We start from the raw sequence: 72,089 nt of genomic DNA, 5'->3' as shown, positions 1-72,089 counted from the left end.
TAATTCCATTGTCCTAAATTCCTTTATTATCCATTTTAAAACTGGTTTAAAGGCAATAAAAACGATTGAAATCATCTCTTACATACTTAAAAAATTATTGCAAATTGATAATAGAATAATGCAACCACAGATGTACAGCCCTTCCCTTTATTAGTGCAACCAAGTAACAATGATGGGCAACATCTCAGCTTTCTCTTTTCTCAAAAAATATAAAATGAGCAAAGAAAAAAACAAAAGAGCCTGCAAAGGAATCAATAATGATCAGAAGATCAGTGCATTAATGACCTAAACAGAACTGAATGACAAAAATGGCCGATGCTTTATAGTGAATCAGAAGAGCCAGCTCGCATCGAGAGAGAGACGGCTCTCAGTTTTTTCCCTTCGCTGCTTAGCTCTCACAGTGCTCAGCCCCAGCTCTGCTCACAGCAGAACTGTGTTTTGATTGGTCAGCATGGCGGCCATGCAGCCAATCACATGTGAGGATATAGGATACATGTGATGGAGGGGAGGCTGTGTATTGTGGCTACATCTGTTCCTTCAGAGAGAGTCTTCTTGAAGACCGAGCAAATACTCACTGAGAGGAGAAATCGGATCAGCCCATCCAAGCTGAGGACATTAATAATGTTTGCTTGAGTTTGGTTCTGGTTCTGTTTGCTTGAGTTTGGTTCTGGTTCTGTTTGCTTGAGTTTGGTTCTGGTTCTGTTTCTGTTTACTTGAGTTGGTCCAGCTTCTGTTTGCTTGAGTTCGGTTCTGGTTCTGTTTGCTTGAGTTCGGTTCTGGTTCGGTTCTGGTATGGTTCTGGTTCGGTTCTGGTACAGTTCAGGTATGATTCTGGTTCGGTTCCGGTTCGGTTCTGGTACGGTTCTGGTTCTATTCTGGTTTGGTTCTGGTTCAGGTCTGGTTCGGGTCTGGTACGGGTCTGGTACGGTTCTAGTACGGTTCTGTTCTAGTACGGTTCTGGTTCGGTTCGGTTCTGGTTCGGTTCTGGTTCAGTTCTGGTACAGTTCTGGTTCGGTTCTGGTTCGGTTCTGGTACAGTTCTGGTTCGGTTCTGGTTCGGTTCTGGTTTCGGTTTGCTTGGGTTTGGTTCTGGTTCTGTTTGCTTGAGTTTGGTTCTGGTTCTGTTTGCATGAGTTTGGGATCTGGTTCTGTTTACTTGAGTTGTTCCTGGTTCTGTTTGCTTGAGCTTGGTTCTGGTTCTGTTTGCTTGAGTTTTGGTTCTAACCCTAACCCTAAACCTAATCAAAACCCTAACCCTAATCCTAACCCTAACCCTAATCACAACCCTAACCCTAATCACAACCCTAACCCTAATCACAACCCTAACCCTAATAACAACCCTAACCCTAACCCTAATCACAACCCTAACCCTAATCACAACCCTAACCCTAACCCTAATCACAACACTAACCTTAATCACAACCCTAACCCTAATCACAACCCTAACCCTAATCATTTCCCTAACCCTAATCATATCCCTAACCCTAATCACAACCCTAACCCTGACCCTAATCACAACCCTAACCATAATCACAACCCTAACCCTAATCACAACCCTTACCCGAACCCTAATCCCAACCCTAATCCTAACCCTAACCTTAACCCCAATCACAACCCTTCTGTAACCCTAATCCTAATCACAACCCTAATCATAACCCTAGGGTTAGAATGGTTTTGTAAAAGAATAAATGCACAAAATTGGTAAATTATAAGGCTTCTCATAAAAACACTGTACGTAAAAGGGGTTTTCAACACAAACCATTATTTTTTGCAAAGTTAAGGTAAAATAAACGGATCAAGATCCTAAATCCTAAATACAAAAGATCCTAAATTAAGAGCCGTTTGGGAGTCGAAAGAGCCGGCTCTTCTTTGAGAGCCAAGTTAAAAGAGCCGGCTCTCTGAAAAGAGCCGGACTTCCCATCACTAAAGCACATGCTTACTACCATTTGCACTCTTAGTTGCCCTTGGAACTATTTGTATTGTAAAACGTATCAATGTAAATACTTCAGACCTGTACCATAGTGATAAACAGATAACACTTCAATTTGAATGAAGTAAATCCCACTTGTATACTTTAAAACAGAGGGTCATTTCATTCCTTGTGGACTCAACATGACAGCATTTAGACTTTTTAAGGAATTGATCTTAAACGCTTTCAGAAAATTAACAGCAGAAAGACTTACATATCCCTTCAAGCCACCAAATGGTATCATAACAATGGTGTATATGCTGTTTTGTAATGACAGCACAATTTTATAATTTATTAGAAATTTATTCAAGTTATTTCACGGACCCCCATGCTATGGTTCGCAGACCCCAGGGGTCCCAGGACCCCACTGTGAGAACAACTGAGCTAGAGAATGGTAATTGAGCTCTCAGTCTGCAGAGAAAGTTGTGAGGCACAGACCCCCAAGCTCTCTGCCCGACTCCACTGGTCACTCTATAACTTAAATATAAGACTCTTTGAATCAAAAGAGCACTCTACGAGGTTAATGTACCATAAAACTAGACAATATACCCCCGTTTTCTGTGAATGCATGATTATGAAGTGAAGGAGAAAAGATGTGAAAAAAGTTGTGCAGTGTCGCTGTCTTTTCCAGCACAGAGTGCACTCAACTTTCAATGAATGGGGACATGTTTTGTTAATCGGGTCAGGTCGCACGCAGCCATGTTGGAATAATTTTCCAGGACTATATGTGATTTTCCAGGACATTTTACTTTTTTTCCCATTTTCCAGGTGTTTTCCAGTACTGGAAAACTGGTCAACTGTTTTCCAGGTTTTCCAGGATGCGTGGGAACCCTGTAGAAGCACTTTGTCCGGGTTCTGGTTAACTGGACTGCAACACCAATGGACTGTTAATGGGACAGGTGCATCGTGAGTCATAGGAGTGTTTACTTTTATCCTCTACAACTGCAGCACAACAAATGTTGTGTTAGTCCCTGTTATCTCAACTTGACGTTTCAAACCTGCTATCAGAGCTCGATTGTGAATAAATGCCAGTGATAATCAAATAGTATTTTGGCTTGAAATGCCCATCCCTACCGGCTAGTTTGCAACAGAGACGCCTGGACAACTTTGGTGACGGGGAGAAGTGCTCTCTGCATCAGCTGTTAGCTCAGCTAGTGGGTGGTATTTGCAACGCACTCTGATGTAGAATCAGCTACTTAAGATGGGATAAAAATATGATGCCTAACACGTTCTGGCAGTGCGTTAGGATATGATTGGGGGAGAAACTTATTTGGGGATTAATGACATTTTAAGGTAAATTTGAAGATTTTCAGGGATCTTGGGGGATACTTAAAATGAAAACTGTGTACTTGCGAACATTTATTTACCGTCTTTCAAACATGAGTTTGCGTGGGACTGTCCTAGACTGTTGAGTGTGTTTTTGTTCCCCTCTCTGCCTCCCTCTGAGGATGCATCCATCTCTTATCTCACAGCCATAACCGATGATGGAGTGGCATGCAGCAGTGTGTAGCTTTGTATTGGTGTTCCAGCAGAGCTTATGTTATGGAATAGGTGCAGGTCAGGGTGAGGCGTCTGTCACCCACAGCAATTTAACTCATCTTTCTCCACTTGTTTATCTGGAATGCTGCTGTTTTCTCTCGTTCAGCACAGACATCGTAACTTACTCTCGATGTCATTGATAATGAATAGTGTCAAGGCATGATTTACTCTGGGATGGCGGTGTTAAGGTGACACAAGGAGGAAGTCTTTGATCCAGAAAACTTGAACAAATAGCAGAACAGTAGTCTTCGTTGTTGTTGTGGGAAGACGAGGTGTTACAGGAGAGTCTTGGGGGAGCAGAGGGGGTGAGGGGGTGGTGCAGGGACAGTACACACTTGAAAGAGTACCATTTTTTCCCCCTGGGGAACATTGTTATCAGAGAGGATCCGGAAACCTTCAAGGGACCATCCTTTATGCGCCATGATGGCAATCACTGATGGCAGCTTCTTAGCATCAGGCCGTGGGTTTTTGAAGCACTCCATGCTGCATTTGTTTGATCATCTGCCGATTTTGATTTTCTGATCACCATGTTGAAAGATAATGATGTGTGTGTAGGTGTCCGTGTGTGTGCCACACAATGCGTCTTAAAGGGATAATCAGGGTACTGCTACCCACCAGAGTGCCTGGGAGCTTTACTTAGTTGCATGGTAACTGCTAATTAAAAGAAAATGTCAAACATCATGCACTTGTTTTTTTGTGTGTGTGAATATGTGTGTGTTTTATCCACTGCCTTTGACCTACACTGACTATGTCCTCTCCTCATCTGGATGGAAGATCCTCCAAAAAACACCAACAGGCTTGACACAGGGCTTAAAGGAAATATACACAAAGGAGTTTAAAGAAGAAAAAGCTGTATTAGAGCAACAATACTTATTTGCAAAAGTCTGACCTCTCACAGAGTAAAGTTAGTCAAGTTCTTTCACATCACTTGCTTCAGTGTAGTGTGAGAATACAAGATAGGAGCTTTTTCCTCAACAAACAGCCATATTAGAATGAACCTGAATGGGAAGTATTGCACAAAGAGAGCGATTTAATTAATTTTATAGCCCAGCTTTCTTACTGATCTTCTGGATCAGATTGACAATGGTTATTAACTCTGACTAACATGAGTAACACCAGAGACAACCAGATCACACAGGCCAATCAAATCAATCCACAAGGGAGTTCCAGCACAGGTTGCTTCTGCTTGTTGATACCATAGATTATAAAGTGAGGTAAAAACCGATAGCATAAACAATGTGGCTTAAACTTTAGTTTCAGTTAGCATGCTAAATCGGCAGGCTAGATAATATGGATACTTTCATATTGGATCCTGTCCAGCAATATTAGAGACAGCAGCAGATCTGACCACATGATATTCTCCCAATCCTCTTCTGGATCATCCATATGCTCTCTGGCAAACTTCAGACGGGTCTGGACATGTACTGGCTTAAGCAGGGGGACACGCCTGGCGCTGCAGGACTTGAGTCCCTCTCGGCGTAGTGTGTTACTGATGGTAGCCTTTGTTACTTTGGTCCCAGCTCCCTGCAGGTCTATTTCCCATAGCTACAGTGGGGCAAAAAAGTATTTAGTCAGCCACTGATTTTGCAAGTTCTCCTACTTAGAAAGATGAGAGAGGTCTGTAATTGTCATCAGAGGTACACTTCAACTATGAGAGAAAAAATACAGGAAATCACATTGTAGGATTTTAAAGAATTTATTTGTAAATTATGGTGGAAAATAAGTATTTGGTCACCCACAAACAAGCAAGATTTCTGGCTCTCACAGACCTGTAACTTCTTCTTTAAGAAGCTCTTCTGTCCTCCACTCGTTACCTGTATTAATGGCACCTTTCTGAACTCGTTATCTGTATAAAAGACACCTGTCCACAGCCTCAGTCAGACTCCAAACTCAACCATGGCCAAGACCAAAGAGCTGTCGAAGGACACCAGGAAGAAAATTGTGGACCTGTACCAGGTTGGGAAGAATGAATCTACAATAGGCAAGCAGGTTGGTTTGAATAAATCAACTGTTGGAGCAATTGTAAGAAAATGGAAGACGTACAAGACCATTGATAATCTCCCTCGATGTGGGGCCCCACGCAAGATCTCATCCCGTGGGGTCAAAATGATCATGAGAACGGTGAGCAAAAATCCCAGAACTACACAGAGGGACCTGATTAATGACCTGCAGGGAGCTGGGACCAAAGTAACAAAGGCTACCATCAGTAACACACTACGCCGAGAGGGACTCAAGTCCTGCAGCGCCAGGCGTGTCCCCCTGCTTAAGCCAGTACATGTCCAGACCCGTCTGAAGTTTGCCAGAGAGCATATGGATGATCCAGAAGAGGATTGGGAGAATATCATGTGGTCAGATGAAACCAAAATAGAACTTTTTGGTAAAAACTCAACTCGTCGTGTTTGGAGGAAGAAGAATGCTGAGTTGCATCCCAAGAACACCATACCTACTGTGAAGCATGGGGGTGGAAACCTCATGCTTTGGGGCTGTTTTTCTGCAAAGGGGACAGGACGACTGATCTGTGTTAAGGGAAGAATGAACGGGGCCATGTATCGTGAGATTTTAAGCCAAAACCTCCTTCCATCAGTGACAGCATTGAAGATGGAACGTGGCTGGGTCTTCCAGCATGACAATGATCCCAAACACACCACTCGGGCAACGAAGGAGTGGCTCCGTAAAAAGCATTTCAAGGTCCTGGAGTGGCCTAGCCAGTTTCCAGACCTCAACCCCATAGAAAACTTGTTGAGGGAGTTGAAAGTCTGTGTTGCCCAGCGACAGCCCCAAAACATCACTGCTCTAGAGGAGATCTGCATGGAGGAATGGGCCAAAATACCAGCTACAGTGTGTGCAAACCTGGTGAAGACTTACAGGAAACCTCTGTCATTGCCAACAAAGGTTATATTACAAAGTATTGAGTTGAACTTTTGTTATTGACCAAATACTTATTTTCCACCATAATTTACAAATAAATTCTTTAAAAATCCTACAATGTGATTTCCTGGATTTTTTTTCTCATTTTGTCTCTCATAGTTGAAGTGTACCTCTGATGAAAATTACAGACTTCTCTCATCTTTCTAAGTGGGAGAACTTGCAAAATCAGTGGCTGACTAAATACTTTTTTGCCCCACTGTACCTGTTAACCATACATTATCCCTCACGTCTTTGAGTCTAAAGATTATTTTATTGCTTGAAAAGAAAAAAAGTTGCTAGCTTAACACTCGTTCAGCATGTGAACAATACCCATTTAAAAAGTACAAAGACTTTGAAACATCAAGTTAGTATAAAATGTAGTTTTAGGTTTGATTGGTGTTGCAGTCAATATTAGCAAAACTATTGCATTCACATTTCCCATTGCATCCGTATCCCTTCCTTTCTAGGATATGAATAGAGTAGAGGTGTGAAAAAAGATTGATAGAGCAATACATCGCGATACTTTGACCTCCAATATCATATCGCTATTTCAACTCTTAATGTCCATATTTTTGTAATAATAAAAATTCACATTTTAGCCGACTTCGAACTAAAATACAACTTCAGTATTTCGAAAACAATAAAGTGGAAAAGTTGTTTTTTGGACACCGTGTAAGATCCACTCTCCCTGTGCCCCGTGGCCAGGTTTTGATTTGAGATTTAAGTTTTGTATGTTGACCAAGTCAAACAGCCACTTCAATTACTAAGGGTAACGGGTGGAGTGATATTGTTTCCAGCAGTGCAGGGAAAGCATCATGGTCAACGTATTTAACGTCATTAAATACAGTTGGTTCGCAAAGTCACATTGTTTGTATGTGTGTTCTATTTTTATTACTCGTGAATCACACGACAGTCACAGCATGATATTGCAAATACTAAGTAAAAATTTGATCTTAGATATTCCTTAATGTGGCTTTGGGTCATATCCTTAACCTTTACCACATAGGTATTTGAGAGCATGCAAGGATGGTTCTCTACTCCCAAATCTGGGCCCCAAATACTTGGCCTGTTAACTGTTAAATTTGAAATTGGGCGTATCTTAGTCCGAGATGATGAAGAAAGGCCTTGATAAATGGAAGGAAGGACAAAAAGACACATTTAATTGAAATAGGGAAAGGGGAATAAATGAAGCAAACATATAATTAATTGAAGTTTAAAAATAAAGAAGGAAAAGAAGTGAAGTGTGGACAGAAAATAGAGTGAGAGAAAAAGCAGAGAAAGAGAAAAAAAATGAAAGATCAGAGGAACACGAGTCATTTCATTACTTCCACAAAGGATAAAAAGGCACAATTACCAAAAGGCCTTGTAGTCCCGCCCTTTTTCACACTCCATCAGTACATCTGCCCACCCCCTATCCTCCTGTTCTTATTATCCAGCTCTATCAAGGTGGCGCCGCTTTCTTCTGTCCAGCCTGAATGTGAAAGGTCAGGCCGGTGATCAAGCCAGTAATTAGACAGACCTGGGAAGAGGAACTAGATCACTGCGTGTCACCCTCTTCAAATGAACAGCCAGGGAGCTGATGTCGCCTTCCTACCCAGCCACAGATGAAGCCTGTGCCTCTTTTCATTTTAGAGGAAAACGAGAAGAGAGCACAGCAAGGTGGCTTGCCTTTCTTTCTGCCCTTAATCCACTGCTAGTGGCTTCTAAGCCTATTAGTGTCTGAAAACTTTAAGACAGAGGCTAAAAGAAGTGGGACCTCTGAGCGAGTGGAGATGAGGATAGGCTTTTAATGTGTTGTGTGTGGGGGGGAGTGTTTGCACTTTCATCTTTTTCTTCATCGCAACAGCATGATAACACCTGGGCAATGTAATGTAGTCCCTTTGAAAGGGTCCAAGTATGTTGAGTTCAGTTTGTGTTAGAGGTGCTTTTTCAGCTCGACTGCAAAATTGACTTGTATGCAGACCACAACCTAATAACTAGCCTCTATTTAATGCAATAAAATAGGCTCCTCAAAGGAAGTCATCATTGCAGGGTAATGTGATTCATCCAAATCATTTCATAACTTCATTAATAGGATTAGATCACGAGGCTCATATACTACAGGAGGAGCTAGTTTGGGCCCAAACTGTGCTGATTAAAAGTTAACCTTTCAGACAATGAACCCCAAGTTTCCCCTGGTTGGTGGGCCAGTTGCTCGCAAGGCAGCACAGCATGTGTTGAGTTAATGTGTTAATGGATGAAGGAGAAGTTTACAGCAATTCAATTAAAGTGAAGCCCTAACAATGCAAGAGATCCACCATTTTCACTGAGAAGAATATAATCACGCATATAGTTTATGACTTATCCACTTTTCATGGATCTACATAGCCTACCTAACCAGAAAGCTAAATTCAGTGAAAACATTAAAGTTACTCAAAACCACAAAATAGAATATAAAGGAAGATTGTTTAAACAATACTAAATATTCGGTCCATTCCTCCAAGACAACAGAAAAAAAAGTTCTCAGGCCTCACAACTCAATTCGTTCATTCAGTTTGGTTCATTCTTCATTTCAGAAGTAAGGGATATATATTTATCTGTAAATATATATTTATATGTAAATAAATGTACATATCATATATATTTTCATCTGTAAATTTAATAACAAATACATGTGTATGTTTAACCATTCAGAAAATAAATATTGATTGGATGGAAGTCTGAATATGTGGAATGAAGTCTGAATATATGGAATTAAGTCCGAATATATGGAATGAAGTCTGAATATATGGAATGAAGTCTGAATATTTTGATTGAAATTCTGAATATATTGAATGGAAGTCTGAATGTATTGAATGAAAGTCTGAATTGAATGAAAGTCTGAATATATTGAATGAAAGTCTATATATATATTGAATGAAAGTCTGAATATATTGAATGGACGTCTGAATATATTGAATGAAAGTCTGAATATATTGAATGAAAGTCTGAATATATTGAATGAAAGTCTATATATATATTGAATGAAAGTCTGAATATATTGAATGGAAGTCTGAATATATTGAATGAAAGTCTGAATATATTGAATGGAAGTCTGATATTGAATGAAAGTATGAATATATTGAATGAAAGTCTGAATTGAAGGAAAGTCTGAATATATTGAATGAAAGTCTGAATTGAAAGAAAGTCTGAATTGAAGGAAAGTCTGAATATATTGAATGAAAGTCTGAATATATTGAATGGAAGTCTGAATATATTGAATGAAAGTCTGAATTGAAAGAAAGTCTGAATATATTGAATGAAAGTCTGAATTGAAAGAAAGTCTGAATATATTGAATGAAAGTCTGAATTGAAGGAAAGTCTGAATATATTGAATGAAAGTCTGAATATATTTTCTCCACTTGATGATGACTGTCTTCACTGTGGTCCATGGTATATCTAATGCCTTGGAACATTTTTGTACCCTTCTCCTGACTGATACCTTTCAACAATAAGGTCCCTCTGATGCTTTGGAAGCTCTCTGTGGATCATGGCTTTTGCTGTAAAATGCAACTGAGGAAATGTTAGGACAATCCTCCTAGAACAGCTGATCTTTATTGGGATTAATCAAAGTCACTTTGAATTATGACAGGTATAAACTATGAGTTTGAATGTGATTGGTTAATTCTGAACACAGCCACATCCCAAGTTATAAGAGGGTGTGTACACTTAAGCAACCACATTATTTTATTTTTTTATTTTTTTATTCTTCCCCCTAATATATTTTAATGTTTTTTCAACTGAATATTTCATGTTATAGATCACATTAAAGGTAGAAAAAGTTCTGACATGATTTATCTTGGTCTCATTTTTTTGCATCACAAAACCTGGCATTTTACCTGGGTGCGTAGACTTTTTCTAATCACTGTTTAAAAAAAATAAACATTATACTTGTATCGTGCAGTGGTATGAAAAACACTACATCAAAAAAATATATACTCACAGAGGTGAAGTGAACCCTCCTGTCAGTCACGAGGAGCAGAGCAGCAGACAGCAGTCCATGAACAGCAGCTGTGAGCTTCTGACCGGCCAAACTGAGGTTAGAGATCAGGTGTGGCACGTCGCACAAGAGAGGAGCTCGAGCTCACAGAACAAGAGACTAAATACCCCGACTCTCGCGACTATCCGCAGTTTGGCGGAGCGCTCTTTTCGTCCGTTACTTCCGTGTCCGACATTCAAATTTGGCGCGCCCTCTTGACGTCATGCAGAATGTGCCGCGTAGCTCCAGGTATGAGATCTATGGTCCAATCAACGACAAGGGGGGCGGAGCTGAGTGAGTCAACTCCTTCCATTGTGAAAGCACACACAGTAACTACCTATAAGATGATTTATCATCTTTTGTCAGGGTTAATGGAGCCTGATAAACAAAAAATACCTGGTGTAAGTTGGACTCACTGATAAATAGAGCTCTCTGATTCTGATAACTGTCATGCACCCTGTTATACTGCAACCTTTCACCCTGTCATACTTCTACAAATGCAGATAATAATAATAATAAAAATAATAATAATAATAATAATAATAATAATAATAATAATAATAATAATAATAATAATAATGATGATAATTATACTAATTATAATCATAATTATAATAATACTTTATTTATATAGCACTTTTCAATACAAGTAACAAAGTGCTTTACAGGGGGCAATAAAAACAAGAAGAACTGCAAAGCCAAATGAAGCGATTAAAAAATAAAATGAAATAAAAGCTTAAAAACCCTACAAACTTATAAAACAGACCCTTAAAAATCAGAGCTCAAATTAAATAAAATCAAACAATAAAACCTTTCCTGTAAAAATGTGTTTTGAGTAATGACGAAACACGGGACTGACTCTGCAAGTCTGATCTCCTCTGGCAGGCTGTTCCAGAGTGTAGGAGCCCTCAAGTATGTGCAACTATTCTAAACTTAGCAATTCAGAATGCATTCTTTGAAACAGTTGAGGAGACAATTAAGGTGAACTTTGTGTACACACAATTACGTGACAGAAACTGAAAGCAGATTGGAAATGACATGCTACTGCACATGTTTTAACTTCATAAGTGAGAGTATTTGTGTTCATATTGCAACCTTGATGGAAAAAAAGTAGCTGCAAATGGAAAATTGAATGGGAAGTTTTATTGGTGAAATCAAAATCTTCATTGGAACAGCTGTTCAGTTACAACATGATCGCACAGGGCAATGATGATGGACAGTAGCTGATGTAATTAAGTTTTACCAGATGAACTGGAACCACATGAGAAGATACATAAGGGATGCATGAGCTCTGGAATGATACAGTATGTGTGCTGTCAGATCTATGATTAAAACATTTCTATATGAGAAAGAGAGCTATCAGTCTCCTTAATGGGTTCATCTAGATCCATACTCTGTATAAGCTCTCCCATTGCCACTACAATATTATGCCTGAGCGGCCAATGTTATAGGTAATATTAATTTAGTTATTCATGAGTTTCATCGACTTTGAAGCTAAAATTGCTCCATGACAGTGCATATTTAACCATACTCAATATCACGGTACAGGCTGCTCTGTCATTACAGCACTATTTAATATCACTTGGTTTCAAAGCACAGCCCTGTTCTTTTCCTGTTCTCCTCAAAAAGGGAAGTTTCTTTGAGGTTTTCATGAAAATGTTCCTCAAATACTGTATTCATAAATAATGTACACATTACATCACCATCAAACTTGGGAAAAAAAACTCTTTCATATGTTCATTTTTCTTTATTTTCTGTCTTTTTTTGTCAACCCAAAGAAGAAAATTATATATATATATATATATATATATATATATATATATATATATACATTATATATTACGGCTGTCAAAGTTGTATATAAAATTAGATGCCATGATCTCTTTTGCTTTGAGGCCAAAATATATATAGAGCTCCCTCTGCTGACTGGCTGTAGTTTGGGTTATAAACTCTGCCACCATAATGTTAAGAGGGAAAAGAAGTCAAACCATAAAACTAAAATATACATAAAATACACACACACACACATATACATATATATTCAAATATGGTGTCTGTCGTTAAAGCCAGTCCCAAGAGCTCTTTTTTAATGATGATTTTAATTTGAACTAGCTATTCACATTTAAAAAGAGCAGGTCAGACGTCATGATTGACAGCTCTGTTTGCAAATGTGGGCTCCTGCAGCATTCTGAACAGCATTAGCAAGGAGGAATGGCTAGAGACATAAAAACAGTACCACAACAGTCATTGAACTCTCCATAGCTACCAGTTTCTGCTTCAAATCAACACAAGAATATTTTTTGCTGTGGACTGTACACACTTGAGGGATATTTGCGGTTTTAACTGCTTAATGTGTGTATTGCTTAGTGTCACAGGTGTGACGTCAGTCCCAAGCACAGACTGTATAATTAATGGACGTAGCATCCGTGACGTCTCCCATCTGTTCCTGAGTGCTGTTTTGAAGCCAGTCGGCGGCGGGAACCATATTGGTAATGCTGAACTCAACCAAACTTAGTGTGAGGTAAAGAAGCAGGCTTTGAGCCTCCTAGCACACAGTTACAGTGTTCCCGCCTGTCAGTCAAGTCAGTCATGTCCTTATTTGGGCAAAACTCGTAATCTTAATATTTTCTGAACTGCCGTGTTAGAAAAAAAATTCATCCCCAGAACAGTGTGTGCCGATAGAGATGTTAGCTACGTAGAGCCAAGCCGGCTTTGAACCAGGCTGTAAACATGTTTATTAATGCTGTAAAGATCGTCTTTTTTGAATTGGTGTATATGTGGTTTCCGGTGTTTCTGCAGCCAGCCTCAAGCGGATGCTTGATGAACTGAAGTTTATAACACTTCCGCATGGGCTTCATATTTTGAGACAGAGGTTGCTTTATCCCGAGATGCTACCAGCCAGGTTGCTTCCTGATGGTTTGGTTGCACCAGAACAACATGTTAGTGTCCAGTGGCCTTTTGGCTTCAAAGCTAACAATCTTTGGAGGAGAATGAAGTGATGTTTTCCATTTTAAGCAATGGTTCCTGTTCTCGTGTTTGACTGGCTTCACACTCTTCATAACGCCAGACAAAGCAACCAGTGTTGAGTTTGTGGTCCTCATATACTGTAGCCAAAATGTGCAAAATATGTTATCCCAACCTCACTCACAGCAGCCCTCAATATTACCCTATTCAGCTCCATGGTCCTTAACCAAAGAATGGGATGGCTACTTTGCTTGTTGAATGTTTAACTAGCTGTCCTAGGCTAGTTCTGCATGCAATATAAGTAGGGTGGACAGAATATTGTATCCAAACTTAGTGCTTTTAATTAAACAAAACAAAACATAAACAAACGGCACCTCTTGAGGATTATTAACTATCAAAGCATACGTTGCAAATAAGGCCACCTCCTTAAAGGACTGGTAACATGGTGATGGAGTATATTTCTGTCCACTAATAACAACAAAGTAAATGAATGATTATGAGGTTTGTATTTTTTTTTCTTTGTTGTCGTTGTTTAGACTACCACTACCCACCACCTTTGCTTCAAAAACGTACAGCACATTTAGTGACAATGCAGCACTTTACTGCTCTTTCAATGACTGTGTTTAATCTTCAACATTCATTTGATTAAAAGTTGCTCTGTGCTGCTTTTGTGAATAGAGTGACTGGCTCGCTTCCATCCAGTTTCATTAAGATCAATGACTTTGGACAGGACATTACGTTTAAGTCTCTTCTTTCATTTTCTAAACGTTAATAGTTGCGTTGGTTCTGTTTGGCTGCCTAATGCAATTTGCAATTTCGTGTCACTTTTACCTTTAGGGTGCAACCGTCCAGTCAACATCTCATGTCCTCATTTCTACTGATCATGGCCTGCTCTGCAGCTGCTGCTGCCAGCAGGACAGATTATTGTCCTGGCCTTGCTCTTTTGATGATTATGGTCCACTTGAACGGCTGTGCTGTTGTTGTTGTTGTTGTGGTAGTGGTAGCGAGCAATCTCCACTGAAAGGCCAGCGTTGGTAGTGGTTGGGACGATCGATACAGAGGGAGCCTGCTTGAAGGTCAGTCGCTCTAATGAGAACCCTGTAATTGCGAATATTCATCTTTTGAATGCTCGCCTCTGGGATAAGGCTATCAATTATACATGCACATAGACATGAAGCACCCACACATAGAGTGATGTACATGTAAGAAAGCTTTCTTTCAGGAGGTTAACATGAAATGCACACTCATGATCGTTACACCACGTCAGCATGTGGTTGAAGTGGACATGAATATGTAATCACGTAAACTCTTAAACAAGGAAATGGGCTCAAAAATACACGGACCGAAGAGCTTCATTGAAGTTAGTTTGGGGTGCTTCTGTGGATTAGGATACATGCAGCAACTTAAAACATTAAAATTCTAAGTTGTCTTATTGAAACAAATAAAATGCTTTTATTAACATGGTGACAAAGACCTCTAAGCTAATGTATATGCATTTAAATCAAGCCTGTAGCAGCCTTCAACTTTTAGTCCCTGCTATAAGTTTGAAACATGGATGTATTAAATTTATTTTGGAAAGACAGTGCCAACATTTTTCTTGTGTTTTGAGGAAGTGGGATTGATCACAATTTTGAAAAATGTAACGGAGAGTTATGGAGGTCTACACTTAAATTGTACAAACAAGTAGTCCTGCACATTGTTTGATTGTATTTGATGCAGGGAGTTCTTTATCTTAGGGTCTGGGTCAAGATGACATTTCAAAGATACTGCTATGGGTTTCATAAGGCTTGGTCAAAACATTTAGAAGGCACTGCTTTTAAAAGAAGACTATTTGTTCTTGACAATGACCGGTCAATTTGCTGGTGGAGCTGATGCTACTTTAGTGGATGCTTGTGTTTTTGTTGCAGGGTACTTCAGAAGCATACTACAAGATGCTGTCTACAAAAAAAATATGCCCCTAGCCTTTTTGTCTTGGAACTGCTGCAAGGCCATGTTAGGTCATAGAGAGCTATTCTGCTCTTCAAATAAGGCAGCAACAGGAATCTGGTTGATTTTCAAAATAAAACACCATACAGACAAACAAAGCTATTAAAGCATAGCATTGGCTAATAAATATGCAGCCCATTATAAGATGCAAAATTCATGGTAAAAAAAATCAAACAGTAGTTTTATTAAGAATCCCTCAGTGTTAGTTTAAATGAAAATACTCCAGCCAACGTTCCAAAAGATATACTTCCTGTTTAACCCTTGCATTTTCACAACCACCTGCGTCATGAACATAAATGTTCACTACTTTACTATGCACTACATGTCTTACTGAAGGATACCTCTAGAGGGCACGCCTGAGATTTCAGGTCGTACGTAACTACCATGTGTGGGTGTAAACAAAAGACATGGCAGAACTTGAAGAAGCAACAAAGACATTTGGGTTTCACCATTGACACCGTCGCCAGTTATTTTGAAAGGCATGTTTGTTGTTGTGCAGTGGCAATGACATCATACAACCCACCAACTAGACGCAGAGAATGCACGTCAGCATGCATGGGTTCTTTAAAGCAAGTACAGTATATGTCAAGCTTTTGGTTATTCTAATCTGACCTAGCATTGTGTGTTTTAAATGACCATGAGATCCACTGAAACAGTGTGGCTCAATATTGTGGTCTGAAAGTCTTTTAGAGAACAATAGAGTGATACACCTTAGCCCAATAATCTGGGTTTAGGAACAAGCATAATCTAAATAGCTCTCTAGTATGCTCTTTATTCTGTTTCTGATGTCCTCTTTTTCTTTTCTGGAGTTCCTCAACTTATGATGAAGTGATAACGGACAAAAAAGACCAAGACCAGACAGCGACTGCTCAAAATGTCAAGAAAATTGATAAGGCATAATTCATTAAGAAAAGCATCAAGGCTGTTCTACAGGTCTTGGTGTTCGGGCTGTATGTGAGAGCAAATTTAAAGATCTGTGGTTCCAGGAGTGTGTGTTGTGTGTATTCGTATTTTCATACCCTCATTTTGTGTATCTGATATATGTTGTTAGAAAATGTCTGTGTAATGTGGGCTTATAAATGATACACAGATAGCCAGTGTTTCTTTGGCAGAGGGGCTGTGTAACCCATGCTCTGGATTTTAAATTCTGGCTGGTAAAAAAACTTTTAGTTCAAACCCTTAAGTAATCCTGTAAAGAGGAAGCAACTATCTAAAGATCTAGCTACTATAGTACAAGTATTTCAATTTTTTATTTTATTTTTTACAAATATCCCATATGGCATCGTGCCTAAGGTTAAAAGATATGTTTTAACACATTTTAGTGTGATTTTAGTAAAATAACTGCCATGCATTAAGCTTGTCCTTGCATTCTTCTTTCTTCTTTCATCCTATCGAATGGACAGAGGAGATGGCTTTTTGTGCAGGGTGTAATTATCCTGTCAATATCTTGTTAACGTGAATGATCTAAATTGTACAGCGAACAATGGCCTCTGATAACGGCCTGTACAGAACATCAGAAATCCTTGCCAGGGTCAGACACTCATGACACTCTAGACTAAAGCTGCTCCCTTTTCAGACTGGTCTCTACATGGATCAGAGTTGAATTGAGTTGACACGAAAAAGTAGTTAAACGATGCAAATATAACCAAGAATTTAAATGGTTGTTGAAGTGTGAAAAAAATGTCTCAAAAACAGTCAGGAGAAGCATTCCAGGTCAAAAGATCCCATTAAGAACCACACAACAGTATGCTTTGTCAGGTATGTGAGATATCTAAATGAAAGACTTCTTTGACCTGGGTCAACGTTCTTCAGAGTGCTAATCATACTAACTATTTGGTCATCAATATAAAAAAAGGCAGTTACTTAAAGATGTTTGTTGTGTGTTAATGAAATTTAGTGGCCTCTCGATGGTCAGTTGTAAGAAGGTTGAATAGGGATCTTCATCTAGAAGTACTATCATGACCAAGACCAAGAGTAACATGGCATTCTTTCTGTTTGCAACATCATTTACTAAAACTAAAATTTATATATTTGAATATTTAGATTTTTTAAAATAGTTTTTTGAACTATAACATTTCGAGTCTAAAACATTTTCTATTTCTTAAAAAAATGTTTTACAATGTTGAACTTTTTTGCAATATTCTAATTTACTGAGATGCACCCATATGTGTAAACTGAATCTGAAACTGAACTGAACTAGCTTAAAGGTGACATATCACGCTTTTTTCATCAATATATATTGGTCTAAGAGGTCCCCAAAACATGTCTTTAAAGTTTATGCTCAAAAAAACACTGAAATCAGATTTTGGCATGCCTGAAAAGCCCTCTTTGTCAGTCCTCCTCAGAACACTCTGTTTTCCCTCTGACCACGCCCCCTCAGAAAGTGGATGTGGCCTCGGCTCTCCAGCACGTTGATCTAATGTTTACATGTTGGCTGAATATACACGGCTGCTCAGAGATCGCGTTACTTCAACCCTCTGAATCTGATCCAGAATCTGATCCTGACGGAGAGGCGCCTGTAGCAGGACCTTTTCTGAAGGATTGGTCACAGATTTAGTGTTTCTTGTTGTTTTATTTGTTAGTTTGTCGACGTGTGTCTTGGTACACAGCTACGAACATGTAGCTATGTGGCTATGCTAACTAGCGCTAGCACTTATCCATGATAAATAAAAATCATCCACTAGATCTTCAAATCTGCAGACGTGGGGAGTAAAACCGACCTCTACCAGAAAGGCAGCAGGACCTTTTATGAAGGATTGGTCACAGATTTAGTGTTTCTTGTTGTTTTATTTGTCAGTGTGTTGATGTGCGTCTTGGTACACAGCTACAGCTACAGCTATGAACATGTAGCTATGTGGCTATGCTAACTAGCGTTAGCACTTATCCATGATAAATAAAAATCATCCACTAGATCTTCAAATCTGCAGACGTGGGGAGTAAAACCGACCTTTGTGTTTATTAAGACAGCCTACAACTAGCATGCCTCCTTCCTAAGCTCCTTGTTAGCACACATTTGTGCAGGTAATGAAAAACAGAGGAGGGTTTGAGTTGTATTTTATACAGTCTATGGGCTGAACAAGCTCCGAGCTCTGACTCCGTGACAGACCGGATATTGTTGTTACGTAACAAAAACACGGAAGTCTGAAACGGCTCGTTTCACACACATTTACAGAAAGGTGGAGAAATCAGAACAGGGGCAGAATGGATTTTTTTCATTCTCTGGGGGTTTGTAGACATGCCAGGGAAACATATTTCAGGTAGAGAACCATTAAAAAGTCCATTTTGCATGATATGTCACCTTTAACTTGAATGATTATACAGTATTAAAAGTTTGAATTGAAATCTGTATTATAATTATTTATTGTTAAGCTTGAATAGCTTCATCGAAAAACTGAACTGAATCTATTCGTTATGAACAGAATTACAATAAACTTGAAACTGAATGTAATATTCTGATTTTAAAGGATTTAATTTTCATTTTAAGGATGGGGTACTGGTCAATAGTCATTAGCTTGGGTGCCTGTTCTCTGGCCTACCTCTCACCAAGGGCCGAGCTAACAGGCATGATTAACACAGCTACTATTGACATGTACCTTACACAACCGCACCTTCAAAAAGACTGAATTGTGCCATTAAATGTATATTTCAGATTTTTTGAATCGGGGCTGTATGAGTTTTATATCCCTAGTAGTTGTAGTAGCCACATTGGATGCCGCTCAGCTCGGATGCCGCAGATGGGGCCGATTCTGCCACGTATTTTAGGTAATTTTGCATATTGTGTAGAAACGAATGGGCTTTGTGGTGGCAAAGTGAAGTGCTGAAATAATCCCCTATAGAGCATGCTCGGGTCTTTCAAAATTAGCTAAATTACATGTCAGAATCGGCACAATCTGCAGAACTCTGTGGCGTAGCTTGTGTGCGGTTTCTATCTTGAGTTTCTCATTGACCGTCCGAGCTGAGCGGCATCTGTTGTGTCTACTACAATTACTAGTGACATTAAACTCATACAACTCCACTTCAAAAAAACTGAGATATCCCTTTAACATCTATCTCTCTGTAACCTTATTTTATCATCACTGAAAATTCAAATTTCACTTTTCAAGCTTCAGCAATACATATTCAAATTCTAATTCAAATAAAACGTTTAATTCAATTATCCCAGTTGGGCAATTGAAGTCCAAATATCAACTGGCACATATATCTGTCCATAGTCTTTCAAGTGATCAGTTCTGTGCATGTTGGAATGACATATGTTCAGCAGAAATGTACTCAGATGACATTGATCATATCATATGTGCTGGCAGCATTGACCCCAGCCTCATTAGTTCCTCTGCTAGCACAGCTCTCCAGTCAGCTTCTTTATTCATCTGCTTCATAATTTGTCACTAATTTCCATAATCCTGCTTCTTCTCGGGCAGTAGGAAGACACATAGATACAGAGAGAGAGAAGACGAGAACAGCGAAAGGGGGTGGGGGTCAGACAAAGTGAATAAAGGCAAAATGAAAACAATAAATCTAAATGCAGAGCCTGAGCGTTGATTCCCCACTACTCAAAGGCAAATAGCTGTTGGTGTTTTCTATTGATCTCGGAGGGAGAAGTGGTGTCTGCTGGTCGTTTTATTCAGAATTCAAAGAGAAAGAGAGATAATGCCAGAAAGAAAGGAAAGGAAATACTTGCTGATTTCTATGTTTCAAAAGATTTGTGAGACTTTTGATAGCTACAATGTTAATCATGCCCAGAGACGCTTACTTCAACCATTTTGGTCATTTCTTTCCTTCACAAAGAAATGTAAAGTAATTACAATCCCTGGTGAGCAGCATGTGTGTAGGAAGATAGGGGGAGATTGTGTGTGTGTGTGTGTGTGTGTGTGTGTGTGTGTGTGTGTGTGTGTGTGTGTGTGTGTGTGTGTGTGTGTGTGTGGATGGTGAGTATTTCACAAGAATGTGCACACACGTTTCGCAATTAATTTCTGTGATTTCCTACCAGTCCTTTTACAGGCTTTTTAAATGTCATCAGCTGATGTGATTGACATGCAAATTTGTGGCTGGCAGAGGGGCTAAATGGGGAGGCAGGTTGAGCGAACCAGATAAGGGCATTGTTTCACAACTATAGGCTTAGGGAGGCAGTGCAAGAGTTCATTGGGTTTAAGGGGGAGGTTAACCCCTGCCATGCAACCCAATGTAGTGGGGATAGACATATCACACTATCTATTGGCTGGTTATTATTGAGCCCATGGGTTATGCTAGGGGATCTCTTCTGGTTAAGTCAACAGCTTTAGGGATGGTGGTCTCCTACAACTGCAGTGAACGACTGTATTTTCTTAAAGGAACACTCAATTTAATAAAAACTTTATTACCACGGATGGTGTACCCTTAAGCCCAACCCTGCTTGCCCATCTTTAGTCTTCGGCTGGACAATAACAAAGCTGGGGGCCAACCCTTCAATCCCGAGCCTTGATCTTTCAAACTGAATAAGCATAAATGTCATTATGCTTATTCATACTTATCATAACTTTTTACTGGATGACTATAGGTGCAGGCTGTGTATTCTAGCTTCTACCAAACCCTATAAAGCCTGAACCATCAAATAATTGCCAGAAAATTCTAATTCTTTGAAAATGTACAGTTTATTGGACCTTCTCACAAATAAAAAAAAAAAAAATTAAATAGCAATTTTCATATATGAGTTTTAATTTATAACATATTTGATACATCAGGAATTTCCAGTGCAATTTTTTGCTCAAAGTTTTTTCTTTTTTAAGCAAACAGAAACATATAAAAGCAACATTTTAAACCTATTAAACTTTGATTTCCCTTCAAATTTTTCCCAAGTAATTTCAAAGACAGAAAACATTTTTTTTTTTTACCATATTGCACAACAGCGTCATACATAAGCTATCAAAAAATACACAACCCAAAAATTTTGTAAAGGTTTTCTTAAATGATAAAAATACTGAATGTTGCTTTATGGAATGCATAATGTATGAAAAGTAATAAAATTTGGAAAATAAATGACCTTACATATCTGCTGTATCTATTTTAATACACACAATTTCAACACAATTTGACAATTAATTAAGTAATAAAATATTAATTAGTTTCACATTTTATAAATTAAGTAAATATTCATATTGAAGTTTCAGCAACAATTTCAAAGTTTTCTTCCCCAAACTTTTTCAAAATTGGCAAAAAATATCACTGAAAAGCCTTGAGAGGGTCACTGATGGACAGCTGCAATTTTGGATGTCTCAAGTAATGGCCTTCTGGTGCATGAATTACTCACCCCTGGTGGATTATCCGTGCACTGAATGTATCTGATTGTATACATCAGGTTTTTTGGGAAGAAATATATCAAACTGATAATTTAGAGGTCTCAAAAACTGATGTGTCAAATATGATACTCTTGGCGTTATAGTTAAGTAAATGTGGCATGTTTCCATCTTGCTAAGCCAGCTGAAGCCCTCACTGTCTACACTCAGGGTGAGCTTTATCGTTTAAAGGTGACATATCATGCAAAATGGACTTTTTAATGGTTCTCTACCTGAAATATGTGTCCCTGGCATGTCTACAAACCCCCCGAGAATGAAAAAAATCCATTCTGCCCCTGTTTTGATTTCTCCACCTTTCTGTTAATGTGTGTGAAACGAGCCGTTTCAGACTTCCGTGTTTTTGTTACGTAACAACAATATCCGGTCTGTCGCGGAGTCAGAGCTCGGAGCTTGTTCAGCCCATAGACTGTATAAAATAATACTGAATCCCTCCTCTGTTTTTCATTACCTGCACAAATGTGTGCTAACAAGGAGCTTAGGAGGGAGGTATGCTAGTTGTAGGCTGTCTTAATAAACACAAAGGTCGGTTTTACTCCCCACGTCTGCAGATTTGAAGATCTAGTGGATGATTTTTATTTATCATGGATAAGTGCTAGCGCTAGTTAGCATAGCTACATAGCTACATGTCGTAGCTGTAGCTGTGTACCAAGACACACGTCAACATACTGACAAATAAAACAACAAGAAACACAGAATCTGTGACCAATCCTTCAGAAAATGTCCCGCTGCCTTTCTGGTAGAGGTCGGTTTTACTCCCCACGTCTGCAGATTTGAAGATCTAGTGGATGATTTTTATTTATCATGGATAAGTGCAAGCGCTAGTTAGCATAGCCACATAGCTACATGTTCATAGCTGTGCACCAAGACACACGTCAACATACGGACAAATAAAACAACAAGAAACACTAAATCTGTGACCAATCCTTCAGAAAGGTCCTGCTGCAGGCGCCTCTCCGTCAGGATCAGATTCTGGATCAGATTCAGAGGGTTGAAGTAACGCGGGTCTGTGAGCCGCCGTGTATATTCAGCCAACATGTAAACATTAGATCAACGTGCTGGACAGCCGAGGCCACACCCACTTCCTGAGGGGGCGTGGTCAGAGAAAACAGAGTGTTCTGAGGAGGACTGAAGAAGAGGGGTTTTCAGGCATGCCAAAATCTGATTTCAAAGTGTTTTTTGGGGACCTCTTAGACCAATATATATTACGTATTCACCTTTAAAATATAACTTTGGCATATATATGATAAGCAATTAAAAAGATAAAGGCTAATGAAATAATCACAATCATCAAAAAATGTTGTTACTTTTTCCACACAAAATGTATGTCCTTACAGAAAACGTCCAAGGCTAGCCATTAGCTCCCAATAATAGCTATTAGCAGTTAGCTATTATTACAGTACCCAGCTGCTATAACCCATTTCTTCTCATAGTGATGGAGCAGCAAACTCTGTCTCTCTCAGGGTCAGATTATACACACATGGAGATGCAAACACAGAGTCTCACTTGTGCTTAAAAAACTAGACATACTTAGTTACTCTTTCTTGCTAATCATTTAAAACAGCCTTGGATTAAATCACTTTGTAATGGGTTAAGATGTGTTTAAGTGCCAACTTTTTTGAGACATGACTCATGCAAAATAAAACTGGGATTTTAGAGGTGATTAAACTACAACAGATTCTTGCTGCAGGGGTACTATACTGTACGGTTATGTAGCAGCTTTATTAATTGATGATTCTTATCTCTTTTAGTTAGAGTCAAATACTGTATTTAAGGTATATACTTTAAGAAAAGAAAATTTCCTGATTTTCACTCAGATCATTTAAAACTCTCTACATGAATACTAAAATGTCTTGTGTTGAGATGCACCCCCGCCCTGCCCCCAAGCATATACACAAGAAGACATTCATGCACACACACACACACACACACACACACCCCCCCCCCCCCCCACACACACACACACACACATATACACATGCTCAAACACATATTTCTATAGAAACCAGCACTCAAAGAAAAGGAAAAAAATGTTTGCACTTTTAGTTGGGTTTAAAAGTGCTGGTTCGATAAAGTGCAGCTCGGCTAAGAGGCTTTTCATTGATCTGACTGCCGCAACTTGAAAGAAAGCAGAAATATGTTGATGTTAGCTTCAGAGAGGTAGAGCAGAGGAGGCTGAATAAGCAGAGATGGTAAAAGTAGGATCATTCTGAAGCTGAAGAGGTGAGTAGACAGCCAGAGGAAAAGATGAGCTTGTTCTGTCTGCTGACTTAAAATGAGAAAGTCTCACAAAAAAGGCATTCTTTAGTCACCCCGTAAAGTGAGTTTGATTCAAGAGGTTACATGTAGTTTTTAAACTAAGACCCGACTAAAGTTGTCTGAATCAAAAAGCAAACTCTGATGAGCATCCTCATGAGATGTAAACACAAACAACTCCTGTAAGTTTTCAGGTAATAATCTGTTTCTGGCTTTAAACATTACTAATAATTGGATTAAGTTCACTAGCTCTTTACACTGCAAAAACTTAAAATCTTACCAAGTGAAATTATCTCATTTTTAGTCAAAATGTCTTATCCCAGTTAATTTTAGATAAACGTACTTAACAAGTAACAATTGAGCAAGATAGAGGGACTTGTTTAAGACAATGCATCTTAAATGTCTTGTTCAGTCAAACAATCTTGAAATGATCTTGTTTTGAGTTGTAATTTAGAAGAAACAAGGTTTATTTTACATTTCATACATTTTTCAAGCTGAGATCTTATTTGTAGAAGACGGATAATCTTGATTTAAGACAAACTCTTTACTTGATTTAAGTACATCCATTTTATTGGAGAATCTATCAGAAAACAGCTCCATTGATGAAAGAAAGAAAGAAAGAAAGAAAGAAAGAAAGAAAGAAAGAAAGAAAGAAAGACAGAAAGAAAGAAAGAAAGGGTTTTTTTAAGGGTGGGTTACAGTTTTCAGGCACTGTTTCTTCTAAATCAGATAAAAATATACATCCTCAAACTACATGCACACAATGAAACACCTACTTTTAAACATTGCTGGCTTATCCTAAAAAACAACATGACTGAATATTAGTATATCCAGCTAACTATGAGAAGACATTATATCTCAAAATCTTATCTCAAGTACAAAATGGTCTTAAACATAAGAGGTGCCGCTATAATACAACTCAGATTAAGTTGAATATATCTCAAATGAAGAAGTTGACATGAAATTTATTAGTAGCATTCCTGGCTTATTCTGAGACACTAAGCTTTAAAATACTGGCAAAATATTGCTTAAAATAAGTTTTACCTGCTAATTTTAAGATCACAGTTTTCTAAATATTACGTCTTATTTTAAGAAATCTTACCAAGCACATTTTCACTTGTTCTATTGGCAGATTTTTTTTACTTATTTCAAGGCAAAAGTACCTTGAAATAAGTTTTTTTCTTATTGAATTTTTTTCCAGTGTAGATGTCAACAAATGTGGGCTGATAAATAGACTGTTGGTATGTTCTCTAACATTTACCTTATTTACCCCTCGCTCATCCATCATTCACATTTGACGCTTGATAGAAGTTGAAAAATTAAGAGCAACCATTTTTGTGTCTACATAGTAACCATGGCCCTTAACCAATCAAATACATGCATAACCTAACCAGACCACACTAAGTACATGCTGGTGTCTGTTACTATAGACATGACTACTTGACATATGCTTATATGGGGGTTAGTGGTAGAAGTACAAAACCACATTTGTCAATACATAAAGCTAATTCCTATCTAATATTATCCATAATAAAAAGACCAACAATGTAATTACTGACTAGCATCTACTATAGTGCTGAATCAGTAAATTATTCACTGTTGTTGGGATTATATGTTAAGAGCACTGAGCTAATGACTTGGGTTATTTGAAGCATTATGCAAAGTAAAGCTGGACAAGACCTGTCAACAGAGAGAAAATCAATGTGAGGGAATTTTAATGAAGAAAAGGAATATATCTTTGTGTAAACTAGGATCTGGAGACACAATTCAGCTCACATCAAGGCCACAGCCAATCATTACCATATTAAATCGGTACTCTATTTGAATCTTATTAAGAGTACAGGAGCTTTAAGTACATCCAGAATGCAGTCACAGAACATTATCTTCTTTCCAGTCATGCTGAGTGCATTCGCTCCTGTATAAGGCTTCACAACGTGATTAGCATGCAAGCTGTTTTCAGTAGTGCAGCAACAGTCAGAGGAGGAGCACTGGAGGTCTCTTTCACTGTAAAAGACATTTAGAAGTCAATGTCATCTTTCCTATTTATCTCAGCACAAAAAAACTCAAAACATGCACAAACTCATATCTTACATCATAATCCCATCTTCAAAAACTTTTGAGAAGGGACTCGAATCTCAAGGTCTTTCCTGTGAGTGGTTGTGTCCTCCACCACGTGTGGGCATCTATTTTTCCTTTGACATCTCCCTTTGGAGTTGTCTGTCTCTCTGTCTGACAGGGTTAATGAGATGGCAGCACAGAGGCCATCCACCACTCTACTGTTCCTTATTTATGCTAAATCTTAATGTACTCAGTGTGCCTGGGCATTATTTAACACCATGCCCTTGGGCTGCTGCTGCGTCTTTATTCAATTCACCAAGGTGGCAGGAGGTCAGGGACTGCTCTGAGCTTCTTAGTCACACAGACAGCAGAGAGAAACACTCCTCCATCTCCTCCTCCTCCTCCGTGTATTCTTCTCCCCTGTCCTCTTCTCCCACTTCTCACTCCATTTTCTGCCTCTCCTCATTCAGATAGCTGCTGATAAGGTGTGATTAATGAGAGCAAGGTACTCGCCACGGATGAGAACATCTGTCTATGATTAATTCTTTTGTTTTCTTTCATCCAGGTAGCTCTGTGTGTCTGTGTATTCAAGTGCGAGTGTGTGGTCTACATGAGGTAGACTAACTGTGCACCTTCCCTGTGGATGTTACCCGGGATTTCTTGCAAAAACTAAGTTTGGAGATGCAACATGTGACAAAGGATTTTAGTGGAAGGGACAGTTTGGAGTTTTGGAAGAGGGGTTGTATTAGGTATTTGTCAAAAGTAAGTGACAGGGAATGGTGACAGTTGCTCTGCGTTGCATCTGAATTTCCCCCCCGGGGGGATCAATAAAGTAATATCTTATCTTAATATGGTGCTTAGACAAAGTGATACCGAAGTGAAGTGCTTAAAATGTTGTATAGGTAAAAAACACTAACGTCACGTTCACACCACCTAAGAATGTTTTGTGAATACTCGCTTAATTTGCATGAATAACTCACTCGATTTGCACGTCAAAATTGTACACTCATTGAGACAGACAGGTTTTCACAACTTACCAGCTAATTGAATAACCTCCTCACTCTCTTTCCTCAAAGTAAGCTCCTGTTTATTCCTGTTCACAATAAAAACAGGAACGCAGAGGGCACGCAGAGATATAATCAATTCGTCCTACATATTCCAGTTGAATGAACCTTCGCCGATGATTCACTGGACTTCCGATTTTTCAACTCTCACAAATTAATTCGCACATATTATTTGCAACATTCGTGTCACCCAATTTGCTTCATTTGCACCACCAGACACAAACTCACGTCTACTTGCTTCTTTGCATTGACTTAACATGGAATTTACTCTTGAAAATGATTTTATTCTTGTTTGGTGTGAATGCCCCTTCATACAGACATCAAGTCTAGGTCTACTTTTTTCAGGTTAGCTATAATACATCATACAAGTGACCCCATCTTTAGGGGGTGTATAGCTTAGCTTCCATGCCAGCTCTCTACCAGGTTTGACAATTAAGAGGCTTTCTCTTAAATGTAGTGTGAAGTATAAAGAAATAACTTTCATGAGGTACGAGGAGGAAGACAAGTTTTGAGAATCATGAGGGGTTTACTTTTGATTGTAGGCATAAGTATGAAGACAGGATATGAAGATTTGTTTTGTGGGATTGCACTAGTATAATGGCAGAAAATAGTGAATAAAAGGGTAGGATAAGATAAGTTTTAACTTCTTCCTACTCCTTTTCACACATGTAAAATAAAATGTTTCAGTGCTTACTAATGGAACTGATTGATTTTGGGTTTTTTTGTATAACTATTTCTTTTTTTAATTTTACCTATGTTGTTTTTCTATTTTACTTTTACATGTTTGAAATAAAGACATCAAATAAAAAATCAAAACAAACGAGAAGGAATCCAAAATATGAGGTGCGACTGAAAAGCATCATTCTGATCGGTGGCATTCATGGTGACGTACTGTACATTTTAAAATAAAAGGCAATGGTTTGTATGAGTAAGTATTATGGTCATGCTTATATTCACAAAAATACCCAACTTTGAACTTCATCTCTTTTTTTCTAGTTAAAAAAAAGTGCTTCAAAGGAGCCCCTTTCTCCCTAGTGGAGAAAATGTGCTAGCATGCAACAAATCCAGTAAAGCAAATCTAAAAAAGTTCCTGTTATGATGCCCTTTGATAAGGAGAAACCCAATGAGAGGCTCTAAGGTTGCCAAAAACTGGATACGGTGTAATAATGGCTGCCACACACCATTACAAATCAGAGCCTTTTTTTAGGGAAGAGCCCTTCAAACAGCCTAGGCTTGATTATATTAACCATCTTGGTTTAGCAAAAGCATGTCAAACAAAAAATGAAAATCAGCACAAAGCACAAGTATAACTTAGGTTATTAGGAACACTGAAGGTTTAAGGCTAAATTTGCAGTGAAAAAAAGTCACAGGATCACAAAAAGTATTCTTTCTATGGGTTACATGATTGCATTCAAGTTTCAAGTTGTTCTTGAAAGGGTTTGTTTATAGCCACGCTTCCTCAGTTAAGCTGGTAGCAGAGGAAGTAAACTTGCAGGTTCAACATTTGTGAATGGGTCAGCTAACAAGACGGGACAAGACTTTGTTTGGTTGTTTAAGAATAGCATTGTTCTGGAATAGTGTGACACAGCCTGCTGGGCTTAATGGTTTGGCCTCTTTGCTTCAATATTTTTCTGATTCCTGGTTAAAAAAGAGCACCTGACTCTTTTCACATCTCGTCACAGCTGGCTTAATCCACAGTACGGCAACAAGGGACAAGAAGACGAGTAGTCCTGAGTACACTGGCTTGTATACTGCGGTGCAACAGTGATCATTTTGCCTCTCCTATTTTTGTGACATGCCGATATGTTTTGAATTCTTCTTAATCCCTGCTTTCTTCAAACTTCTTTAAGCTGCACAGCCTTTATTCCTTTGTACAAGAAGCCACAGCCAATTCATATGATGATAATATAAATTCTTGTTTGTATTTGCTGTTTTGTTTGTGTTGCAGTTGGCCTTGAATCATTGTCAGCGTGTGCCAACAGGTTATTTGTGAGCATGTTCTCGACAGATGCCTCGTTCAGGCGCCTTTGCTTTTCCTCCCAACAATGCTAAGAATCTCTCCAAGTATACAACTGCTGTACTTTTTTCTCTGCACTGCCTCGCTGTAAAAATTGGCAAATTCCCTGTGCTTTCACTTAAAATGTCCCCTACTGGAAATGAGAGACATAAATCACTGCACATGTCTGGCACCAACGTGCCCGCTGTGTCACATCAGCTTGAATTTTTTACAACATGGAAGGAAAGCGGCAGGCCCGTTGACACTTTCCAGCCTGGGAGCTACTGTTAGTCAACCACTCATATCCATTTTTAATGAGCTCTCAGCCATGATATAGTGTAATTTCACCTCCAGGACCCAGTGACGCTATTTACTGTTAACGAGAAACAGCACAGCACCGACCAAATTCTTCCCGATTGGAGCGTTTATGAAATTCACAGGTTTATGAGTTGGACAGGGTGTGTATTTGTGTGTGTGTGTGTGTGTGTGTGTGTGTGTGTGTGTGTGTGTGTGTGTGTGTGTGTGTGTGTGTGTGTGTGTGTGTGTGTGTTTGCATGCTTTATGATAGCATTGTGAACCTGGCATACCTCTGTAGCTGGCTCTTGTTGAAGCACACATTCGGCAAGCATATGAAAGCAAAAAGGCAATACCGTGTCTCATTGTGCACTACTTAACTTTGACCACAGTTGAAAGGAGGTGTGATGTGCTTATGTGTAGAAAACAAATATTTGGATCCCTTCTCAAATAGTCTGATATTTGGTTAAAGTATAGATCCTTATTAGCCTTCAAAACACTCACACACTACTGCCACACTAGCACACTCACACACTGATGATGTGGGCCGCCATACAAGATATCAATCTGCCCATCAGGATCCACTGTCACTCTTTGTCATCCTCCCAGTCCTAATAATAATAAGAATTCCTGAGTGAGTAATTAGAATTACTTAGAACTCTCTGGAGTCACTGAGCTCCCTTGTCTAGTAGGTTCCTCTGAGTCACTGCTGTAGACGTCCTGTTGCTGTTGACGTCCCAGACTCAAGCTGCTAGGACGTGCCGGAATCCTACAGCAACAGCTACCACTACTACTATAAGTCTCATCACTATCATAGCTCTCTCTCTCTCTCTCTCTCTCTCTCTCTCTCTCTCTCTCTCTCTCTCTCTCTCTCTCTCTCTCTCTCTCTCTCTTCTCCTCTAACCCTCTTTCCAACCCAACTCAGTCGAAGCAGATGGCTGTGTAACATGAGTCTGGTTCTGCTCAAGGTTTCTGCCTGTTAAAGGACATTTTTCCTTGCTGCTGTAACTAGCTAAATACTCTGAGGTGCAATGCTAATGGTGGAATAAGATGAGATCAGATCCAGTCCTGTCAGTAAGATGGGTCTGGATTGTATCCTGTATTGATGTTGGGTCTTTGTCAATAATTTAACATAGAGTACGGTCTAGACTTGCTGTGTTTATAAAAGCGTCTTGGGATAACGTTTGTTGTGATTTGGCGCAATACAAATAAAGATTTATTGATTGATTAATTGATTGATTGATTAATGAGGTTCTGTTTTTGTTATGTTTATAGTCCAGGTGATTTGTGCAATCACAAAAAGGTTTCCCAATGGTGGCCATTTCATATTCTCGCATATAGCTACATCATATAATCTCAAGTCTGTCTCCAAACATGCAATCGATGTTAACCCTTATAATTTCATGCTCTTAATGGCCCTGTCACACCTTGACGATTAAGCCAGCGTATGCCGGTGTATAAAAAAAATGGCAAGTACGCTGGCATACATAAGTTAGAGGTAAGTTTTGTATAAGTTAAGAGCATGCTGAAGCACGCTAGTATACGTCGTAGTACGGCGAGTAAGTCGTATTCAGTGTATGGATCATATGTCCGGCATACGCCTGACGTTCACACGTAGAGCTGTGTGTCTGCCTGTGTCTGAGTGTGAGAAGCCTTGGAGCCCTCACTCAGTGTCAAATAGCAGATCCTCTGAAACAGAAGCTGAAGCCAGCATGTCAGAGTCTGGTGGTGTTCAATGATAAAGCTGCTGTTGTTGAATTAAATGAAGTTCAAAATGTTACGTTTTTGAAAGCACTGCAGTCAATAAGTGTAACTTGTTGTAAAGAGCAGAGGCTGTGTTCCTGCTGGTTTCACTCCTCTGACACTCTCCACGGCTCATCATGCTCTTACAAAGAGAGACGGCAGGGTTTTTAATAACACATGTTTTTTAATCACCAATGCAAGTGCATCTAATTTCTCAACTTATACATTGCCATTAACGAGCGGCAGCCTTTTTATACACTTCGTCAGCGTTATTACGCTGCTGCACGCTTTGCACAAGCGGACTATAGTTGGGCATAAGTCATGAATATGCTATGTATACACTCCAAATTGAAAAAAACATTGATAATTCAATGTACGTCAGCGTTTTAGAGGCATTTTGATACGTCGGGAAAAGCTGGCTAAATCGTCAGTATTACAGGGCCATAAGGCTGAAACATAATAAGCTGGTGAAGTAATGATATTGTGAGAAGACAAACACATTTTCTGAAGACCTTGGCTTTTAACATGTCTGTTGCATTATGCTATTCATGAGGTTTGAACATTAAATCACATTGACTCTGTTATTACGTTTCTTTACCAAGGATAGCAACTGTAAACATGACCTTAGTCACTTAGAATACAAATAAGGTGTCAAACAAATGAAGCTTTCTAAAGAAGAACTTCATATTTAACTCATGCTATGTTGTTTTCTTCATGTTGTTTGGCTGATGCTTTACTGCGGCAGGTGACGAACAAAGCAGGTCTAGACCGTACTCTATGTTGAAATTTTTACAAAGATCCAGCATCAAGACAGGATTAAATCCAGTCCCCTCTTACTGACAGGACCCTATTTTATCTCGTCTTAATCTACCATGAGCATTGTACCTCACAGTTTTCAGCTAGGAAAACTTCCTTTTAACAGTTAGAAACCTCGAGCAGAACCAGACTCATAAAACGTTTAAGATGTCATCAAATTATTATTTTTTTTGTTCTTTGACTTTCCTTAAAATAATAATGATATTTTTGGACTTTTCTGCCTTTATATTACGAGGATAGGACAGTGGATCAACTAAAATCCAGAACAGAAAATAGGGAGTGACTTCAAATCTATCAATCAATCATTCTTGATTTGAATAGCGCCAAATCACAGTAACCCACAGTACCTCAAGACACTTATACAAACATAGCAGGTCTAGACTGTACTCTACATTATATTATTAACAAAGACCCAACACCAAGACGGGATAAGACTCAGTCTTATCTCAGTGCTTTGCAGTATTTAGCAAGTAACAGCGGCAAGGTAGGAACTTCCTTTTAACAGGCAGAAACCTTGAGCAGAACCAGACTCATGTTAGACTGCCTCTTGCAGGAAAGAGGCCACAGACTTGGAGTTGGACCAGAGCCCAGGCTGCCTGCTTGGGGTGTACAACCTCTGGACATGGGGCATGCAACTTAACCACTAGGCCAATCTGGCGCTGATGTTTTGGACTGGTTCAAGAATGTTCCGAAAAAAAATAAAATTGTAATATTCTTTATTTATATAGCACTTTTCAAAACAGGGTTACACAGTGCTTTACAAATAGGAAAGAAACTAAAAGACAATAAAGAGAAATGTGAGGAAGACAAGGAAAAATAATAAAATAATAAAAAAAACAATGACTGCAGGGAGGTGACAGCATGAAGAAATGACAGAAAGGAGGATAGAAAAAGGTTAACGCAATAGTTTAAGATAAAACAATGTTGCAATACTAAAAACAACAAAATATAAAACATTAAAACAATTAAAAGATCAGAAATTTACAAATATTAAAGAATAAAGAGAGTCAAAACCTGCCAGTGATACTGCTTGATAAATAATAAAACATCTGAAGTAAAAACACGGTCAGGTGACCTCTCCTGTAAAAGTGTGTTTTTTAAAAAAGATTGAAAAGAGTTATCCAAATAAAACTCAAATATAATAAGAGGGATTTTTCTTTCTAACCTACTCATAAAATGGTTGAATCTATAATTATACAATACATCATATGTGACTTGTTAGTCTTGTTAGATGTTTTTAAATACGTGCTTTGGTGTTATTTTTTCCAAACTGCTGAAGATCTTGCTGATTTAAGATGATTTAAGCTTTATATTCACACCTAATTTATTACTGAACAGTGTTTTGAGATGCTTCTAGTGTATGTAACACATGGTATTGATAAGGTGGAAGAAACACGTGACCTTACTACAAAAAGGTTCAGATATAGAAGTGATTTTTTTAACATGTTCGTCTGTAAATGAAGGACAGCACTATAAAAACTGTGCAGTAAGTAACAGTGCTCTCATACGCTAAATTCCATTTGCATTGCCTCTTAAATTACACAAGTTATTTGGAACTCTTATCATGTCTGATTTTCTCAGGTTGTAGCATCAAGGTTTCTATCCAGATCTCTCACTAAAGGTAACACACATTTATTTCTTACTCTTTCTATTTTCTTTCATGCATCTGACAGCTGGCATTTTGTCACTGATGCTTACAGCTCTACCTGAGGCAAACACAAATCACATCTCTAAAGAGCCAGCAATGGAGCAGGGCTTTCATAGCTCCAAGGATTTCCTCTTTCTTGTAGTCACGGCCAACAAGTAAACATTTTTGTTAGGGAGGACGGGATGGATTGCATGGAATGGAGGGTGGAGGATGGATGGGGGTGACTGCATAAAGCTGAGGTATGCATTAAACCTTTCAAAAAGTGTAAAACTCTACACAAAGCATTCCACTGCAACAACTTACTGGCATTTACAGAGTGGGGTCTAATTCTCTCTATGTCTTTGTGCTGGCTGCTGAATAACCTTGTGGCACATGGAGGTTTCAGCCAAAGCAAACACATTTAAAGAGTGGGTTGGGGTGTGAGGTGAGCACTTAAAACATGGAGAAAGGACAACTTTCAGAGTTTTCTTTTTTCGTTTGTAGCTGTGGCTGTACAAAGAGGACAAATACCACTCTCCTTTGCCATTGAAGGTAGACTAATGCATTGGAACAGTGGATGCACTTGGACCGAATTTATGAGTTAATGTGGATCATAGATAATAACTAAACTGTGATGCCGCTCTTGTGTTAGACATTAATGGACAGCACAAGATAACGTCAGCTAGCCATTTATTGTATAACACATCAATGAGGTAAAAGCAGTGTTTGTAGATCTGTCAAGCTTTCCCCTGGCATTGCTGTGCATAAAACTGATGTTCTACAGTCACACATAGAGAAATAAGATGTAAAGGAGAAGATGCAGGTCTCTACAGTAAAACACTGGAATACAACATAGCTACAAACATCACGTCTTAAGCAGGGGTAGAAGCAGTGATCGTAACACAATGTTCCCTCCATCACTGATTTTTTCCAACCCACATTCAAGGTTGTTCTTTTTCTTTCTTTTTTAACGTGCTTGTGTGACAAGCTTTTAAAGCCATTTAGCATCCAGCAAAGATCCTATTGTCACAGTCGTCAACCTAAGATCATGTTTTTGTTTTCATACATTTGATTTTCCAGTTTTATTTTGCACTTACCCCCATCTCTGTCTGCTAGCTTCCCGCTTCATGTGTCAACCCTGCCCTGTCGCTGTCTTGTCGTTACCTTGTTCCAATATTCTGTCACATGAGTTTCCTCCAAAGCAGCTCTGGTGAACTAAAACAAGGAATTTCAAGAACTATCATTAAGAATGACAACATAAGTAATCTAATAATTATGCAGAGTTGCTATGAAGGACTTAGACATTGGATGCATGTGTGAGCACATCTAACCTCCAGGTGGTTTTGAGTTATTGTGCTCGTGCTCAATGTTTGTTAAATCCTAGACGCAGCAAAAACCAGCATGTCAGTCAGCTCAACTCAACTTTATTTATATAGCACCTTTCATACATAAAAACATGCAGCCCAAAGTGCTTCACAGAATAACAGAGAGACAGAAAACAACAGCAATGGTAAAATTCTAAAAGACATGATTATAATAAAAAATACTTAAAAATAAAAAAAAATCAACGCAGTAAAATTAATAAAATAAGTAAGTGTGGAAAGAAAAGTTAAAAAATAAGTTAGAGTTAATGAGATCAGATGAATACAAGAAATATAAAGATAAATAAATAATTATTTTTTATAAATAAGATAAATAAATAAATGTTAAAACAATGGTTTAAATAATAATGATTAAAATAATAATAATAATAATAATAATAATAATAATAATAATAATAATAATACAGTCCAGGGCTAAAATAAACTACTCCAAATTAAAAGCTAGATTAAAATGTAAGTCTTAAGTTTACTTTACGAGGACCACCCTCGTCAAAAAAAATAATTATTTGCATGCAATAAGTTATGTTTGGTGGTATGGCCCTATTCTGGGAGCTCCCTGTCCTTCCACATACCTACATGGAATGCCAAAGCCTGAGGTAGGGAGAGCACACCTCCCATCTCTCTCATGTGCATAAATCAAAAGCCAAGGCAGGGGGAGCAGCAGCAACACAGACCCTCTGGGGTACAGAACATAGTGAGCATCAGTGACAATACATATTGACGCTGGTAACATCAGACACAGCATATAAGGAGGTGCTGGGGTGGAGGTGTGTTGCAAAGTAGATTGCAGCAAGTTTGCAGTAAGAGTAGGCAGGCTGAAGAAGTTTAAATAGATCGCCATTTTGCTTTTTGTCAGCTGGATGTGTAGGTGTAATCAGCTGTCAGCTGATAGAGGCTGGAGTTAAGAACAGCTGATGTACTGTGGGCCGAGCTTGGCTTTTTGGCCTGCCTGAACTAACGCTTTGCTTGATTTAGCAAAGCTTTTTAACATTTTTCAAAACACCACTTTGATATCAAAGTCTCTCCAATTCCAAACTTTTGTCTTGAGAACTAGATCTCAGACTGTTCAAGCTGGAACGTTAAGAGTGAACATTATCATCAACAGTCTGCTGTGTGTCAAAGTTATGCAAAACAAACACTATTAGTTAGATCATGGATATGTTGTGTTAATTTAGCATTGTAGCATCTACTGAAACTATATGCAGCCAAGACTTTGATGCATGCTGTGATCCTTTCACATATGTGAATCACTTGCTGGAGTCCAGCTGGGGAAAAGGTCATTAATCCACTTGATTCTCTGTAAACAAACCTTAAGAACACTGGACAAAAAATCCATGCAATACCATCACTGTAGGATACTGGAAAAACAACATCTTTAGAGCTTCAAGAATTTTAGAACATTTTGAAATTTGTGTCTTGTGTATAAAAATTCAATTTGTCAACTAGCGCTCAGTGGACTCCAATAAATCCATGAGAAAATCGTTATTTAGAGATTGCTTTGTATCTTTCATTGGACTGCCTTTGAGCAGTCAGTTTTTTTTTGTGAAAGCCACAACTCAGTGGAACACTTTACGATATAACATTAAGAACTGTAATTCTCTCAGGAGCTTCAAAATTAAAATGGAAAATCTGCTAAATGATACTCAACACTGTAACCACTGATTCAATACTACTGCTTTTAACTGTGCAAGGTGAAATGTCATCAATCAGGGTCCACAAAAAAACCTGCAAAGGTACATTAGAAGTGTCTGTGAAGGTTCTCAGTCATCCAGGTCATGGACATTAGAACTGTTTATCCATCAGTGCAATTGGAAGAATAAAGACAGTGAAGGAAACCTGCTGTTAATGAAGGTGTTTAAAAGTTTATAAATAATATACATACAATCAGAGATTGGACCTTTTTGTCTAAGTGAGATGGGTCTTGTTTTTGTACTTTATAATTATCTTTTTTTAGAACTCTGCTCCTTGTTGAGTATATAAATAAAGCCTTATAAATAATACACATTTGATATAATGTATGTTTTTTATGTTAGTAACTCATTTTACATATAATTTTAAATCATATATATTGTATATGCTTGTTGCAGCAGCTCTCTCTTCGTTGTTCTTTTTTCAACTTTTTTTCATATCTGTTTACTTATCTTTGTATTTGGAGCCTGTCATGGCTTTTAATGACTCATTTGTTGGCCATCGAAACCAAACTGGCTACGTTTGTATTGGTGTTCTTGCTATTTTTGTTCCTGTCTGTGTCCGGAGATCCTGCGTGTATTCATGGTAACACTGTTAACATACGAGATCAGCTGTTAGCAGCCCGTAGCATGTTGATGCTAAACAATGCTAGGCCCGATGTTCCCTTCGAGCTGAGGAGAAGGAGGCAAGACGTGCTGGTATTGAGGTGCAAGCTTAAAAAGACGACATCGACCTGTCCTTCCACCCTCCGTTATGGGGAATTGAAGATCTATCTATGATAAGGTGGTCAAGCTAACCAAGCACTAGAGTAGCATCATGCTAACAGAGTTCTAACCGGACACGAACGCCACATTGGAAGGATTTCACCTGCTGTGGGCGGACAGGATACAGGAGAGCAAGACTGAACTAACTGGGGAAGAAGGCCAGCTCAGTCCTGGACCCTGTGGAGGTGGTGGCTGACAGGAGAATTATGGCCAAGCTGTCGTCTTTGATGAACATTTCTTTCCTATATATATTCTTGTTGAAATTCTTCTTTTTGTTTGCTGCTGTAACTCCTTGAATTTCCCCATTTTGGGACGAATAAAGGAGTATCTTATCTTATCTTATCTAACCTTGAAACATTAATTTAAATTAAACAAGAAATAATCTGAGGAACCACTTGGGCGCAGAAAGAGCCGGCTTTTTGTGATGAGCCGAGCCAATATTGTTTTATCCAAGATGCTACATTTATTTTTAATCTATTTTTATTTACTCATCGTTTTATTGTTTTATTGATTTGAATTGTTTTATTGTTGTAATTGCTTTTAGTAGTTTCTCTTTTAGCTGTTCCTCTTAAATTGTCTTACCAGCCCATATCTGCCCCCCCCTTTCTTGATTTGTGTGTAGAGTTCTGAGAGTATGAGGCATGCTTTCGGAAAATGTGTGCAAACAATCGAGAAAAACTGTAATACAATCCACAACACTAAACTTTTGTAAAGTTACAAGCTTTCTCTGTAACAGCAGATGCACTTCTTGCACACATCTTCCTAAATGTAGCTGCTGACGAGATACCATCAAATCTGGCAATCTGCAATCACATTGTCATTATTACAAAATGTGCAATAATATTGTTGCAAGGCCACAAAGCACACGGATAAGATGCAGGAGAGTGTGAAGAGGATATCAGATGGAAAAAAAGAAAAAACAGCTCTGAGCTTGAAGAGGGGGGAAGGAGGGTCTGATGGTGAAGGACAGAAGTGGAAGTGAAGAGACAGAGAGGCAAAGATCTAAATCAAAGGCAGCTGAATACTGAGAGGAGAGATGGAGAATGACAAAGACGCATAGAGAAAGAGAGGGGGGGAGGGCTGTGTGTGGGGTGATGGCAGGGTGGAGAGAGAGAGGGGGAGGAGGACAAAGGGAGGGGGACGGTGGGGAGAGAAGCTGAAAGCTTTATTAAGATGTCTGTGAGTGTCCTTTCTCTGGCCTTGCTGACTCCTTTGCTAAGCTCCCTTCCTCACTCCTGTTTATTACAAAGACTGGAATAACGGTCATAACCCACTCCTTCTTTTGTGTGTGGATGGTGAGTGTGTGTGAGAGAGAGAGAGACAGTTTTCACTATGTGCCTTTGGTGGACAGAGAGAAGTGAAGCTGATGTGGACTGTTCTCCCTCCTTTCAAAGTTGAGACTGAGGGGAGGTTTTCACCGGCTGAACCTGCTCCTGCTGATACTCATCACATCTGATGCTGCAGGATGGACTGTGGTGTCTCTCTCCTCTATTGTCCAGCCCTGTCATGTTTCTGACAACCTACTGACAGATGAGAGAAGATACAGACAAGCCTGAGGATACTGACACAAACTACTGATTAAATGCGCCAGAAATGAAGTGAAATATAACTATGCACTATTAAAAAAATCTACTTTGAAACGTGGTCTCAATTTGATTTTGAAATATGAATTCCATATTTAAATTCCCTATGTTGCTCCTTAAAATCATTGTTTAATGGGAGGACAGAAAACAACAGCAAGAGGTAAAATTGTAAAAGGCTAAAGCAAGGTAGAGGGAATTAATATGAAATACTTAAAAATTTAAATAAAATCAGCACAAAAAAATATCTGATAAATATCAGAAAAATAAAATAAAGGCATGACCAAAAAAAAAAAAAAAAAGATAGAATAACACACAAAAAGAAAGCTCTCTGGCCGGCAACTTGTGAGGGACACATGAGGAACATTTGATAGGGAAGAATTCAAGGACCTCAGTGATCTCAGTGGAAAAAAAACAATAAAAGAACTTTAAAATCAATTCTAAAAGAAGCAGGTAGCTAGCACAGAGTTTTAAGAAGTGGAGTTACAGTATCTGTTTTCTGTGTTAAAACTCTAGCAGCAGTGTTTTGCATGGGTTGCAGTTTTGTCAGAGACTTTTTTGTCAAACCAGTAAAAAGGGAGTTACAATAATCAATACAGACTGCATACAAAAAAAATGTGTATTCAACCTACAAAAGTATAAATTAAACCTGTGGAGAAAAAAGGAAAATAAAGTCCATTCAAACGTTTAAATTAGACTCACAAAAAGTCTTGAAATTGCAAAAGAGACCTATGTTATGAAGCTGCACAGCAGAATTTCTCTTTAAAGGTACATCAGTGTACAGCGATAGTGCAGATAAGCAGACTGTGCAAACTTTAAATGCAGTTCTGAACACACAATGTAAAGTAAGTCAAAACTGAGAGTCCATAAACTTAACCTGGATCTGAAATAGGTGTGCAATTGAAATGCTCAAGTCCTCATTACCCTCCCTGATCACTCGTCGGTCTGTGTGTTCCCCCCCTGCTGTAACTGAGATGTGTTTAACTGTCGTACGGCCAGGAGGTACAAAGGAGTTCCCCCGGTCTGTCCGTGGATTTAGACTAGGACAACAGTCTGTTACTGGACACACCACACACACGCCACCGCCACCAGCTCCATGCCCACCACAGAGCACGTCCTCCTCAACAGTATGTCCAGTTGAGCTGGATCCCTCGTGACTTGCTGTTTCCACCCCAGCACACCACAGTACAGCAGAGGAAGTTAAGTTATCTAATATAATCTTATCAAAACAACTCCCCAACTTTTGTTTGTTACATTTTCATATAACTACTTCACTTAATCACAACTTGTGTAGTTTTAGCTTAATGACTGAACCTAGTAATAATACAAATTGTTTTTTTTTTCAATTAAAAGACACTTCATTTCTGAACAATTTTAGAACAGGCTTTAAGAGCAAAACAGCACTGCAGAAAATGTGCAACACAAAGTAGTAAAAATATTCATTTAAAAAGGCAAACTGAAGAAATAAAGGCAAACAGCTTCTCTTTCACACATCATAATTATTGTCATTACTGGTTACAATCCTCTTGAGATCCACTCAATGCTGTAATATGTCTGCATCATTTGCTTTATTCATACAGAGGTGCTGAATAATTATTTCTTTCCTGTGAAAATGTTATAATTTCTTACTTTTGGAATGGTTTCAGTTTAAAGTTCTCTTAATGTCAAAGAATCGATTCTGTCCAGATTTTTGAGTCACAGAGGGGCCTGATCAGCCGCTCCCGACAGGTTGGATGAATTTCTGCCATGTCAGAAATGTTAGGACAGCCAACTGCACACTCTTGTACAGTGAAAGCAGGGATTCCCTTACTTAAGGGCTTCTACTCCTGATTGTGCCTGTCTAAAATGATAGGCAGCGTTTGAATTATGGCAACACATCTGGTGATATGGACAACTATAGGTACTAGATACACACAGAGCAGCAGTAACTTAATGGATGTAGTTTGGATTTGATGTTTGGGTGATAAAAATAATATATAGAAAGTATGATGCAATATTTTGAGATTTATGCTGCATTCCTGTTGGGTTGGATACATTGGAAAAATTAGATTACATGTTGGAAAAATACACAAAAAATCAAGCTTAAGTGCCCAACTTACTGGCTTGATGTCATATCCGTCATCAACATGCTGGGCAAACAATGTTTTGTTGATGCTACGAACAGTTGTATCAATTAACATATTGCACATTAACGTTTTGTTTAAATATAGTTTGTTATATGGTACCACCATTAGTTGTTGTCCAAAGAATGATCTAGACCTGTTAAAAAAATTATTTACTAACATTTGTTTGGCACTAACATCTGTTTCTGAAGCACTGTTTTGAAGCTGTTCATTGGTGGGTGCCATATTGGGAATGCTGAACACAACCTACTTTCTGTTGAGCTAGTGTGAGGTAAAGAGTCGGGCCTTTAGCCTTTTAGCTAACAGCTACAGGGTGCCCGCCTGTAAATTAAGTCAGCCATGTCCTTATTTGGGCAAAAGTTTTAAGTTTAATATCTTCAAAAAATACGAGGATATAAAAAATTCACCCCGTACAGTGTGTGCAGACAGAGAAATTAGCTTCTCAGACCTAAACCATTTTTTGAACCAGGCTGTAAACATGTTTATTAATGCTGTAACCTTGAGCTTTGTGGCCCGTACACATCAGAAACGTGATAATTGTACTGTAAAGCTGTGACTTTTAACTTCCGTGTGTGGGAGCACTGAGGTTATAACTGATAGTCGTACTGTGCAGTGTGAGCACATAAACCAAGCTGTGGTCATGCGTCATACACAATTCAGTCGTACAGCCTGAGTCCACTTTCTACTGACGTCTAGTTTCAAAAACGTGCTGTTCATGTCAGGCTTAAGTTGTTCTCTTAATTATGAATGTCATTGATCACCTGGTCACGTGCGCACACCCAAGAACATAATTGTGTTTTTTAACCCTTTTTCTCTTCACCTTTCATACTTTCCCATTTAAAAACGACAAAGAACATGCCGTACTGAAGTTTCTTTGTTACTTTTAATGGCATTTCTGTTCTGAAGTTAAAATAGAAACAATTTGCTGTTGCTGTTATGGGATTGGCACAGTCCCCGCTCGCCATCCAACCGTCATTTTTGTCACATACCGTATCATCCACGTGCAACTGGCCACCATGGTGACACTGAAAATAACCTCATCTAACTGGTCTGAAAATGTGAGGTGATTATCGGCAGCTGTTTGCTCACTGGCAGCCCCACCCCCACCCCTCAACACAGCTCGCAGTTAAGCCCTGACAACATTACTTCCCACTAATTAAGTTTGTTTATAAGGGATATTAAGTTTAGGAGGTGCGTAGGTGTAAGCAACCTTCAAAGTACAGAGGAGAGACAGACACCGGCATCCTGCTCACTATTGTGTGAGGCATGAACACTGATGTGGAATGAGATGATCTGTGTAAACAGTGGGGGGAAGTGAGAGCCATTTAAATACATATACACCCACCAGCTACGCCTACAGCACACCTCATGAATCCTTTGTTTGAGAGCGCTGCTGTCTATGGCATAAAAATAAATCTGCGTGATGAAAGTGAAAAACATTTCATTAAGAAAGGCAGGCCAACTTTGTTCAGTGCTCTTCTTGTTGTCCTCTTGTGTTCGCTGCAGCTCAGAAAAGATGCCTCATTAAACATTTCTGATTTGTAAAATAGGGAGAGCTAAGTGCCACACTTGTTGTATTAACTGAACTCTTTCTATCAGACACTGTATAGAACCAAAAGGGAAAAGTTAAATTGCGCCATGCAAGGTTTGAAGTTTCTCGCCAAACAAATGTTCTCTTTATGACAGTACACATAGAGAAAATGCTACATCGGTCCTGGGACGCACCAATATGGCCTGAGAATATTATCTTCCATTGCCGTAACATTGGCTTTGAACCAAGCGTCAACCTCCGGTCTAAAAATATGTGGAAGTGCTAAAAACTGCAGTTCATCGAGGATCAGCTTGAGGCTGACTCTGGAAGTACCGGAAGTCACATACACATGAATGGGAAAAAGATGATATTTTCAGCAGAAATAAACATGTTTACAGCCTGGTACAAAAGATGAGCTCATTTCTCGATCGGCTCACACTGTACGGGGGGATGGTTTTTTTTCTAACGCTGCAATTTCAAAGATATTGAGATCACAAGTCTTCCAATGAGAGGCACAGCTGACTGGGAACACTGTAGCTGTTGGCTAGGAGGCTCAAAGCCCGCCTTTTTACGTCAAACTCGCTCGACAGCAGCAATATGGCTGCCGCCGACGATTGGCCTCAAAACAGCGCTTCAGAAACAGATGGGTGACTTCACGGATCCTACGTGCATATTTTATACAGTCTATGCTTTGAACCATAGACTGTCTTAAGCAAGGATGTAATCTCAGATGTCACTTCTTTGGTTTCTTAACATAAGTTTTGAAGCACAACAATGGCGGGTGGCATATTCATAAATGCATAAGTCAATCTAACTAAAGGCAAAAAGGTGGAGTTGGGGCGGGCTGCTAGCATTCTCCCATACAGTTACAACTCCAGTACATGTATTATTATTATTATTATTATTATTATTATTATTATAAATGAGCTAGACACCCAAAAAACATTTATTTACTGCTGGGATGTTTTAAAATGCTCTGTGTGCTTCATACTTGCTTTCATTCAATAGCATTTCAACAAGAAACTGTAAAAACTAATTTCTGAAATTGTGTCATAGCATTAGCAGCAGCTGAAAACTCAGAAATTGTACATCGAAAAAATGAGAGCGATATCCTTTCTCCTCCGTACGGACCTCCGCCATTGTAGTTGACAAAGTTGATCTCAGAAGTCCCGTCCCTTCTTGATTCTGATTGGTCGGTGATGAAGGGTTGACATTGATGAGTGCGGCGGTGTTCCAAAAGTTTAACAGTTTATAACAGCTGGAGACGCTGAATCACATGAATAAAAAACAGATGCTACCAGCGCAAAAACGATGGCAGTGAACACTCCACCTTATTGGGGGTTCCTTGGCTTTTCAGCTAGCCTCAAGTGGACACTTGAGGAACTGCAGAATTTGCACTTACGTATCGGCTTCATTTTTCACTAGCAAGGTTACCACTCTTTTGGAAATACAGAGTTGGGAATAGTTATCTGGGATTTTTTTTTTTATTGTAGTGACACCTCTCAGTACACTTATACATTTTACGTTAACAATAAAATAACTACTTACTGTTTAAGTTTTGAAAAGCATTATTTTTTAGCTTTAGCACACCATTAGCAGTTTATGGTAAATTACTTGATGAGCTTTTCTAGTTTGTCCATGAGAGGAGAGTTTTCTTCAAAGTAAAGGAAGGTGTCATCATTCATGCAGATGGTCAAAACCGTCTCTCGCCCCAAATGTCAAGGCTTAACATTAAAAATTAACATTCACCTCAACTTACCTAAGACACTTTATCACTAGGATGCCAAGATAAAAGTGCCCTGTTGTGAAAACTGTGGTGTTATTACTAAGCTAACATAAGCTTACGGTGTCAATAAGTTACCGTTTGAGTTGTTTACATCGGTCCACACACACCAACCATATAGTAAATCTTAGCTGTCCATGACCCTTATGGAAATTTACCAGTTTCCCTTCCTTGTAAATCGTTTGGTATTTACTGATCCCTGCAGAACAGGAACACACCACAAGAGCTGCAGTTTTTGGAGATGCTCTAACCCAGTCATCTAGCCTTCATAGTTTGGCCCTTGCCAAAGTCGCTCACATCCTTAACACACACCCATTTTTCTTCAGGAACCAAAAAAGTTCCCTTTCTGCCCAACATATCCCACCCACTGACAGGTGACACTGTGAAAAGATAATCAGTGGTATTCACCTTAGCTGTCAGTGGTCATAATGTTATGGCTGATCGGTGTATTTTTAAAAGATGTTCATTATTTGTACCTCCAGGAACCAAGACAGCCCAAATATTTCCCTCAAACTTGACTTTGTTGACTTTGATGAGGCTTGTGTTTTCACATTTAACAATTTATGGCCAAAAAATGTATTCGCCAAACCCAGGGTATTCGAAGATAATAGGTGAAATATAGTGGACCTGAGAGTCAAGTGAGAAAAATGGGGATCCACTTTTTTAGGACTTATGTCCTTCTCTTGTTGACTAAACAGGTGAAAAATATGCAAAAGAAAATATCTTTAATGTCTTTTCTCAGCTTTGAAACATATTTAAGAATAATTTTTTAACATAAGTAAGTAAATAAATGTACAGAGCTACTTTATTAATCCCCAGGAGGGAAATTAAATTTTTTCACTCATGCTATTTTTGGACATGCTACACATACATTTTTTTTTTGGTGTATACATACAAATGCACACACATGCAGTGAACATGCTTAGGGAGAGATGTCAGAGTGAGGATACTGCCTTAAACCAGCGCACCCCGAGCAGCTGGGGGTTCGGTACCTTGCTCAAGGGCACCTCAGCAGTGCCCAGGCAAGTGAACCAGCACCTCTCCAGCCACCAGTCCACTTGCCAAACTTTGTCCATACTGGGACTCGAACCGGCGACCCTTTGGTTCCCAAGATAAGTCACTATGGACTGAGCTACTCCCGTATGTATTAATAGATCAGTAAATTAATAAAACACTTTTTCTTGATGTTCTCAAGTCAAACAAAAAGATGTCCCTAGACTTGCTTTCCTTTCTCATTAGACCCTTCAGGGTTTCCATTCACTAATGACAAAAAAAAGCAACACTGCACGTAAAAAAAACATTCCCAACTTTTCTTGATTCAAGCACATTTCAAGGTCTCATTCTCACTTGTGAAACTTTCCTTGTTTCCACTCCTTTGTTAGAAGGAGACTTGGCCGAGGCGAGCAGCTCTGAACGGTCCCAGCACTAAACAACAACACCTGCATCTTAAATGTTTCCAGAGGCCTCCCATCATGTTGAGGGACGACAGCAGCACTCCCTTTAGTACTGCGATCACGCCACTTCCTCACTCATCTTCATTTAGACCACTTAGAGACTCACTTAGTCATCTTGCCCTCCCATCATCTCTGCATTAGAGAGAGCTCAAGACTGGGGGAAGTTATGTTCTCAGTCTGGATTGTAAATGAGTGTCACTGATGAGAAGTTGATGTACCGGTGCTCAGGTCTTTAATTGAGTGTGTGTCTTCATACATTTTCAATAAGCCCAGTTGTATTTATTTTGTTCTTTTTAAATGTGGATCTAATTTCTGATTTGGAATTGTTTTGAAAAACAACATTTTGTTTTAAGTCAGGAAGTCTGACATCCAACTGTAGCTCCAACAGCAATTTAATGAATGCAAAACTTTTGTTCTAGAAAGAAAAAACACAGCCATCCACTGCTCAGAAAATGTGCCTTGTGATGCGTAGTCCATGTGTTGCTGAATCCATGCTGCTGGAGTGCCAGGAAAAAAAGAGATCATTATGAAAAAACAGTGCTTTGCAGAATCACACACTCATTAGAAATAATTTCTATCTGCTAGTTTTCTGTAAACTAAATATAAAACTCAGCATCAGGTCTGTCCATCAGCAGCACCGTGAGATTCCTTGTGCTCAAACTGTTTTTTTAACCCTAAGCTTTTCTAACTATCAGCACATCATAATATCACAGCTTACCATCTTGAGTTTACTTTGTGTGTTCCCTTATGTATGCTGCTTATTGCGAAGTTGCAACACTTTATGCCGTTATTTCTTTCATTTTGTTTTTCATTATTGTTGTTGTGTCATGCAGTTGTAGCTTCTGCTGTTACTCAGAGGCCTGTTTTGGAATAGGGGAAGTGCAAACCAAAGTTTGTTGGTCTCAAATTAAGGGGAAACTCGGTTTTTCTGTCTCAGAGAGGAGGGAAACTCATCCTCAGGAAGGTTGGCCACACAATGTACTATTTTATGCCTGATTCAGGTACCCAATGGCAACCCACAATGATCAGCGGGGAACGACCAGATTCGAGGCTTGTCGAAACTGATGATTTGTCCAAATAATCCTCAAGTGTGTCGTGTCAATATCAATTAATCTATCAATCTGTATTTGTATAGTGCCAAATCACAACAAACACTATCTCAAGACGCTTTCATGAACATTGCAGGTGCAGACCATACTCTGTGTTAAATTATTAATAAGGACCCAACATCAAGACAAGAAACGATACAGTCCCCTCAATACGACTATTTCACTGTTCCTGACTGAGTAAGAGCCCCCTTGACCTGGAATTGAAATACTGAAAATATCAGACTTGTTTGATATTTATGATTTCAGGTCGGACTGCCTCTGACAGAGTAACCACAATAACTGAAGAGAAGAGCAGACTGAGAAGCATCACCAAAGGGAAGTTGCATTTTTTACAGCTCAGGAACATGGCAGGAAATGTGCTGATTGGAAGACACATGCTAACGGCTCGACTGTGCATACTCGTTCATCTCTCAATTATAAACTTGGTGGTTCTTTATTATCATTGGTCCAAAGAGGTTCATTAGGTCTGACACTGTATACTATAGCAAGACAGTTCTTTTAACTAGACCATTGTGTTTTTCTTTTTATCTTGACACATCTTCAGAAGAGTCACGGGGTTTTGCTGTTACATGTCTGTCAGCTGATTTATAAAGGTTTGGTCGTCCTACCTAATACGGCAGGATGACCACGCCTCCTGTTGTCCAACAGTCTTAGGACAGTATTCTGGGGCACTGGTGGCCTAGCGGTCTAAGCGCCCCAAATACAGAGGCTACAGTCCTCATCGCGGGGGTCGCCGGTTCAATTCCCGGCCGGTCGACCATTTCCTGCATGCCTTCCCCCACTCCCTACTCCCCACGTTTCCTGTCTCTCTTCAGCTTTCCTATCAAATAAAGGCAAAAAGGCCAAAAAAAACCCTTAAAAAAACAAAACAAAACACTGAAGTTCAAAACTTAACTTACATCATGTATTCATCACTAAGAACATCTTTTTATTTTTATTTAAATTGGTTTTGCCTTTAATGTATAGGACAGCTGAAGAGAGGCAGGAAATGTAGGGAGTGGAGAGAGGGGGAGGACATGCAGTAAATAGTCGAGGCTGGAATCGAACCTGCGACCTATGCGCAGAGGGCTATAGCCTCTGGATATGGGGCACGCGCTTAGAACGGTAGGCCAACGGTGCCCCCACTAGGAACCTCTTTGTTGGCATGCTTTCACCTCCCTCCCTGCAGGTTCTGTAAGCATTGCTGTTGTTTTTTGTCATATTTTGTGTTATGCAAATTGTGTTTGCTTATTTTTTTGTCATGAAAAATCACTATAAAAATCAACAAACATATATACTAACAGCGTCAGCTCAAATGAGAACTAACAGAAATATCAAGAGATTTGAAGATCATTTAATAAATGCTGAGTTTTTTTTTCATACACCCACATCTTGACAAAAAAAAAAAAAAGGAACTTGGTGGTTCAACCCCAGCTCCTGCGGTCGTATGTTGAAGTGTCCTTGGGCAATAAGTTCCAATTGGAACAGGTTGTATGAATGCATCTGAATTGAATTAGTCAATACTTATGAAAAGCATAGCATCCTTTGACAACAGTGTGTGAATAAGATGTGACCGGATGATAAAATTGTTTTAAGTGGTCAGAAGGCCAGAAAAGCACTGAACAGTCCATTTACATGTGTACCCTGTGATCTCTCTCAGTCTACATACAGTGACAAACAGCCTGTAAGCTGTATGTGAAAAGCCCTGCAGAGTGCATGTAATTAACCCCCCTGGAGCAAAACACAGTGAGTATACTTCTCATTTGGACCATGTGCTGAATAAACTTAGAGGAATGTATCAGGTCCAAGGTCGGGAACAGCCGGCTATGATTCACTGACAATTAAATCAACACTGGGGAGATCATTTCAATTATACAGAGACAGACTTGTGTCTCTACAGCACCACTCGAGTGTTTCTGACAAGCTGCTGGAGGAAACATTTTGCAGTTGCAGTAGTACAAGTAGTCTGGAAATTAATGTTTATCACTGTCATCAATTCAAATGGTCTATTGATGCTGTAGCTGCTTTCATACACATCTATTAGGCGGAAGAAGTACGGCTAATAAAGACTGGTTGAAACTCTGTGAAGCTATTTTATTTAGTATTGACATACATTTAAACTTAACTGTCATAATAAGAGACTTTAAAGAGTGAAATTCTTTGTGGTATGAAACTTAATATCTTTTACTGTTAAATAACTCAGCTGCACTGTATGTTCCATTGTTGTACTTTGGGATAAACCAAAGACATTCTACTGAGGTCAGTTTAATCTATAACCACAGGTCCAAATCATTGAAAAAAGATGATAAAATGTTGATTAAAACAGATTTTGATCATTTGCAAAATCCTTTAAACCCTGTATATAATTGAAAACAGATCAATCAGTAACATATATAAATGTTGAAACTGAGTTTTATTCTTCATTTCCGAAAATTGAGACTATAGTCTATATAAAAATATATATATATAAAAATATATAATATAAAAAAAATATATATATAAAAATATATAATATAAAAATATATATATATATAAAAAAAAAAAATATTCTAATATTTTCAATTTTTTGCACTTGAGGTTGTTGTGATTTATTCTGTAAAAGATGATTTGATGATGGCAGATAATTCTTATTTTAATACAGATGGGACCATAGAGGGATCTGTCCAGGTTTAACTTTTGTGGCTCATTCAAGATACAGATGAAATCCCTTTGTTCATTTGTCCTACGACTTCCTACCAAAGCCAAGCAGGCTCATAGTCAGTAGCTATTAAATGTGATGATTATCTCGGGGTAGTAACACAACATTTGGCTACTCATTGTTTCATTTAATGGGCTTAAATTTTTACACTATAACAAAAATGATCTCTGAGCACTTTATAGGAGCAGTTGTTGACCCTTACTTTATCCACCATGGGGACATAAAGATGGTTGCAAGGGAAATCTTTCTTTTAACAGGCAGAAACCTCGAGCAGAACCAGATTCAGGGGCTGTGTCCACAACTTGGATTTCAGAGCCCTTCTTACCAGTGTTTACTGTTGCTTTGTTATGAAAGTTGTCCTGCAGCACTTTCCTAAGTAGTAACTTAGGAAAAACTCTGCATGCTTCATATTGCTTTCATTCAATGGCCTTTTTAACAAGAAAACAAGAAAAACAATTGGTAGAAATTGTGTCATTGCATTAGTAGCAGCTCTAGACTTGGAAATTGTGCCTCGAAAAAAATGAGCGCTGCGACTTTCTCCTCTGTATGAACCTTCCGGCATTGCTGTTGACAAAGCTGACATCAGAAGTCCCGCCCACTTTTGGGGCACCATTGGCCTAAATTTGGCCTAGTGGCCTAGTACTCATCAAAGTGGTTGCAGATTCAACTCACGGCCCCTACCTATGCAAACATCACATAAAACATAACTTAAAAAAAAAGGAAAAATAAGTCCCACCCATTCGCAATTCTGATTGGTCGTGACCAAGAGTGACTTTGAGGAGAACAATAGTGTTCCAAAAGCTGAACTGTTTTCAACCAAGAGTGCTGAGACAAAAATGAATTGATGTGAGGGTGTTTTTTTTGCTGACTGCTAGAAATGCTGAATCACATTTGGTTTGCGCTCCCAGAACTAAGATCAGGGTTAGTGGAAACGGCAAAACAATGTTATCTCAAGACGCTTCTATAAACATAACAGGTCTAGACCGTACTCTATGTTATAATATTGACAAAGACCCAACATCAAGACAGGATAAGATATAATCCCATTTTACAGACAGGACTCAGTCTGATCTCATCTTAATCCACCATGAGCAGAGCACTTTGCAGTATTTAGCAAGTTACAGCGGCAAGGACAAACTTCCTTCAACAGGCAGAAACCTCGAGCAGAACCAGACTCATTTTAGACACATATCTGCCTTGACCAAGTTGGGGTTGGAAAGAGGGATTGAGGAGATGAGGAGAAAGAGAGATGATAGTGGTGAGACGGATAGTAGTAGTTGTAGCCACTGGAGTCTGGCACGTCAACAGGAGCAGGCTGTCTACAGCAATGATCAGGAGGAACATACGAGTCAAGGGAGCTGAGGGACTCCAGAAAGGTCTATGCTTAGTCACTTTAATGGGACAGGAAGTAAGTGATAGGCAGAATTAGGGAGAACAAGAGATGATAGAGACAAGGCAATAGATGAACAGACAGACAGGCATACAGACAGATGAGGCCACAATGGCATCAATGCATAACAAACAGACATCAATGGTATGTTGCACAGTATTTTATCTGCACATTTTAAGTACAATCTAGTGCATATTCTCTGTCACAATGCTAAAGGGTTATACTTCAATTCAGTGACAAAGAGGTCAAGATGAAGGAGAAAAATCAACATTTAACACTGTATTAGGCTAAAGTATCAAAGACACACGCAGACACAAACTCACACACCTACAGTGCCCACACATCCACAATCCTTAGACCATGTAGTCTAATCAGTTTAAGTCAGGTACCACTCACTGAGTTAGCATACTTTAATGTTCATTATTTTCCCTTTTACTTTCCCCCTTTATCAGGAACTTTAGCGTGTTTTCATTAACCTTGTGCTCTAATTGCTAATCATAATCATGTGGTTCTTCACTTTGACAACCCCTCTGAGACACTGTACATATGTCAAATTCAATTTTGAACTACAGGCTAACCTCTGAAAAAAAAAAGCTGAAATTAATCTATAATTAAGATGAAGTGTTTGCCTGTTTATTCTCATTAGAGGCATGATTGGGTATGCTTAATCACACAAAGGGAGGAGATCTACATGTTGAAACAGCATAGAGGACTTTAAGGGAATGACGTTGGAGCATAGTGTGAGCAGTGATGGAATGAGGCACACAAAAAAAACGGCCTGTGAAATCTCATTTGAGTGCGACCAGGCCTCGGCCAGGAGTGAGGAGCAGATGAGGATAACAATCAGTCAATCAAGTCATGGCCATGCTCTATAAAATCAATAAGTCACAGGCAGATAGGCAGGCGTGAGGAAACAGGCATGTGGAGTACTAAGCCTTCCGTCCCCCATCCTCATTACATGGATGAGTAAGTGAGCATTTCTCGCCTGATTATCAACAAGGAAAGAGAAGCAGAAAGAACCTTCTTGGATCCATAACACAAAGGTGTATTTTTTTTTACGTATGTGTGTCAAAGTTGATCAAACCTGGACAAATAAAAGTGAACACATTGTTCAAAACCCATACAACAAAATAATTGCTTTTCTATTTTGTTTTTGATTTATCATCAAGGTAAACTCAAGCTCCACGTGTGTACTATTTACATAATACAGTATTTTTGCACTTATTGTATGTCCCTTTGTAACTTTGACTCCTTATTATTCTAAAACAGTCCAGAGGCTCAAAGGTGGAGCAGGTTCTCTCCAAATTGGAAAATCAGCAGCTTCCATTTTCCAGATGCCAAACTGTGCTGTGGCAAGATACTGAACTCTAAAGTGCTACCAAAGGCATCACCATGGGCATGTAAATGTGTGTGATATGATTAGATTTGACCAGGCTAGACATCACAAGAGGATTGTGTGTCAGCACCATAGACTGTATAAAATATGGACGTAGTATCGGTAACGTCACCCATCTGTTCCTGAGAGCTGTTTGAGGCCAATCGTCGGCAGCAGCCATATTGTTGTTGTGGAGCCAGTGTGACGTAAAGAGGCGGACTTTGAACCTCCTAGCCAACAGCTAGTGTTCCCGCAGTCAGCTGTGCCTCTCACTGGAAGACTCGTCATCTCAAAATCTTCGAAATTGCCCCGTTAGAAAAAAATTCACCCCCCTCACAGTGAGAGCACATCCGGAAATGAGCTATCCAGACTACACTCATCTTTTGTACCAGGCTGTAAACATGTTTATTTCTGCAGTACAGATCGTCTTTTTCCCATTCTTGTGTATGTGACTTCCGATACTTCCAGAGCCAGCCTCAAGTGGATTCTCGATAAACTGCAGCTTTTAGCACTTCCACCTTGGAATCATATTTTTAGACCGGAGGTTACTGCTTGGTCAGCACGGATGCTGACATGTAATGTAAAGTGATTCTAGACCAGAAAAGGGCCTTTGAATTGAATCCGCCCATTTGCCAATCTTGAAGTTAAATCTTACTCTTACTACAAGTGACTTAACATTACTCCAGACTCCCTTCTTGCTCTCTTTGGTTCAGTAGACACAAACCCATGCATTGATAAATATTTAGGGCAATCTATTTCCTTATGCACAGCAGAAGTAGCTATGTTGACATCAGGCTGCAATGCATTTTAGTCGATTACTAGATAAGAAACAGAAGGTAACATAATAGATTTAGCCCACAAATATCAGTGACTCTGTCAAATGATGCGTCATCTGGAGGGCGCTCAAAAACAGAAACTTGGGAAAACTGGTGCCATCGTCCTACTTATATGGCCCTACTGGTTCCTATGCAGACATGCTGCTGTATGATATGAGATGGGAACTGAAATACTGTTAATACGGTTAGGTATTTGTAACAGTAAACACAACAACTGCTGGATCACAGTAACTGGTTAGCGTAGGAACCAGTAGGGCAATAATAATGGCTGCCGTTTTTCTCTATTGTATGGCTGTGATCCACTTCTACCTTCTTCCCAGTTTTTTCAGCATACAAAAGAAGGCTATATCAACCTTTTCTTACACCCAACTGCACAACCGGAGGTGATCATGGTTTAATACGTACATTACAGTTTACCTCGCAGAATTTGTGGACAAGAGTGTTCATTTAGCACCTGCATCCAGTAAGCATCGTGTCCCTTCTGCTGGTCAGGGCGGCCTGACATTGTGACATCACGTGCAAAAGGTCAAAGTGCCAAAATGCATGATGTATTTTCTACATCAGCGATTTTCAACCACTGTGCCGTGGAACACTAGTGTGCCGTGACAGATCATCAGGTGTGCCGCGGGACATTTTCCAATTTCACTTAATTAGTCCCAAAAAATATTATTCAAATAATTTGCCATGTAATGCGTCTGTGCCTGCAGTGTAGTGACTGGCGGAGTAGTTCAGTACTCGTCCATGTACTGACCTGCGCTACCCGCCCACTGTGTGGCAATAAAGCACACTAATGACCTTGTTAATTTAAGACAATAGAATTAATGATGCGCGTGAGATGTGGATGTGACAAGACGTAGGCATACAACAGCAATGGATAAATATTCAAAAAGGAAAACTCCAAACAGGGTCCTGGATAAATTGTAACCTGGATAAAGAGTGTAATATGTGTGGTGGAAAAGGCAACTTGTATGAGAAAAACTACAATTATGTCTGCGAGAGCTCTCAAAGCTAGCTACTTAGTAGCTAAACTTGTAGCCAAATCAAAAAATCCACACACTGGGGCACAGACATTAATACTACCTGCAAAAGCCAGTGTAAAGAAGATTCTTCGCCCTGACACAGTTAAAGAAGTAGCCAAAGATCCTCCCTCAGATAAACAGATTCATAAATTGAGAGACTAAATGTGTCATTTTGTAACACTTTTGGTTGGTGGTGTGACTCCGGATTTTTTTAATATAAGAAATGTGTCTTGGCTCGAAAACGGTTGAAAAACACTGGTCTATATCTTGGACCCATGTTCCGACAGTCTGAAGCATGCATATATAAACATATAAAAACACTCAAAATTTGAAAATGGCTCTTATGTTGTATGTAAAGTTGTTGTTCCTGCTTGTTCAGACTGACAGATCAACTATGCAGGTTTAGGTCTATATGTGTCTTACTATTAAGAGTCACTTCTGCATTTTTATCAGTAAAAATGATCTGGTAAGCCTCAAATAGCCACACATATCTTCATCATGCTGGAAAAAGATAAGAAGATTAACTCAAATGCCTTTTAAGTGCGTTGGTTGCAAGCTTGGAAGCAGCAGTGGAATTGGTCATTGAGTAAAAAAAGTAAGTGTAACACAAATGTCCGCAAATAGCAGAGCAAAGCACCAAATTAAAACCCTCTCTGCTATTTCAGTTTCTTCTTGTAGCCAGAATTAAAAAGGACAATTTTTCACTCAGCTTCTATATGTAGGCTCCAGGTTGTCAGAGTCATCAGAGATGCCTGATGGGCCGGTGCAAAGAGGAGGAGGCGGAGGCTGACTCAGCAGCAGTGTCTTGGCTGTGATTCGCCTGGTGGGCTGGACTGGAGGCTGGGAGAGGAAAGCTATTCCATGGCAGACTGTCTTTGACTGATGGACCCATTCTGCTGACTTTCCAAAGGGAAGGAGATCACAGGCAACCACATACTGTCTGTAATAAATCGGGTCTTTCACATACACTCACACACACATGATGTCAACAAATTATTTGTGCAGACACAAACACAAGATGAAAACAGATTAAACTAGTTTTCCCTGATTGCTGTAAAGAAAATACAGAGAACAGTGTTATGTACGGTGGCCCTTAAGGGCAAAACACAACATTCCACAAAACGAACATCGCACTTCATTGCAAAATGTATTTCTTTTTGTAAGCATCTCAGAGAAGTTCACAATTTGTCTCTGCTGGGTAGTTGGTGTCATGCAAGATTTGTGATACAATGGGACATAATTCCATAAAGTATTATAAATTTCCATTTCTAGATGTTTCAAGGTCGTTCTTTGGTACATCCTGTGCAAAGCGACCCAGACATCCCTTTCTAACTTTCTCCTGAGGGATTACGGGGCATTCCTAGGCCAAGTGAGATACATAACACCTCAAGCGAGCTCTGGGTGTAGCCCAGGGCTTCCTCCCATTTGGACATGCCTGGAACACCTCTAGAGGTTGACTTCCAGGAGGCATCCTTAGTAATTGCCCGAACCATCTCAACTGACTCCTTTCAATGCAAAGACCAACAGCTTTACTTCAAGCTCTCTCCGGATGTCCAAGCTCCTTGCTCTATTCCTAAAACTGAGACCAGGCATCCATTGGAGGAAATTTATTTTGGCTGCTTGTATCTGCATTCGAACAGTCTGAACCCATTGCTCATGACTACAAGTGAGGGTTAGAATGTAGCTCAGCTCCCTCTTCACCACGACAGTGAGGTACAACAGTGTAGCACCAATCAGACTGCACTCTATAATTTCATTTTACATTTTCCTGTTGAAGTGCTCAACCAGATTGCCAAATGTGGATACACCTGCCTCTGATGATACCACTGACAATTATATCCCTAACCCTAATGCAAAACTTCTTTCTGTTTTGTATTAGGGTTAGCAAATCAAAGTTTTGAAAGCAATAAGGTTAAGCCCGATGTTTCATACTATTTAGAGTTGGTATTGCATTGCATTGAGTCAGACAATCTCTTGACAGACTTAATTATTTTAGACTTGTATTACCATAAATTACGACTATTACAAATATGTAATACAATTTAATTCTTCTGCTTTACACTGCAACCAATGTGAAGCAACTATCAACGCTTGGCTTGACTGTTGTTCAGCTTCAACAAAATAAAAGCAAGGTATTTGTCACAGCAGTCAGCATTAACAAGGAATGCTTATTCAAAAATGTGCTAACTACTGTCAGGTGCTTGAAGCTAATCATCCGTTACTGTGTCCTGTTCAGTGGAAAAGCACCACAGTCTGCAGCATGAATGAGGTTGTCAATGTTTTCGACTGCCTTCTATATTAACACATTGTGAGTTCCCATGGTAGTACAAAAAAACATACACGCCAGCTGTTTGTAGTGTTAAAGCCGAGTAACCTACTTTATGAGTGTTTGCTGTAGTATAAAGCTGGTATAACCACTGGTTTACCAAACCAGGATCATGAAACTGCAAATTTTAGTAACTATAGCTGAAAAAAACTCCAATGACCAGGTGTTTAATGAACTAACTGAACCTTTTTTTTTTTAACCATCCGTATTGTGAATAAAGTATTTTCAAAATAGTCCCATGCTCATTGGAAATTATAGAGTACAGACGCACCAGTGGGTAGTCTTTTATTACATTTTTGAGTCACCTCTGAAGGTGTGTTTTCTGGCAACAGAGTTTATAACAATCATAATTTCCAACAGAAGACTATCATTAAAAAAACAACAACAACTGCAGAGTGGTCCAGGAGACTTTTTCAACACCTTTTTTTCTGTTCTATGATATAGAGGCTTATTAAATATTTAAAGCAACCATAAACATTTTACTTCTTATTAATTCAGTGCAAATAAAGCAACACAAGGATCTTCATATACTATCAATAAAGTGATGAGTGAAGTCAGAACTTATAGAAATGGTGACTACAAAAACAGAAATGTATACGCAACCCTTTAGAATGTGCTTGTTTTTTAAAAAAAGTACCACTAAAGTTTTTTTTATCTGTTTTTTTTTTTTTCTCATTTGGATAGTATTCTGTGACTATTGTGCTTGGATCATTGCTGAGTATACTACTTAACATATTGATTTTACAGGTTTAAATGTGTTTAAAATTAATATTGTTATGCTGTTTCAGACAAAGTTAATAGCTAAAAGTCCTGTTGTTGGCAACATGGATCACAGATATGTCTGTTTTTTAGTTAACAGTTATATCCATCGTCATTAAGTATTTCTTATCTACAAGATCTAACCAACAGTCGGTAATCAAAACATGTGTTTTATTTTGAAATGTATTAGATGGTATTAGCCGTTTTACTGCCTGACTTCCTGTCCAGGTAGATCTTCTTTGTTTAGCTTCACTTGTGCTAGGCGCTCTTAGCGGAGCGGCACGTGGAGGCGGTTCTGGGGCGAAGCTGAGATGCGCCACCGCGCTCCCTGTGGAAACATGAGCATTGACTTAAATGGGAACCAAGCGTCGCTCATGGAATGCGGTGCACACACTTCCTGTGAATTTAGGTGCTAGTCTCAGCATTGATCTTTGTAACTGTGAAATTCAAATTGGACTGATTGAAAAATCGACATCGGGCTGAAATGAACATATTGTATTTGCATAATATGAACAAGCTGCTCTGACTCCGTGGCATTATGTCATACTGAGATAGTGTCTCTGAAATCACTCCCTCACCCCCCTGACAGAATGTGTGCTATAGACCCACAGCATACTGTTTGAGTGTATTTATCTGCAATGTGTTGTAGGAGGGCTCAGCAGCAGGTTTCCAATGAAACAAAGCAGAGTGATGAATTAGGGCTCAGTGGGATAGAGTGAGCACAGCTGACGAAGGGTTGATGAATGGTCCACTGGTGTTTAAATATTACACAGAAGATGGCGTGTTCACACACATAAATACACACCGTGGCAGTTAAACACATGGGATCTCCAATGGAACTGGCGAGTTGCATGCAATGAGTTGTTTATATTATGGTAATCTATGCCTGTATACATATTGATATTTGTTTTAATGCTTTAATTATGTCATGTTATCATACCACTCAATATGTTTAAAACATGTTTCTTATTAAAGACTCATGTTGAACAAGAAATCAATACACTGTATGTACATACAGGCTGCAGGTGAATGCATACGTGTCATTCTATATCATACTTAAATAATACACTGTTAAAATAAAGAGCTGCACACCATGGCGTTTGATATACAATGTTAACAGGTGGGATTTAACACAGGCCTGCAGTACCATATATCTTTCATGTATGTATGAAAGCTGTGTCAAATGGAATTCAAATACCACAGAAGTGTCATGAGTTGTTTTTTGATGTTGTGAAATTTCTTTGTTGTATGCCAATTTTGATTTAAAGTTTATCCCTGTTTATATTTTGTCTTAGTTATATTTTTAGTGATTATATTTCTTGTATGTTTCTTAGTGATCCTTGTGTGTGTTTATAGTCTGTTGTATTTCCTGTTATACTTTGTAGTTGTTGCTCCCCGTGTGCTTGGTTAAGTATTACTTCCTGTGTTTTCCCTCCTTTTTGATTGTCTACACCTGTGCCTCGTTGTTCTCACCTGTGTGCCGTTACTCGTTACCCAATATGTGTGTATATATGGTGCCTTCAAATGTGGTTGTGTTTACCGCATTCACGAGAAATGGCTATATGAGCGCCCAACTCTCATCGTATTCACAACATCTTAACTTGAAATTTTCTGGAAGCATTGAGTTCAAGAGTTGTGACAAGTCTGATGATGTCCACAGAAATGGTGGAGCCCATAGACTCCAGTTTCGCTCAAATACATGAAGTTTTTATGTAACTGATTGGGTCTGTAGTTAGAGGAGTGAGATTAGCTAACATTAGCGGGAACAAAGCTTGTGAAACATGATTTAGCCATGTACAGGACCAAGAGGAGTTCAGTGTTTCTCCGCATGGCATTTCAGCACATATGAAAAATTGTAATATTACTATTTCCACTTATAAAGCAAGGAGGACAACAAGCCGTTGCCTAGTAACGGTGTTACAACTTGAACGCCAAGCCACTCATTCACAACACTTCCCCGCACAAATTAACAACTGTAAGAGTTCCATTTGAAGGCAGCAATAGAAGTCTATGTGTTTCTGTTGTTAAGTCGTGCTCCCTGCAATACCCTTGTGTCTTCTTTTGTAGACTTTCTTGTTTCTACTCGACTTTGATTTAAGTACGTTTTTGCATGTTAAAAAAGGTGTTTTTAATTCTGCACATGGGTCCTTCCAGTTTTCCTAACGTGACAAGTACTTCAAGTTTAAGCCACCAGGTACAAGCTAAGCCTACAGGTGCAGCTAATCAGCCTGATGACAGACAATAACCACATCTCAAAAGCAGGCAGAGCACTATTTGGACCATATAATTCACCACAGATCTGTGGCCTGGGTTCGACGTTGTGACAAGACATGGCTTATCATTGCAGGGAACAATAGTTTCAGCCAAACAAGATCTGTATGAAACAGAGAAAGCAACCAAACTTGAACTCTTGCAATGCAAATGTTTTATTCTTCATTTGGGATTAATGGACATCAGTGAGGGATCAAAATACCTAAAAAGGACTGCACACCTTATTGACAGTGATTCGACATGTTGTACATGCACTCCTGTGTATTTCGTATAGTGAGACTTGTAATGGAATTACAAGAAACTGGCACTAAACTGGATCCAGTAAAAAGTCTGTATGATCTTTGACCCTTCATTTTGTGATATGTTCTTGCTAATGTGTCTACTTTCATTAGACACTAGTATTCTAATCTATGTGCCCGTCTCTCAGATAATGAACTTGGTAGAGAAAAATAAAGCAAGGATGTAATGTGCATTTCTGCCTTGTGCCCATTTCCACTACATAGTTGTGGATACTACATAGCTAGTATCTACAACTGAGCAAACTCCATCTGGTGATGGATGATCTCACTGACAGAGTATAATAGACAGTTTGGATGTGCTCACTTTCAAAGGTGAAACTGAAGTTTCAGCATGCATTTGTCTTATTGGTGCTCGATGTGCAGCCACAGTAGACTCCTCGACCACAATAATTCCCACACACCACAAAGTGACAGCTACTCGCTTCTACCCACTCGCTTCCTGTTGCGCTTGTCCAAGAAGCTCACAGAGACAAAAGGGATATGTCAGTTTCACCCCAGTGTCTGTCCTCCCTGAAGAGTTGCTCCCACAGTCCTGTGGTCCATGAGCAAACCAAATTCTTCGCTGCGCAGTCAGGGCTTGGCTCCAAAAATAAACAAGTGTTAGAACTATGATGCTTTTTAAAATCTTTGTCACTGTCTGAATTCATACTTTTGAGTTGTATTATTAAAACTAAACCAACCCAAGGCTTAAACTACAGAAAGTGAAAAGATATAACTAAAATGTCATCACAATACAACATTAACCCAACACTGTGACTTTATTCTCATAATGTTATGACTTTATTCTTGTAAAACTACCACTTTATTTTCTTGTGGCTTTATTCTAGTAACATTAGCACTCTCTTTTTTTTTCTTTTCTACGTAATGTGGCCCTAATCCTCAGTCGTAGAGTTTTGTGAGTGCCTAAAGACTGATTTGATACTTCTGCGTCTCCCCTACGCAGCAGGCTGACGCGGACATGAGCACCACATACTTGTGCGTCGATGTGATGATGAAATACACGGCCGATGTGCGGCTGATATCCGGGAGTGCTGTAAATGCGGGAAAGACAATGCCGCCGAGCGGACCAATCACAGGGCTTGTGGTCCGCATCGATTCTACATGTAGTTACATTTTGGAGGAGGTGCACGCCAGCTACATACGTATGCCTCGGCGTAGTTACGGGAGCTACGCGGACCCCCGGCGTAGGGTACGCTGTCGATTCGACGCACAAGTATAAATCAGGCTAAAGCTGTGACAGAGAGTATAGCAGGGACACACACAGTACACAGGGTAAAGCATGTAAACAATCACTGCAAATAAACTAAATCTGGAACCATTCCTATTTTTAAAGAGATTTTAATTTGTGAATAAATTGATTACCACATTAACACAATCCAATATTAACATTTTATTTAGTTCTATCACTTTATTTACCCATGCCATTCTATAATTCAATAGAGCATCTCTGCTCTTTCTTATGCCTGGGGCAGCTTGACATTGAAAATATTACTGTAGACCTCTATTATAAAAGTGTTTGGTGATATTCAATCCCATCGTCTGAACAAATTCTGATATAATGTAGTCAATAGAATATTATCAATGTGAGTTAAATTGTATGTAAAAGACAATTCTCTCTCAAGGTGCAGGGAGAAAAGTCAACCTCACATAACTGCAGAGATGAGGCGTGAATAAAGCTCACAAAGGATGTAGAGCCTTATTTCTGACACTTTATCTTTGACATGAAATCTACTGTCTTTGTTTCACCTCATCAGATGAATGTTCATCACATCCTTCACGCTGCAGACTAACTACGGGTGTCACAGTAGAAAAACTTTCCCCCCCATTGACTACAGTAAGAAGCTGATCATTCCCCTCTGAGCCATTCTAAATAGGTTGTAATAAATCTCCTCTTTTTCCCTGAGATATGTACTTAAATGTCCTTGCTGATAAATGTGGGCCTTCATCCATGCCCAAATGCATTCCACTGGGAAGATGAATAGGTGCGAGTGGTAGGGGGAAGGAGGTGGGGAGAGAGGGAGGAATGAAAGGGGGAGAGACGGCAAGAAAAGGCCATTTTCTGATGTAGATGGGTTTGACGGAGTATCTCCTGGCTCCAACAGCTAACGGTGAATGAAATGCATCAAGAGATGTTACATTAACCTGAGACGAGAGGCAGGAATGGGAGTAAGAGGGAGAAAGAAGAAGAGAGAAAAAGAAAGAGAAATCCATTTCAGTGTCATTTGTCTTGTCTTGTCTTCATACAGCACCTTGGCTTGGTTTCTCTTTCTCTGTCAGGCAAGCTTTTTCTCACCTCCCCCCTCTTTTTTTCTTGTCTCTTTCTTCATCTTCCACTCTTCTCATCCCCCGACTCTTACAAAATTTCCTCTATTTTTCACCTACTCTTACCTCTCTCTGCATTTTTCCCTGAAACTCCTGTTCCCCTGCTTTTGCGCTTCACAATTTTCCATCTCCTTTTCCTTTATGTGGCCTCCTCTCCACCTCTCCTTTAAATCCTTCAACCCCTAGAGAAAACAGTGCCAGTGTGTAGAAATAGAAGCTTAATGGTTCTAGCAATGTTATGTTATGTTATTGATCGTTAATTATCAGTATTCCTTTTATATCAACTTTTAACATGCAGGTTAATTTGAAGGATGCAATCCCTGCTTTAATTGAGATGGGTTGCTGAGCATACAGCCTTTGTAGATTTGAAGTTATCAGTGGATCAAACTATTTAAGCGACCTTTTAACCCCCTATGTGCCTTGGCTGCCCCTCAGGTCTGTAGATGCATCTCTGCTGGTTGTGCCAAGATCCAGTCTTAAAACAAAAGGTGACCGGGCCTTTTCAATCAGAGCTCCAAGTTTGTGGAACTCCCTGCCACTGACAATTAGACAGTCCACAACCTTAACTGATTTTAAATCCTCACTAAAAACATTTTTATATAAGAAGGCATTTCTCCACTCCTAATTCTTGAATTTGCTCTGCATTCAGATATCTTGTTTTGCTTCTGTCTTTTTTCTTCCTCGTGTTTGCACCGTTTTTTATGCTTTGTAATTATCTGCTTTTTCGTTGTGAAGCATTTTTTAACCTTGTTAAGAAAAGTGCTATATAAATAAAGTTTGTTATTATTATCTTGGAACAAATATTTTACTGGACTTGGAGAGTAGAGACCCTTTGTTGAAGGAAGGGGGTGGACTGTTAAACTTTTAACATTTTTTCTTTTTTTTAGTCATGATGTATTTATTGAATTTTTCATACAGACAAAGATCAAATACAGCAAAGACGATACAGAAATAATAAAGAGAAAACCAGACAAAATTAGATACAACTGGCATCCAGTCAAAGGACAGCCAAGGGAAAAGAATATTGGAAAACAAAAGCAAAATAAAGACAATAACAATTAAGAGGAGAAATATATAAATAAATTACATAAAAATAAATTAAAAAGTGCACCAGATCACTGAGTTGGTGGACTTTTAACATTTTTAAGGTTAACTTCAATGTTAATATCAGTATCTGTCACAGATTCTTAGGCTGTTTTGGAACCAACAAGTTTAGACTTTATTTTATGTCGTCAGATCTCCCAATAAGGCAAGATGGGCCATGGCCAGATATTTGTAATGCCTGTCACTGCTATCTATTATAGTTCTTTTTCCAACACGAATTGGGAAACATGTTCATTTCAAACTGGACAAAATTACTAATGACAGTCATTTTAATTAAAGGAATTGAGGACATATCTGAGCATAGGCAGTGTTGATAAATGAGGGCCCCAGGACAAGCAAAGTGTTGGAAAAACAGAGTGGGGGCAGTGCTAATGGTGTGTTCTGTCTACCAGTCATTAGCCGCCTTCGTCACTCACCAGGCCACTGAGACCCAGGCTCAATCTCAATGTCCTTCCGAAACCCTGAGCCCTGAACACTGCTTGACTTAATTGACGTCACCTGGGAAGTGACTGAAGGCAGGAGGCTACAAGGGCTCAAAACTGTATAACTGGGAATGGGACAGTAGCTCACCTAAGCTGCATTAGGAAATTATATTGCACAATTTTTACTTTACTCAAATTCAAGGCACTTAATGAACAGACTGATTGTCATGATCCAGGCTCTCAAGGCTGTTTTCTACATTTATACTTTTTTGTCATGCCAACATTGGTTGCACCTTCCATGCTTCTTGTTTGCGTCTCTCTTTTTTTCATTTCCTGTTACGGGGTTTGTTTACCCTTCCATGCTTGCGCACTCCCCCTGGGAATCCCGTGTTTCACGTCACAATGCTATGGACTATGGGTAATTCCCTTAGACTAAGTCTGTAAAAATGCCAACTTATGGAAAGGGGGCATAAAGGGCTAAAAAAAAGTCTGCTTGAGATCCCTCATGCACTGCATGAGATCACTGACGCACACGTGAGACAGCCCTAGGCCATCACGGACTAAGCAAGATTGCGCCTCAAAGTCAGTGAATGTGTGAGTGTTGACATTGAGATTGGGACCCAGTAACCTCCAGGGTTCTGCCCGTAGACTGTAAGAAAAATTGATGTAGTATCTGTGACGTCACCTTTCTGTTCCTGAGCGCCGTTGTAACGAAGAGCCCTTCGTTACTCATGATGGACGGCTGTTGTGTTGTAAATATTGCACAAGGGTTTGGGCTCATTGCACTTTCATAAACAACACCCAGTATTGATGGCACTTTGCACTTTATTAGCGATCTTTGCACAGTACATTTGCACATTGCGTATTTGCACATTTGTTGTTGTTATTGTTATTTATTGATTGAGGAATTAAGCCGGAGTTAGGCAAACCATAGTGTGAGGTTGAGGTGTGGTTGTCCCGGGGTTGCCGGCGAGGGGGCGCTGCTCCACCTGGAGAAGAGAGGAGAGTTAGAGGGCTCCAATACGATGTTTAACGTCAGCAATAAGTAATCGTGTGCAGTGAATATGAATGTGTGTGGTTGTATTAACGTTAAAGTGTGCCAGGGCAGTAGTGCAAATATGTCGAAATTGTTTGTTTGACTTACCTGTGGTTGCTGTTCTGTGTCCGCTCCAGGGTGTTCCGGTTAAAAGATTCCCCGAGGAACGGACACCCAGATAAAGGTTCCAGGGTGGGACCAGAGCACAAATTGGTCAGGGGGGAGTCTGAATTTAGCGGTGCAAGGGAATCAATTAAATGGCATGGTTTAGATGTATTTTAGGAAATGTGGGAATTATAAAAAGTTGTTAATATTGGTGACATAAAGTCAGGAACAGGGGAAAGTGTCTAAGTTAATTGGAGAGCAGAATAAATAATTTGTGAACACCTCCAGATGGTTTGGTCCAGGAGGCCAATTAGTGCCACACTATAAAAGGTGCCAGTTACAATCTGTTGGTGTTTGGTGTTGGTTGGTGTCTGATGTCGCTGTGGCTGTTTGTCTAATAAACCAGTTTGTCGTACACCTGAACCACCGCCTGTGATTTTGTTCGTCATGCCTGCTGTATCATCCAGCCGCTAAAGGGTCATTCTAACAGCCGTTTTGAAGCCAATTATTGGCAGTTGCCATATTGGAAATGCTGAACACAACCAAACTTCATCCGAGCTAGTAAGGGGTAAAGAGGCGAGCCTTTTTGCTAACAGTTACAGAGTGCCCGCCTGTCAATCAAGTCAGCCATGTCCTTAATTGGGCAAAACACATAGGTTTAATATCTTCGGAAAAAACAAATTATGAAAAATAATAGCACTTCTGCATAGGCTTCATATTCTAAGACTGAAGGTTGCTGCTTGATAAAAAAAAAGGTTCTGCCTCGTTTGCATCTAAAAAATCTGGTTTGACCTGAGCTAACTGGTTTGTACTCTAGATGTGTCCTCCAGTATGACATGTAGTGCATAGTCAAGTATGTGTACAATTATGAGCCAGTTGTGCATGCGAACACAAGGTTGAACATCACGTATATCCACAGCCTTAGGGTTAAAGTTCTCATTATGCATGGTATTTGTTGTGCTTTAGATGTGCATACTACCAATCAGGTTGATAATTGATGAAAGGATGAAAGTGTATAGAGGATATTGCCCTGAAACTACCAGACCCCAAGGGCCTTGTCAATTTGAATGTATAGATACAAACAACACTTCACTGTGTCCAGCAAGTTATTTTTAACTTAGAGCATCACCTATTCAACACATCCACCCCTCTTTTACCACACACGCACACACACACATACATACACAACCACACACATTGAGCATGCATAACAAATTGTTGTTGTGTTGTTGCCTGAGAGACTGCAGCAGCTGTCAGTGTGTTAGTGTGTTATATAAAACCAGGAGGCGCAGTGATACAACCTAGATCTGAAGTGCCAATTAATTAGGGTGAAGGAAAAGAGAGTGTGGGTACGCTGCAAACTCCCAGCATCAGCACAGATGTGGAAGGTAATGTTTCTTCTCAGTGTGTGCTGGGATCAAGACAGGTTTGTTTTGTGTGAAAACAAATACATGTTATAATAATCTGACATTCTAAGATTAAAGATCACCATTATTATCAAGGTCTGTAGCTGGATTACTTATCAAACATGAAGAAAATCAGATCTGTCATATTTTCTGATTTTACATATCCTTTTCTCGTAGTTTACATCCTGATATTACTCATAAATCCAACCAAACTACATGAACACACAGTTTTACTATCAGCCTCATTAGTTACCGTAATTACGCTGATGTACTAATTTCATTGTTTGTAATTTAGAAAAATTACTCGGCTCCACGTTTAAGCATTCTGCTTTTTAATGCAGCAAAAATAGGCAGCATTAAACTGTGCTAACCACTACAGCCTGCCTCCAAGGCTTCAGCAATATATTTGCCAAGCTTCATTTGAAAAATACCTGCAAGGAAGGGAATAAGACTTGAGTGGAGAAGCAGACTATTTGTGTTTCACCTGCTCGCAGCACTCATTTATGCAGAACAAATCAAGAGAGAGGAGTTTTAGTCTGAGCTGCATCCAAAAAATACAGCAAAGAAGCATTTATTGAACATAAAACCATAGTCATGTGGAGCTCTACATTTTGCTTTGCTCTGCTTAAAGGTGACATATCACGCTTTTTTCATCAATATATATTGGTCTAAGAGGTCCCCAAAACATGTCTTTAAAGTTTATGCTCAAAAAAACACTTTGAAATCAGATTTTGGCCTGCCTGAAAATCCCTCTTCTTCAGTCCTCCTCAGAACACTCTGTTTTCTCTCTGACCACGCCCCCTCAGAAAGTGGATGTGCCTCGGCTCTCCAGCACGTTGATCTAATGTTTACATGTTGGCTGAATATACAAGGCTGCTCAGAGATCACGTTACTTCAACCCTCTGAATCTGATCCAGAATCTGATCCTGACGGAGAGGCGCCTACAGCAGGACCTTTCTGAAGGATTGGTCATAGATTTGGTGTTTCTTGTTGTTTTATTTATCAGTATGTAGACGTGTGTCTTGGGACACAGCTACGAACATGTAGCTATGTGGCTATGCTAACTAGCGCTAGCACTTATCCATGATAAATAAAAATCATCCACTAGATCTTCAAATCTGCAGACGTGGGGAGTAAAACCGACCTCTGCCAGAAAGGCAGCAGGACCTTTTCTGAAGGATTGGTCACAGATTCTGTGTTTCTTGTTGTTTTATTTGTTAGTATGTCGACGTGTGTCTTGGTACACAGCTACAGCTACAGCTATGAACATGTAGCTATGTGGCTATGCTAATTAGCGCTAGCACTTATCCATGACAAATAAAAATCATCCACTAGATCTTCAAATCTGCAGACGTGGGGAGTAAAACCGACCTCGGCCTAAAGGCAGCGGGACCTTTTCTGAAGGATTGGTCACAGATTCTGTGTTTCTTGTTGTTTTATTTGTCAGTATGTAGACGGGTGTCTTGGTACACAGCTACAGCTACGACATGTAGCTATGTAGCTATGCTTACTAGGGCTAGCACTTATCCATGATAAATAAAAATCATCCACTAGATCTTCAAATCTGCAGATGTGGGGCGTAAAACCGACCTTTGTGTTTATTAAGACAGCCTACAACTAGCATGCCTCCCTCCTAAGCTCCTTGTTAGCACACATTTGTGCAGGTAATGAAAAATGGAGGAAGGGATTCAGTATTATTTTATACAGTCTATGGGCTGAACAAGCTCCGAGCTCTGACTCCGTGACAGACCGGATATTGTTGTTACGTAACAAAAACACGGAAGTCTGAAACGGCTCGTTTCACACACATTTACAGAAAGGTGGAGAAATCAGAACTGGGGCAGAATGGATTTTTTTCATTCTCAGGGGGTTTGTAGACATGCCAGGGACACATATTTCAGGTAGAGAACCATTAAAAAGTCAATTTTGCATGATATGTCACCTTTAGATCTCTTAATTTTTATCGGTGGCTGATTTACATTAGTTTAATGTTAGCTGTAAATGAGCTAACTGCTAATAATTAAACCTTCCCTGGGCCAAAGTGCATTATTAACCAAGTGAATCAAATGAAATTATTTTTTAAAATGTTTTTATTCAATTAAATTGATAAATAAAAACACTTCAGTAGCTTCTGGAGTCATATCTACATGTTCTTCCATGTCAAAAGCAGACAATTGGATGTGATATAGCATTAGGGAGTCGATGCTTGAGCTATTGTTCAATACCATACAAATGCTAGCCTTGTCAATAAAGTTTATTCATCTGCACATGGTAGATGTCAAGCTTTTAACTACTAGCCTTTTAGAAGCCAAAGAGAGCAGGAACTGGACTAGAACAAGGACACGTGAGGAGCAATGAGACCCAGCGGAAAATGATGCAGGCTTAGTGGGGAGTGAGCAGCATGAGCTAACCATTTCAAAGTTTGTGTTCACATCACAGGTTATAATAATGCAGTGGAGAACAGATGATGTAGTGAAGATAGAGTGCTTTATATGTTGTGTGTAAATTGTGACATGGCTAATCTTGGGTATTTACACAAACTTTAAGTTACTGTGTTGAATTTCTTTGTTATACTTGACATACAGTGGTGGGAAAAAGTTTTTGGACACCCCATGCATTTGTGAAATATTGCTCTTCGGTCTTCAAGTGCAATCAGTCACAGCTAGGTTTATTTATTTTTTTTTTTTTTATAACTTTTATTTTTATAGCATTTTCAATACAATAAACACATATAGAAGAGAAACACAAAGTGAGGTCAGTTAACATCAAGTATATACGTATACACAGGCACATGGATCAGAGCAATATCGGGTAGCGTCTAAAAGAAAAAAAATAGAAAGGAAAATAAGATAAAATAAAGAATCCCTTATCTGTGTCCTTTTCCTGTAGGTAAGAGTCCCATTTCATCCAGTATCTTTCCCCCCTGTCTTTTTGTAGACGGAGGGTGTAAGTCATCTTTTCCATGGAGTGTAGATAATTGACCGTGCCCAGGAAGAGTTCTATGGTGGGGGGGTTTCTCTGAAGCCAGCATTTGGTAATACATTTTTTACTCGCGGCCATGAAGATCTTCAACAGGTAGAGGTCACTTTTACACAGACATTCAGGAGTAATTCCAAAATACAAAGACATAAATGACACATCAATATCAAAGCCCATTATCTCTGATATTAAATGTCCCACCCTCTCCCAGAAAGGTTGAACCTGTGGACAATACCAAAATATGTGGGCATGGTCTACTTGTTCTGATCCACACTCCCTCCAGCAGGAGCATTGAGTCCCAGTCAATTTAGATTTCTGTTTAGGAGTTATAAAGAACCGAATCAAATTTTTCCAACAAAAGTCCCTCCAGGTTAATGAATTAGTGGAGGTGCATTGAGTCTCCCAGATACGTTGCCACACCTCCACAGGTATCTCCATCCCCGTCTCTTTTTCCCAACGTTGCCTTACATAATTTGTTGAGTTTTTGCTCATTGAGGTGATGCTCTTATATAATTTGCCAATGGTGCCTTTGGTATTTTCACCTTTATACGCGCCTATAAATATCTGTATAATTTCTGAGGGGTTTTCAAGGTTAGGACCTTCGATCTCCTTCAGGAAGAAATGTCTAATTTGTAGATACCTATAGAAATCGTGTCTGTTCAAGTCAAATAGCTTACATAGATTCTGAAAGCTATCAAGCTTCCAGTTAGATAACATTTTGCAGAGGGCGGTGATACCTTGTTGGATCCATTGTCTGTATCTGTGATCAAGTAGTGCTGGTGTGAAGTGTGGATCATATGCCGGCCACGTCAAAACCTTCACCTCTCTGTGGAGCTGGAATCGTTTAATAACCTCCAGCCATACCTTTATAGAGAAACCAACCCACTCATTCTGTGATTCTGTCATTTTTTTTGCCCTATCCATACATCCCAACACTGATTGTATTGGAGTGTCAGTTATGGAAAATTCTATATCCTTCCATTTGGCTTCATAAGTTGAGTTACACCAAAAGACTAGCGATCTTAACTGAGCAGATAAATAATAATCCCTCAGGTGTGGTAATGCCATGCCCCCCCCTTCCCTCGGCAGCTGCAAAGTTGAGTATTTTACTCGGGGTTTCTTTTTGTTCCATATAAACCTAGAAATATGTTTGTCCCATTCTCTGAACTGTTTCAGAGGAACCTCCACCGGGAGTGCTGTAAATAAATACAATAGTTTTGGAAGAGTATTCATCTTAATTGTTCTTACTCTGCTGCCGAGATCCAGGGGGAGCAAGTCCCACCTACTAAAATCGTCATATATATTTTTGTTTATCCGGTCATAATTTATACTGTACAAGGAGGACATGTCTTTGGGCAGGTATACACCAAGATACTCAATATGTGGTAAATGCCAGCTGAAAGTATACCTATTCATTAGTTCTTGAGTGGGGGCATAATTAAATAATAAGGCCTGAGTCTTGTGAACATTAAGTACGTATCCCGAATAATTCCCATACGTTTTTAAAATATCCATCAACAAAGGTACACCTGAACCTGGATTCTGAAGTGTGACCAATACGTCATCCGCATATAAACATATTTTGTATTCTACTCCTCCTATAGTTACACCCTCCAAAGCTGTTTCCTGTCTAATAACTTGGGCCAGAGGTTCAATAAAGAGGTTAAAGAGGGTCGGACTAAGTGGGCAGCCTTGCCTGCATCCTCGTTGTAAGGTTATAGCCTTTGACATGCCACCATTAATTTTTATCATAGCAGTCGGGGATGAATATAATGTTTTTATGCACTGTATAAATCCTTTGCCAAATCCAAATCTTTCCATTACTTGATATAAAAAATCCCATCCGACACTATCAAATGCCTTCTCAGCGTCCAGGCTGAGAAGGACTGAACACATTTTACCTTTATTGATATGATTAATAACATGGAGGGTTCTTCGTATGTTATCGTGGGTTTGCCGGTTTCTTATGAAACCCGTTTGGTCTTCGTCTATCAGAAAGGGCATCACTGCCTCCATCCTCCTTGTCAGAATTGATGCATACAATTTATAATCTATATTCAATACACTTATTGGTCTATATGATTTGCAGTCCATCTTATCTTTACCCTCCTTCGGTATGACAGAAATGAAGGCCTCCCTCCAAGATGGGGGGAGAGTCCCCTCCTTCAGGGTGTGATTAAAACAGGCTGTGAGTAGTGGAAGCAGTGACTCCCTCATTGACTTGTACCATTCAGGCGAATATCCATCGGTACCCGGAGATTTACCCGCCTTAAGGGCCGAAATTGCTTTATTTACTTCCTCCGCTGAAATTTCAGAGATAAGACTTTTGTTATGCTCTTCACCAAGAGAGGGGAGATCTAATGAATTTAAAAACTGTTCAATATTTTGTTTACTAGCTTTGTCTGGTTGTGTGTATAAAGATTTGTAATATTTTTCAAATGCAGTCTGGATACCTTCTAATTTAGTTGTTATTTTCTTCGTTAGGGGGTCTCTAATTTTATAAATTGTGTTTTCTGCTTGCTGCTTGCGAAGCCTCCAGGCCAACAATTTTGAGGCTTTTGAACCTGCTTCATAATACCTTTGTTTCATAAACTTTAATTTTTTCTCAATCTCCTCACTATGAATTTGATCAATTTCCTGTTTTACTGATCTCATTTGCAATAGGGCAGAAGGATCTTTAGTAGAACTATGTGTTCGTTCTAGATCTCTGAGTTGATTTTGCAAGTCAAGCAGTTTTTTAGTTTTCAGCTTTTTTAAGTAAGCAGTCTGAGCTATAATCTTTCCCCTCAGGAAAGCTTTGGCTGCGT

The 72,089-nt window shown here is 39.2% G+C and overlaps 1 long non-coding RNA gene across 1 annotated transcript; it reads left to right on the top strand.

Moving 5' to 3' along the window:
• The first annotated feature begins 47,945 nt into the window (after positions 1-47,945).
• LOC117829304 lies at positions 47,946-55,200 on the top strand. Its single transcript, XR_004634609.1, has 3 exons — positions 47,946-48,129; positions 48,596-48,681; positions 54,976-55,200. It is a non-coding gene; the product is annotated as an uncharacterized LOC117829304 (long non-coding RNA).
• Positions 55,201-72,089: the final 16,889 nt, after the last annotated feature.

The sequence above is a fragment of the Notolabrus celidotus genome, chromosome 17 (assembly GCF_009762535.1).
Source record: "Notolabrus celidotus isolate fNotCel1 chromosome 17, fNotCel1.pri, whole genome shotgun sequence".
In the NCBI taxonomy this organism is placed as follows: Eukaryota; Metazoa; Chordata; class Actinopteri; order Labriformes; family Labridae; genus Notolabrus; species Notolabrus celidotus.
This window is presented reverse-complemented; position numbering and strand designations above follow the sequence as displayed.